Source organism: Hibiscus syriacus, unplaced genomic scaffold (genome assembly GCF_006381635.1).
Source record: "Hibiscus syriacus cultivar Baekdansim isolate YM2019G1 unplaced genomic scaffold, ASM638163v2 tig00112347_pilon, whole genome shotgun sequence".
Taxonomy (NCBI): Eukaryota; Viridiplantae; Streptophyta; class Magnoliopsida; order Malvales; family Malvaceae; genus Hibiscus; species Hibiscus syriacus.
In genome coordinates, this window is record NW_024063308.1 from 105,397 (window position 1) to 176,383 (window position 70,987).

Below are 70,987 nucleotides of genomic sequence, written 5' to 3' on the forward strand. Positions count from 1 at the left end.
TAACCTTTTTCATTTTGGATAATTTTTGAAAATGTGATGAAATGTTCTAATGCTTCATCTTTTGTACTTAAGAATAGAACCCATGTATATCTAGAGTAGTCATCTACCAAGACAAATGCATATTGTTTTCCACCCAAGCTAGTAGTTTTAGTTGGCCCAAAAAGATCTAAATGGATCAATTGTAAAACTCTACTATTTGATACATCATTAATGGATTTAAAAGAAACTCGCTTTTGTTTTCTTTTAGCACAAGCATCACAGATTTTATCATTATCAAATTTAAGCTTAGGCAACCCTCTTACTAAGTCTCATTGAATTAACCGTTGCAAAACGCTCATACTAGCATGTCCTAGTCTCCTATGCCATAACCAACTATCATGCTCATCCTTAGCAACTAGGCATAAATTAGTCATATCAAAAGAATCTAAATGCACCATGTATATGTTTCCTATTCTATGACCAACAAGCATAATCCGATTAGATGCAATGTCAATGACTTTACAACCATTAATTTCAAATAAGACATTAAATCCTTTATCGCATAATTGACTAATACTCAATAGATTATGCTTTAATCCATTCACATATAAAACATTTTTAATTTGTATGGAAGAGGTATTACCTATTGTACCAATACCTTCAATGTGACCTTTTGAATTGTCTCCAAAAGTCACTTCTCCTCCATTTTTTACGTTAAGCTCAATGAACCGGCTTTTGTCTCCGGTCATGTGTCTTGAGCATCCACTATCAAGGTATCATGAATTTGAATTTGTTTCCCGTGACTTGTAGCAATGCTCATTTCCCTACAAACATAGATTAATTTTTGATTTTTGGTACCCAAATTCTTTTGGGTCCATATTCATTAGTTTCCAAAATCCTAGTCCCCTTAGGTATCCATTTGTGTAGGATATCTTTATCTTTAGTAGTAATGAGTTCTTTAGGAACCCACATACTTCTAACGATTTTTCCATTAGAGGTTCTTTGGGGACCTCTATGTTTGTAGTTTCTAAAACTTTTTCTAACAAAGTTGGATTTTGAATTTCCACCTTTTTCAAAATGTTTTGTTCCAACTTTATCAAAAGAAGTTTTAAGATCATCAATTTTCTTTTGATGATCATCATTGATCTTTGAAAGTAAATTTTGCAAATCTAAATTTTTCTTTTCAAACTCTTCTAGTTTGATTTGCAAATCTTTGATTTTACTTTCAAGATCGTTGTTGGTTTTGGATATGAGTTTGTTTTCATTTTTCAATTTTGAAATGTCATTTTTATATTTTAAAAATAATTTCTCATAATCCGAAGCCAACCCATTATATTCCTCTAATAACTCATCATAGGATAAATCATCAAAATCAGATGAGTTAGAGGTTACCTTAGAATCTTCCCCGAATGCCATCAAGCACAAGTTAGCTACTTCTTGTTCCTCTTCATCGGAACTTTCTTCATCGCTCCATGTAGCCACATGAGCCTTGTGCTTATTCTTTAATTGACCCTTTTTCTTCAATTATGGGCAATCATATTTGACATGCCCCGGCTTTTTGCATTCATAGCAAATGATTGGGTCCTTCTCTTTCGGTTTATTTTTTAGGCCTTCATTTCGTTTGAATTTTCTTCCTCGATAAGGTCTCATCATTTTTCTAAACCGTTTGGCAAACAATGCCATTTCCTCGTCATCGTCATCGTCATTCGAATCACTCTCATCTTTTGTGGATTTGAGAGCAACTCCAATGTTTTTCTTCTTCTTCTCCTTCTCCTTTGGTGTCTCGTCAATCTTGTCGAGGTCCACCTCATATTCGAGCATCATTTCATGAGTGAGGAGTGACCCAATTAGCTCTTCAAGAGTTAAGGACGTTAAGTCCTTAGAATCGATGATTGCCGTCTTCTTTGATTGCCACGATTTTGGGAGGGAGTAGACTAACTTCCTCACAAGCTTTTCATTTGAAATGATCTCTCCATATGATTTGAGACCATTGACAATCGTTGAAAATCTATCTGTCATAGCTTTGATATCTTCATTTGGTTTCTTCCTGAAATTTTCATAGCTATGCGTTAGAATACTAATTTTAGATTTCTTTACCTCATCGGTACCTTCATGAGTGACTTGAAGTTTGTCCCATATTTCTTTGGCGGTTGTACACGATGAAACTCTTCCGTATTCATCTGGTCCAAGAGCATAAAAAATGATATGGATGGCTTTGGAGTTGAGCTGGAACATTCTTGTCTCTCATTCACTCCACAACCTTGGATGAGTGAGAGGTTTGAAGCATCCTTCTTCTACGGCATTCCATGCTCCCATGTCACTTGCTTGAATACAGTACATCATCCTATTCTTCCAATAGGCATAGTTAGCTCCATTGAAGAAAGGAGGCTTGTTGACGGGCATCGAATCGAGACCGGAGTCGAAATTTGAAGCGGAGGCCATTGATGACTTGATAATTGATGTAACTCTTCCCGAATCGACTCAAGAGGTGATTAAACCTTCAAATGAGTGAGGCTCTGATACCAATTGTTGAGTTAATCGATCGACGAAATCGGCCAAGAGGGGGGTGAATTGGCAATTAAAAATTTTGGTGGAAGCTTTTGCAGAAAATTGAAAAGATTTGCACAGTGATTTAGAGTGGTTCGACTTTCTCAACCAAAGTCTACGTCCACTACCTTAGCTATCCACACTAAAGATTTTCCACAAATTCACTAATTTGTCTTTCTTTTGAGGACAAAGAATAACCTTACAAATCCTCAAGAATTATACCCCAAATTCTTGAGAAAACTCTCTCCCAAAGAGAACAATACAAATTTGCAAACTTACAAGGAAATCCTCACAAGGTAGATTGTTTGCACAATTCTAGAACAAAAAAAAGAACACTCAAGAATGAATACAATTGAGTACAAAAGTGTTATTGAAAGCAAAATGAATATTAAATGAAAAATAGGCTTGAAATGCTCAAATTTGAAGTTTGATGCTTTCTCTTTGATTCTCTTTTGATTCTAATTGCTTGATGTTTCTTGTTGTTGATCAATGGTTTCTAAACTTGTTTAAATACTCCTTGAATCAATTCTGAACGTTGGTGATAATTAGTGAAGTCAATAGAGCCGTTATTGTGTGAAAACAATTAATTTTCTGGGTGGGAGCGTCTCATGCATCGATGCATGACCATTATGCATCTGTGCATCAGTGTAAAATTTCAAATATTTTGACCGTTGGACTCCTAGTGCATCGGTGCACTAAGAGTGCATCGATTCATGAAGTGCATTTGATGTTTGAAAAATAGCCTGGTGCATCGATGCATGGCTTGTGTATCGATGCATCAAATGCATTCGATGTTTTAATTAAATCAGAGTGCATTGATGCATGAAGAGTGCATCGGTGCATGAAATGCATTCGATGTTTCAATTTATTCATTGATGCATCAGGGCATGCCTTTGAAAAATTGATTTAAGGCTTGATTTTGGTTCAAAATACTTTGTGAAAATTGTTTCAAAAATAGTTTAAGTACAAATCACAAATTTACACATTTAGTAAGGATTAAAATTGATCTTCAAAGACTTGGAGTAATAATTTGATATTCGATTGAATCGAATATAAATTGTAAAATCATTTGTAAAATCTTAAATTTAATTTGTTATATCGAAATATCAAAAATGTTTTCAACAGGAGATAAGGTTAAAGATTTGGATTTTTAGGAATTTGGGGCTTTTTAGTAATTTAAGAGAAATTATGTTTTTTTAATTGATAATATTTTTAATTTTTTTTAAATTTTCAAAATTACTTGAAGGCGACTAGCGTCACTTAACGAAATTTTTTAATGATCGTTACGACCTAGGCACCTAAAGTGGTAACGCGTTAGACACCTGAATCAACCCAAAAAAATTTAGACATCACTTTAAGAAAAGCGATACAATTTGAATATTTATTTTTATATTAATCCTTATTAAAAATATGAATTTGTTATCATGCATATTATTACCTTTTAAAAGAAAACTTAAAGGCTCATATGCCCTATAAAGTATATCTCTTCTATCAAACTATTCTCTGAAGCATTATTTTTTTCAATTCGGTTAGAAAATTTTTTGACCAATCAAAACATGCCACTTAATGATTTTGATCGGTTGACTTTAACGGAAAAGATAAATGATATGTTAATTCTTTTCATATTTTATTTTTTATTCATTTTAGTCTCTAAAAATTTTTTTAAGCCAAAATTGAACCTTTTCTATTTTTAATTTTTATTAGTTAATCCAATGTCATTTTATAATATTATTTAAAAATTTTTACTTATATTTATTTAGTATTAATTCCATTTGTTAGTTCGATCAATCAATTAAAAAAGGGTAAACTACACGAGAGATCACCAAACTATAGGCATTAATCAATCTTACCACCGAACTATTTTTTATCTCAATTCGATCACCAAACTTTTTAATTGATTCAATCAGACCACCACACCGTTACTTTTATCAGACTTGGTGACGTGTCTGTTAATAAAATTGGCATAATTATATATTTGGTCTTTAATATTTATATATTCTATCAATTTAGTCATTATTTTAATTCAATTAAATAAATTTAACTATCCAATTAGAACATTATACGTGTTAATATATGATTGGAAGGTTTTATTTATGAATTTTAAATTATTTAATTAACTGAGTTTTTAACCAATCAGGTGGTGACACGTGTCACCACCCCGATTGAAATGGAAAATTGAAGAACAAATATGCGTCCAGGGAGAATCGAACCTATGTATATGGGGGAAGTAACCAAGCGCCAAAATCATTAAGCCAAAACTCCCCAATGGTTATAATTTACAACAATTTGTATTTGACTTGTAAAAGTTTGTTAATAAAAATAAACAAATTATTTGTTTAAATAAATTATTTTTCTTTAACCATTAATCGAACCGAAATTTATTTGAAAATTATTAACCGAACCAGATTAACGGTTAATAATTTTTAAATAAATTTTGGTTCGATTAATGGTCAAATAATTTCGGTTCGATTAATGTTAAAGAAAAAAATTCGGTTAATTTGGTTCGGTAAATAATTTTCAAATAAATTTTGGTTAGATTAATGGTCAAATAATTTATGTTCGATTAATGGTTAAAGAAAAAAATTCGGTTAATAATTTTTAAATAAATTTCGGTTCGATTAACGGTTAAGAAAAAATAATTTATTTTATTCGGTTAATAATTTTCAAATAAATTTTGATTCGATTAACGGTCCAATAATTTCGGTTCGATTAATCGTTAAAGAAAAAAATTGTTGATTTGGTTCGGTTAATAATTTTTAAATAAATTTCGGTTTGATTAACGGTTAAAGAAAAATAATTTATTTTATTTGGTTAATTCGGTTAATAATTTTCAAATAAATTTGGGTTTGATTAACGGTCAAATAATTTTGGTTCGATTAATGTTAAAGAAAAAATTCGGTTAATTCGGTTTGGTTAATAATTTTCAAATAAATTTCGGTTCGATTAACGGTAAAATAATTTTGGTTCGATTAATGTTAAAGAAAAAATTCGGTTAATTTGGTTCGATTAATAATTTTCAAATAAATTTCGATTCGATTAACTGTAAAATAATTTCGGTTCAATTAATGTTAAAGAAAAAAATTTAGTTAATTTGGTTCGGTTAATAATTTACAAGTAAATTTCGGTTCGATTAACGGTTAAAGAAAAAATAATTTATTTAAACAAATAATTTTTAAATTTTTTTATTAACAAACTTTTACAATTCAAATACAAATTGTTGCAAGTTAGAACCATTGGGTTCTTTTGCCCAACGGTTTGGGCGTTTGATTACTCTCCCCCCATAGACACAGGTTTGATTCTCCCTAGGCGCGTATTTGTTTTTTAATTTTCCATTTCAATCGGGGTGGTGACACGTGTCACCACCTGATTGGTTAAAAAATCAGTTAATTAAATAATTTAAAATTCATAAATAAAACCTTCCAATCATGTATTGACACATGTCATTTTCTAATTGGATAGTTAAATTTATTTAATTGAATTAAAATATTGACTAAATTGATAGAATATGTAAATATTAAGGACCAAATATATAATTATGCCAATTTTATTAAAGGACACGTCACCAAGTCTGTTAAAATTAACGGTGCGGTGGTCTGATTGAATCAATTAAAAAGTTTGGTGGTCGAATTGAGACAAAAAATAGTTCGGTGGTAAGATTGATTAATGACCATAGTTTGGTGGTCTCCCGTATAGTTTACCCTAAAAAATATCAAGAGGGAGCGAATTGTCTCTTTAAAATTTGGTGGAAGCCATCAAAAGATATAAATAAATTACACAATAATATAGAGTGGTTCGACTTCTGAACCAAGTTTACGTCTATTACAATAAGGATTTTTCAAATTCACAAAATTTACTTACCTTTAAGGATAGAGTGTATCTTACAATTCTCTCAAGATTTATACCTCAAATCTTAAATTCAAATTCTCCTGTCTTTGCTTGTTTGATCATTCTTTCCTTTAAGTGAAGATAATCATATTTGATATCTCCCGATTTATTGCATTCTTAACAAATGATATGATCATTTTCTTTCTTTGATTCATGTTTCAATTCAACTCTTTTAGATTTTATGAATCTCTTGCATCTTTTACCAAATTTGGTGATTTATTTATTTTCATTCATCTCTTTATGTTTTTTGAAATGTGAATTTTGATTAAAAGGAATTCGGTACATAGAAAGACATTGACACTAGCCTCGTTAAAAAACTTCCCTGATCTGAATTGGGGAAAAAAGAGTGCCGAGTGCCAAGTCCTAAGAATAAACCAGTACATTGAACCACTTGCAAGAACACTAATCCCACCAAAGGCATAACCCCTACCAAGAGACTAAGCAGGACCGAAATAGGTAACAACATAACAACAAACCAGAAGCAAGGACAAACTCCATAGAATACTCTATACAAGGAAAGACTAGAGTCAAAGCAAATAAGGGCTAGCACAAGGATTTCCTTGCTGTAATAATTCCACAGAACCACACTGTTGAAGACCAAAGGGAGACCCATAGAAACTTTTCCCATACTAGAATTTCACCATCCGCCGTCGGTGACAACTAAAACTGGAAACATCTCCACAGTACCGAACTAACTATGATCGATGCCATCCTCGGCAAAACTTGACAAGGCTGGATGCAAAGGTTCAAACCTGAAACGATAAGTAATTGACAACGAACCTAAGAAACACCATTAGTGTTTAACCATAGAAAAGGAAAAGGTCTCCTTAAATCCTCTTTGGCTAAAGCGTGAGCTTCTTAGTTCCTTTCTCTAAAAGCGAGCACACAAGTCAAAGCACTTCCCGATAGATTCAACATATTGAGGAGGAACACTGCTGGGATTTTCTATCCACCTTACTGCCATCAAGCAATTAGATTCGATCAGCAACACATTATCACAGACCCACCTTGATGATGAGAAAATTTGGCCAGCTTCCAGAATAACATCAATTTCTGCACCAATAGGATCTGACAGGCCAATTGATCTTGAAAATCTACTCAAAACTTCACCCTTGTAGTTACGCAAAACCCCACCGATGCCTGCCTCACCAAGACTGCCCAGTACCGCCGCGTCTACATTGAACGTCCCAGAGGCAGGGGCCACCCAGGAGCAAGAAGAATGTCTATAGGGATCACATAAAGCAGAAGATACTATCGAAGGGCAATAAATAAAATCGTTTATAGATAGGAAGGATTTTGGCCATTTACTTTTCGCCAAAACACCAATTCTTAACAATGCAAGATCGATCACATGATGTACGTCATACTGCTTATTGTTGAAAATAACCTCATTGCGGACTAGCCCGATGGTCCAAACTATACCGAAGGATGCTAGCTGCCACAGTGATTTGATAGCCATTTTGATCGGCAAATGTTCCCAAATGGTAAAAAGATTTTTCAGGGAGCTCGGGACAACTAGCCTTACGTTCCAGAACCTACACCATGATTGCCAAATTTTCCAAGAGACTTCACAATGTCAAAAATGGAGATTGACAGTTTCTAAAGAATTGGAACATAGAACGCAGGTTCATTAGAATCCTCATCCTTTTTCTCAGTGAACTTTAAGGTAAAAATAATTTTCTTTTCTTATTTTTTCTTCTATTTCTTCATCTTCTTGTCTTCTTCCTTTAATATCATCTCATGAGTAATCAAAGATCCAATGGACTCATCAAGAGTGAGACTTTATGTTTTTTTGCTTCAATAATCATCGTCTTCTTTGATTATCAAGACTTTGGAAGACTATATACCATCTTCTTCACAAATTTTTCATTTGAGATGATTTCTTCACATCCTTTGAGACCATTAACAATGATAGAGAATCTATCCGGCATTATTTTGATATCTTTGTCCATTTCTATTTTGAAGTTCCCATAAGTAAGATTGAGAAGAGTAATTTTATTTTTTCTCAACTCATTTATTCCTTCATAAGTGACCTTAAGTTTGTCTCAAATCTACTTGGTATTAGAACACCAGTGACTCTTCTATATTCAACCGATTTAATTTTATAATATATTTCTATATAAATATATATATTTGTATTCAAACTAAATTCAGTTTTCTAATCACCCAATCAAATGCACCTTTCCATTACCTAATAAATTAACGAATCCATTATCATAATCAAATCCATTGCCAAATTACTCATACCCCAAACTTTAATTAATCAAAATATTCGATCGCGATTACTTTAATTATAAAGCCAAAGATTATTGCATTTAGAAATTTCCTTTTGTTGTTGTCCTCCCAGTTCCTTAAGTTCCGTTTGGTTAACACGGACCGATCCGGATCACACACCTAAGTTTAGTAGATAAGTCTTTCAGTGGAGTTTTTCTACATATGCAAAGACTCAAACTCAAGAGCTGCTTAAATAATATCAAATTGTTTACCACTTAAACCAACCCGTTAGTACATTTAGAATTTTATTCATCCACTGTTAGTACGTTTAGAATTTTATTTTGAATGACCGCTTGCATTGTTTTGTTATTATTTTAATTTTTTGCAATCTAATCCCTAAATTTTATGTAGATCAGTACCGAAGAGGACAGGTTCTCTACTTGAACCATTGTCATATTCCATCAAGTGATATAATAGTGACAATATTAATATTTATTTTATTTTAAAAATGTTCTAGTTCTTATCAAAACTTTTTTTGAATAAAAATAGTAAATATATTTTAAATTATATTTATTTTATATTTTTAATTATATTAATCTCCCGTAATTTAGAGAGAAGAAAATTGGTTAATCGCATAATTATATTATCTATTACCGCCATAAATAAATAGGGTAAATTACATCATATATAAATGAACTTTAGACAGAGTATTATTTATATTATTGAACTTTTGATTTTTTAATTATAGAATTAAATTTTAGTTTTGACTTCGATTATACCACTAGATTGTCAAATTTTAATAGCACGATGACATGATGGATATTTCTATAACTATGATGATGTGGACAAAATGATGTTGTTTGACATGACTATTGTTGCCCGAAAGACATTTTAGGCAATGAATTTTAAGGGTGTATTGATTTTACTACTAAATTTTAAAAAAGTTTAATTTTTGGTACTAAATTTTTTCGACCATCATTGGTAATCAATTGCTGACTGTCATCAGTCATATTTCATAGTAAATTTGATATCAAAACATTTATATTTCACTCATCTTTCTTCTACTAGGAGTGGTTTCCCACAAAAAAAAAAATACTAAAATCGACATAAACCATTTAAAGGTTCGACGTGCTAATACTTCGATCTTTTTTAATGGTTGGCCAATGAGGCTAGTTTTAAGGTATATTATTCGTATTCTCAAATAATGCTTATCATCATTCAATTTTTTAAACAAATACCCCAAAACCCTAAAATGATAGATTTTTTAAATTTAATTTCATCGATTTTGAGTGAGTTTAGTAGAAAAACACTCATAGAAAAAAAAGAAGTAAATCAAATGTTTTGATATCGCTATTGTTGCAAAAGAAGATCCGTGACATGCAGAGAATGACTACTGGCAAAAAACAATATAGTGCAAAAAGTGAATTGTTTAAAAGCTTAATGGTAAAATCAATACACCTCTAAAGTTAAGGGTGCGTTTGGTTAATGGAATGTAAGATTATCAGTGAGAATAAAAGATTACCAGGGAATATGATTACTGTCAATTTTGTATTTTGTGTTTGATTGGTTTAGTAGGAATGTAAGATTACCGTGTTTGGTTAAAGGAATAAAAGATTATTGGAATGTATATTTGACCAAATTGTCCTTATTATATATTTATTTTTTTAACAAGTTGGAAAATATTTATATATTTTCTTTAAAAAATTTAAATTCATAAAATTTATATAATTTTTTTACAAAATTGAAAATATAAAAAGGTTTAATGAAAGGGTAAAATTTTATTTTAACCCCTGAACTTCATCTAAAATTTTAATTATAGACTTTTTTTGTAAATCTAAAATAGTTTAAGGATAAATTTGTAATTTAACTTTCGTAGAATTTTTATTATTCAATGTCAGAATAAGAATATTTTTGAAAGAAATTTTTTTAAGGGCATTTTAGTCTAAAACGCCGGTAATCCAACAATACCTAAGGAAAGGGAGGTAATGACATTCCCGGTAATATACCCCAAAAAATTCACTATTGATAATGTAAGATTACCGGGAATGACATTCCCTGCCAACCAAACGGGGGAATATGTATTTCATTCCCATGGGAATCTCACATTCCCCTAACCAAACACGGCCTAAATGTCTAAAATAACGCCGTTTTAGACATCAATAGTTACACAAAAATGATATTATTTGTCTATATCAGTACACCAATTGGATTTTAACCGTCTAAGGACATAATAAAAATCAAAATCACAATTTAGTACTATAATTGTAGAAATTAAAAGTTGAATGATATGAGCGATACACCAGGTAAGGTTAAGTGGTATATGGTACAGTTTACCCAAATAAGTACAACACTACGACAGTTTGTGCAATTTTCAAAATGGTCGGCCCCATGTTTTCCGTTCACGATCTCAGTCTTTGCTTCCTTCTAAGTCCCATTAGTTATCTCCTTTCCGCTTGGTCTTAGGCTCTATTTCCTTCCAAAACCCAAATGCATCTAACTCATGCTTTCCTATTTACTTCATTGTAATCGCCGATCAAAACCCATACCAAAACTTCTTTCACTTTTTGTTTGTTCCTCCTTCTCTGACCAAGAGAGAGAATAAAAATGATCCCTTTTCATTTAAAGAGCCCTCAGCCATGGCTCTCGCCCCCCAAATTTTCCAGGCTGACTCAAATCTCTTCTTCTTCTTCATCCAGGTACTTTTTCATGTTCAAGTATCCATCTTTTTCTTTTCTTGAACTTTAATTAATGAACTCAAGCATTTGATGTGATTGGAGTTTTAGTTGTAATGCATTGGTGATCCTATGGCTTTAAAACATTCATTTTTCCCTGAATCAGTAAAAATTATTGTTGATGTTCTCAAAGATTAAAGTCAACTTCTCCGTATGATTATTTTTGCTGCTAAACTCTTTGGATCCTATCTGGGATGTGCCTTGACTAATTTTTCCAACTCCCTAAGCATTGGCATTCTATATACCATCGTGGCCAAAGTAGTGGATATAACAGTTAACCATCAAGCTTAAGGGATAGGTGGCTGGAGAGCAGGGATTTATATCAACTGATCTTGATTCAAGTGTGAATGTGTTTTTATCTTTTATTTCTTATAATCGAAATCTGGTTGGGTTATGGATCAATCTGAATGTAGATATCATGTGAGATTAATATCTAGAATATTGAAACTTGTTCAGAAAAGTGTTGGTACATTACTAGGCTTAAAAGGCGTCAATATTTTGACTGTTGCACTCTCTTACAACTGTTTGATTTGTGATAAGATTGCCTTTTCTTATCCTTTTGTTCCTTTGTCTTTTTGCCTGATCAATCAAATAATTATATTATATGTATTCCGAAGGATGGTTTGTGGTTTCAGAGAGAAAATATTTCATTTAATGTAGCGCAATGTAGGAGAGCTCTAATGCATGAGTGAAATAAAAAAGGTATTTGGATTATGCATATGAAGTTTTTGAATTTTGTTGTAGAGCACAAGGCATAAGAGGCTCAAACAATACGATTCCTCTCAAGAAATCATTGCTGTGCAGCTATCGTTGGAAAATTTGTTCACCTAACAAAGCTCATAACATTGTGCGTAGTGAAGGTGAGTTCTAGCCTCATGCATTAAGAGTTTGTTAAATCGATACCTGTGTTCAGTTTATCAACAAGTTATTCATCTTTATATAATGATGTTAATGGTGGAACTCTTACTGTTTTAATCACACTGTCAAAATTATATGACATAGGTAAATAGGAAAATTTGGTATTTTGGGTTGTTACATAAATTGAATCTACATAAGACCGCTTGTTGTGGTTGATTTCTAGTTATGGAAACTGATCTGAACTTGTTTTATACGAATATTAAGTGGGTTAATCTGTTCTGACCTCAACAACACAAAGGTAAATGAACCTGTTAACTTTGTGTTTGATTTCAACTTATGATATGAACAATTGTTACCCATGTTGGACAGCTGCAGAGAAGAAGTGAGTTATGAAAAAGAAATTTATTAATTTGTATTTGACAGTTTTATAGTTCCTGTTCAAATTTCTTTTGAGTTCACAGAGGACTGGCCTCATGTTTATTTCCTTACATAGTGTTGATAAAGAGTAAATAACATAGTGGAGAAGAAAAGGAACTCTTTTTATTTATATATTGTGAGTGGTGAAAATACATCTTTTTATATGAAAATTTAGGAGTAAGTTTTCTATTAGAAGTAAACTACTTAGTAGTTATCCTTATCTATCTAACTTTCTAAGAGTTAGTGTTATATTAAAATACTAACTAATTATCCTTATCTATCGCATAAACTACACTCCCCTTCAAGTTGGGGAGTAAATGTTGAAAGACCCAACTTGGATATAATCTCATCAAAGGTAATTCTTGGAAGTGCTTTGGTGAGAATATCTGCTAACTGATTCTTCGTTGAAACATAATTGAGCTTCACCGTTCCACCATTCACCTTTTTAGAGATGAAATGTCTGTCAATCTCCACATGCTTCGTTCGGTCATGATGAACTGGATTCTTTGCAATACTTATTGCAGATTTACTGTCACTTTGAAGTTCAAACTATTTGTTGGCATATAACCCCAGCTCAGTTAACATTCTTTGAAGCCAAATTCCTTCGCAAATTCCAAGTGCCATTGCTCTAAATTCTGCTTCTGCACTACTTCGAGACATCACCGCCTGTTTTTTACTTCTCCATGTAACCAGATTTCCCCAAACAAATGAACAATAACCAGTTGTAGATCTTCTATCCGTTAATTCACCTGCCCAGCTTGAATCCGAAAAAATTCTTACTGTTCTATCATCATTCTTTGTAAAAATTAATCCATGTCCTGATGTCATTTTCAAGTATCTTAGAATTCTATTCGCAACCTCTAAATGTGCTTCTCTTGGATCATTCATATATTGACTCACTATACTGACAGGGAACGCAATATCAGGTCTAGTAAGTTATAAATAAATTAGTTTACCTACTAGCCTTTGATATTGTTCTTTGTTCACAGGACTTCCCAATTCTTCTCTCCATAGCTTAAGATTTGCTTCCATGGGTGTTTCTACCGGCTTACATCCCTTCATTCCAGTTTCTGATAGTAGATCAATGATATATTTCCTTTGGTTGATCACTATTCCTTCTTTTGACCTTGCAACCTCAATGCCTAAAAAATACCGTAAAGTTCCCAAGTCTTTGGTTTCGAACTCCTTCGCCAGTAGCTTTTTCAATCTTTCTATCTCCATACAATCATCACCTTTTAGAATGATATCATCCACATAGACAATCAAAATTGCCTTTTTGTTGTTTGAAGTTGTTTTGACAAATAAAGTGTGATCCGATTGACATTGCTTGTAACAATCTTGAATAATCACCTTTGTAAATCTGTCAAACCAGGCTCTTGGAGATTGCTTAAGTCCATACAAGGACTTTAGTAATCTACACGCTTTTCCTGTATTACTCTTCACACCCGGTGGAATTCGCATATATACTTCCTCCTCCAAGTTTCCGTTTAGAAATGCGTTTTTTATGTCTAACTGATGAAGCACCCAATTCTCATTAACTGCTAATGACAATAACACTCTCACAGTGTTTAGTTTTGCTACCGGAGCAAACGTTTCATGATAATCAACTCCAAAAGATTGAGTGAATCCTTTCGCCACTAATCTCGCCTTAGATCTTTCAATGCTAGCATCAGCTTTGTATTTTACCGTGAATACCCATTTGCAGCCGACTGGTTTTTATCTTTCGGAAGATCAACTATAATCCAAGTATTGTTGTTTTCCAGTGCTTTTAATTCCTCTTCTACTGCCTTTTTCCACTTGGGATCTTTTAATGCTTCTTCCACCGTATCTGGAACAATAATGCTATCTACGCTTGCTGTAAAGTTCTTAAAACAAGGAAAACGGGAAGTTACTTGTCAAAAAGAAGTGGATGTTTCAAATAATTCAAATGTCAAATTCTTTAGGATTGATCAACAGAATAGTTATCAGGTAAGACTTAAATCATTGATTCCAAAATTTATAATATGGATGTTCTTTCTTGATGTTATAAATAGATATGTTCTTTTAATTTTTTTAAAGCACCTCTATTTATGGTGTATTTTCTTTTTCCAATCATTGAGTATTTTCTACATTGATTGTTATTATGAGTGCTGTGTCCATATGCTGGTTATTTCATTTGGTTATTTCATTTGGTCTTTCTTTAGTTTCCGGAGGAGAGCATGTTTGAGCTATTTCTTGTACTCATGCTGCTCATTTATGGTGTATTTTCCTTTTCCAATCTTTTGTGTGCATGTTAATGACTGTGATATGCTAATATAGTTGCAAACATGTTATTTGAATATAGATATGAGAGAATAATAGAACAGTTCTTAGATGTAAGTAGTTGTACTTAGGTATATTGGTATAGTATAGAAATTTCTGTTTAACATGTTCACTCTGTCCTGAACTGAATTGTGGAATTCTATCTGTTGGAATTCCTAGAATTAAGGAACAATATCTTTTTTTCTTAATTCTAGGAGTTTGCCTTATGTAAATAGTCAACTAATCTAATTCCCTGATCTTAGGAATTATTTCCTAACTTAGAGTAGTTCTTCCTTATAAATTGTAATTTACGTTTAGAGCAATAAAATAAGAATTTCATTTCTTCTCACATTTGTTCATTGCATCAGAGCTGTAGGACTCATTCGATCCTATTCTGCTCTTCTTCTATAAATTGTTCTTGCGTTGTTTTCTTTCTATGGCAGAACAACCAGAAAATCTTTTCGAATCTAAAACCTCAGCCCTTGTATCATTCAACAGTTCATCCTGTACAGAAAATACCTTCGATGTCTGCCTAACCAAATCTCAACTCGAAGCCCTACACAAGATACTTGAAACACCTACTGCTCATAGATCCTTGGTTATTCAAGGTACTGCTTTTAATATTACTTCGAATTCAACTAATCAATCCGCTTGGATCTTGGATTCAGGTGCCTCCGACCACATGACAGGAAACTCATCCCTGTTCCACAGCTACATCCCCTGTCACAATCAATCTCGTATCCGAATAGTTGATGGTTCATACTCGCCTGTTGCTGGGACTGGGGCAGTTCAACTCACTGAAAAACTCTCTTGACAAAGTCTTATATGTCCTAAGTTTATCCTGCAATTTACTGTCAGTTAGTAAACTAATTGAGGATAATGATGCTCTTGTTGAATTTTCTGCTCGTGGTTGTGTTGTACAGGAACAGAAATCAAGGAAGATGATTGGCACTGCTAAGGTTGATGATGGACTCTACATATGGAATAAAGACAATAAGAAAGGAAGTTTGGCGTTATCTGCTTCACACGAGGACACAATTATACTATGGCAGAGAGTACTTCAACTCGATTTTAAGTTCTTACCTTGCAGAACAAGGCATCATACACCAAAGCTCCTGTCCAGACGCATCACAACAAAATGGAATTTCGGAAAGGAATTTCGAAAAGGAAAAATCGACACCTATTAAATGTTGCTCGAGCCCTAATGTTTACCACAAATACCCCAAAATACCTATGGGGAGAGGCTGTTCTTACCGCATTCTACCTAATTAACCGAATGCCATCCAAAGTCCTTAAATTTCAAACACCTCTAAATACCCTTAAAAAAGCTTTCCCTCTTTTCCATGTTCCTACCATACCGGTTAAATTATTCGGGTGTAAAGCCTTTGTCCATAACCATCAACCCAGCCTATCTAAACTTGACTCTCGTGCTCATACTTGTGTTTTTGTTGGCTACTCCCCTACACAAAAAGGGTACAAATGTTACTCACCTACTTTGCATCGTACATTTGTTTCCCGAGATGTAACCTTCTTTGAAACAAAACCATATTTTTCAGCAACTCATCTTCAGGGAGAGATTCTCAATGAAGATGAGAACCTCAATACCCTCCTTATTACTCCACCACCTGATCCTAATCTACCACAATTTTCATACAAATGACATACTCATAGTCCCTTCATAGCAGCCCTCTTCCCAACATCACAATGATGATCCTAGTCTGCAAAAACATCAACAGCTTGCTCCTGAAACTCAACAACTTTGTGCTCTTGAACTCTAGGTTTATTCAAGGCTTCATTACTCTCCTGAAAATGACATAGCAGTGCCAAATTCATCTACAACCGTGGACTGCACCAACACCCTATCTCTAGATTTGTGTATTATGGAAATCTATCCAAGTCATACAAAAACTGTGACAAATATTGACCATGTAAAAACTCCAAGGGATGTGAAGGAAGCTCTTGAATCACCCGAATGGAAACATGTAATGGAAGAAATGAATGCTCTAAAAAACAATGGAACATGGGAAATCTCAGATCTGCCTGAAGGGAAAAAAACAGTAGGATGCAAATGGATTTTCACCACCAAATTCAAAACTGATGGAACTATTGACAGGCACAAGGCTCGACTTGTGGCAAAGGGATTTACTCAGACATATGGGCTCGACTATGATGAGACCTTTGCACCTATTGCCAAACTTAATACTATTCAAGTTCTTCTATCACTTGCTGCAAATCTTGATTGGCCTTTGACTCAGTTGGATGTTAAAAACGCCTTCCTAAATAATGAATTGGCCGAGGAAGTGTATATGGACTTTCCACCAGGATTCGAAGAAGAAAAAGGCCGTGTATGCAGGTTAAAGAAATCACTATATGGGTTGAAACAGTCCCCAAGAGCTTGGTTTAGTCGATTTGCCAAGGCTATGACCAGCAGGGCATATACCCAAGGACAAGCTGACCATACCATGTTCTACAAACATTTAAAGGAAGGTAAATGCTCCATCCTTATAGTCTATGTTGACGATATCATTCTAACAGGAGATCATTCGAATGAAATCAGATGCCTAAAAGAGTTCCTTAGCACTGAATTTGAGCTTAAGGACTTAGGAAATCTAAAATACTTCATTGGAATGGAAGTAGCAAGGTCTCGAACAGGTATCTCCATCTCTCAACGAAAATATGTTCTAGATTTACTGAAGGATACTGGCATGTTAGGTTGCAGACCTGCATAGACCCCGATGGAATTCAATTTGAAACTTGGAAATAATGAAGATGGAGAGGAAGTAGACAGGGGGAGATATCAACGACTTGTGGGAAAACTTATCTATCTATCCCACACTCGTCCTGACATTGCTTTCAGTGTGAGTGTTATCAGCCAATATAAGCATAACCCAAGGGAGAAACATCTAGAGGGTGTCCATAGGGTGTTGAGATACTAGAAGGGAACCCCGGGTAAGGGCCTATACTTCAAGAAAACAAATAACCAATATGTAGACATCTACACAGATGCTGATTGGGCAGGTTCGGTGAATGATAGAAGGTCAACAAGCGGTTACTGCAGTTACGTGTGGGGTAACCTTGTGACGTGGAGAAGTAAAAAACAATCTGTTGTAGCCCGCAGTAGTGCTGAAGCTGAATATCGAGCTGTGTCACATGGTATATGCGAGGGAATTTGGATACAACGACTAATGAGGGAATTAAAAATGCCTCACACCAGACCTATGAAATTGTACTGTGACAATCAGGCAGCAGTGAGCATAGCATACAATCCGGTTCACCATGATCGTACCAAACATGTAGAAATAGATCGCCATTTTATCAAAGAAAAGATTGAATCAGGGGAAGTATGCATAACCTACCTACCAACTAAACAACAAATTGCAGACTTGTTTACCAAGAGCCTAAACAAGAACATGTTTGAAGATCTCACTAGCAAGCTGGGTTTGATGAACATCTATACACCAGCTTGAGGGGGAGTGTTGGAATTCCTAGAATCAAGGAACAATATTTTTTTTCTTAATTCTAGGAGTTTGCCTTGTGTAAATAGTCAACTAATCTAATTCCCTGATCTTAGGATTATTTCCTAACTCAGAGTAGTTTTTCCTTATAAATTGCAATTTACGTATAGAGCAATAAATTAAGAATTTCATTTCTTCTCACATTTGTTCACTATCTACAATGACGCATTCTAGGATGTAAGGACCTTTTTGCTGCTTAATTCTAGTGGTACAAGAACAAGAAGCCATTTGAGGATGGATATGGGGAAATTAATAGGTGATTGTAGAGAAGGAAGTCTCTAGTAGACATTGATGAAGCAGTAGAAATGCTGGAAATTGGACCGAGGACAACTATTGTAAGGATGAATATGAAGTGGCATTGAAGCAGGATGAGAGAGAAGTTTGGATTAGAGAAATTCGTTATCTAGATTCTAGATGGGATAAAATTATAGGTGGCTAGGAACCAAGGGTTAATAAGATGAATGTTGCAGCAGAATAAAAAATTTTGTAAGATAAATGAAGGTAATAGGAGCTTCGTCGTTATATGCTACTATAATATGAGTTTGCTTTGATTAAATCATTGTCTTCCTCCTCACTAAATGAAAGGTTAAAAAAAGACTGATCAAGACGAGTTGGGTGTAAAGCTACTTAGTCATGAATCGATTTGGTACAAGCTTCATTGTTATGTTACTTGGACTTGAGTGAGAGAGTCAAATATGAGCATGTGTCCGACATGTATATCTTCAATTTTTGTGAGTTTTCCATGTATCTGGATACCATTTCCCCATGTCCGGTTGAAGTTATTGGCAGTTTCTGATTTGTGTGATGTTCTCTAGATGTTCAAAAAGGCATCCCCTCCTAAAATAGACATGAAAGTATTGATGATTTGTGTGAAGTTGAGATCTAGGTTGAGTGAATCATTGACAAAAGATTTGGATAGCGTGTTGTTTTGAAGAGTTGAAGAAAGTATTGTTTGTGGGTCGACACTTTTGGTTGGAATGTACTCGAACTGAATGTCTTAAAAGCTATTCCAAAGTTGAAATTCCCTTTATTTCTCTCCCTTTGAATTGTGGATTTGGAAAAATAGAGTTGGTGTTCAAAAAATTTGACATTCATGTAATTGTACTTACTCATTGATAAGAAAAAGAAAAAAACGTGAGTGGTGATTGGATTGATGATAAAATAGCTTCTTGGCCTCTTGGGTCGCGAACATTAATTTGATTGATGATAAAAAAAAGAACATTCTTGATCCAATTCTCCACCTTAACGACAAAAAAAAGATTGATCAAATTCCACTTAGTCAGACTCATAGTGATCATTTATCAAAGAATGACTAGTTATCAAACGATTGAACAACCAGGACCAATTTACTTATGATAATTTGTTGACATTCGTAAAATGTATCTAATGAATTATGAGTTTAATACACCATGTTTAGAAGAAAGGCAGATATTCCTTGCTTATTATGAGACAATCACTTATTCAAAAACTTTTTTTTTTGATAAGAAGTGGAGGCATCACTAAAACCTCCTTCATGATTACTAGAACACCATAAGGTGCTCCAAAAATCAGCAGAAGGAGGAAAAGAGCGCCTCAAATTTTATTAATAAAATAGTAGTACAATGCATATGATTACAACCAAACTTACCCCCCATACAATAGATAAAACCAAAAAATGAGAAAAAAACAAAACCCAACCAAAACTATCTAACTTAGCCAATTCCAGACTTTGCTAAATCGTCTGCCTCTAAGTTTGTTGACCTAATTATCCGACGAATAATGCCCTCCAAGTTCCTTATCTTTTCCGCAATTTCTTTAGAAATTGAAACATACAAACTTGGGCATTTATCCAAATTCTTATTCCACTCCACAGACAACTATCACTCTCAATAATCAACCGTCTCTTAGAGCACCAACTAGAAGATTCAAAGAAAATTAAACCCTGTTTAATGGCCTTTAATTCCATTAAAGGAGGACCTGAACCAAAAGCTTCTTGAAGAGCTTTTGCCACCTCACATGGCAGTCTTTCTCTTTCCCCATCTAAACACAAGAAAAGAGACATGGGAGAGAGAAAAATAGAGAGAGAAAAGTTGAAAGGGAAAATAGATTCCGGCGAGGTATGGAAGGCTTTTGTCGATAATCTTAGCAGGAGAGTTTCTCGACATGAGCTAAGGGATATCTTCTCATCTCAGGGAACTGTGGAGAGAGTTTTCATCCCAAAAGAAACTAGAAATCCAAAATATAGATTTTCCACTTTCGCATTTGTTCAGTTTGAGAGGGAATCTGGTCTGAAGAGGGCAATCGATATGTTAAACGGTTCACTGATAGATGGGAGAAGGATTACAGTTGGAGTTGCAAAATACACTGATGTTCGTCCAAGGAAATAGGTCAAGAATAGTCCAGTAAAGATAGCTCCAGATTCGTCTACAGCAGGACCTTCTAAGTCGAAAGAGGTAGACTTTTTCAACAGGAGTGTTATGGATGACAGAACGTACAAAGATGCTTTACTGACCAATTATACGAGGAACAATGCATTGAGGTATAGGGAGTTATACTCTGACGGGAGTCTCAGGGAGAAAGCAAGGAAGAATGTTCTGGAAATGCATATTCCTTCTGAGAGTTCGAGTTGGGTCAAAAGATCTTTAACGGGGATTATTAAGCTTTCTTTATATTTTAAGTCAGTTCAGGAGGCTTTCATTGACAATGGTTATGAAGTTCAGATTGCTGGTTGGGGTTATGTCCGAAATTCCTGTGCTATCATTTTCAAATCTCATGAAGAGATGATGGAGGCATGGACAAAGAAGAAAGATGAAATAGGCTTTTGGTTTGATAGATTGGTCCATTTATTGAATGAAGATGGAGTTCTAATGGCCTTTTGCCAGGTTGAGTTAACTGGAGTTCCTCTATTAAGCTGGAATGAATCCTTCTTGGAACGAGTTGCAGGGAGATGGGGAAATATGGTAGAAATCCATGATTCCACTAAGAACATGGATGATCTCACGTCTGCGAGGATTTTTATGAGAGTTGCAAGTCCTTTCGATGTTCCAGAATTCATTACTCTTGGATCCTATGGTAGATCGTATAGAGTCAATATTAAAATTGGATCGGTCTATGAAGATTCAAAACCTTTTTTCAAATTTTCTCCGGTGATCGGAGCAGCTGGGGAACAGTTTGGTGAGTTGAGGTCTGAGGAAGGTGAAGATAGGGAGAAGTCAGAATATGAGGAAAGTTCAGTCAAATCAGCAGAGATATCTAGACAGAAGGTTGACTTGTGGATTGATGATGGTGTTTCTTTCGGCTCAGCATAGTTTGATGGGGAAATACACTTTCCAAGATTTACTAAACATGGTAAGGGCATTAAAAGAGGATTGTCAGGTGTTCAGAATGGTGGGGATATCAAAGTAGGTGATTTTGCAGGTCTGGGCATCAGAAATTCAAATAATCTGGCTGATGGGCCAGAGGCCCAATCCGATGAAGATGAGTTGTCTGGGTTAGAGGTTTTTAAGATAATTCCTTCTGGGCCAGCTTATACAATCAACAAGTTTGGTAAATTGGTGCAGAGTAGGGGAATTGTAGAGGCTAGCAGTGTTAAAAAACAATATAAGGGGTCCAGCTCTATTTCAGATTCATCTGGCAATGAAGATGTGGAGGCTTCTAAAACTAATTTTATGCTGATAGTTCCTAATTCAGAATTATTGGAGAGCCACTTAAGAGGTAGATCGATGGTTGTGCATAGAAGCTCGTTATCTACAAAAAGTGAGCCTTTAGAGAGGAGGAAAATGGCCAGTTACAGAAGAGTTTATAGAAGATGTAGGGAGAGGAAATATTGGCATGAGGAGAATCAAAAGGGAATTAATGTTACAGAGGATGTTCTAGATCCAAAGAAGGTTAATGAACAGTTCTGCACGACAGTTCAACAGATTTCTACAATTACAAGGCAGTGAGGAGACAAATTTAGTAGAAAAACCGGGGTTTGAAGTTTTGATGGAGAGCCAGAGGGTTGTGTTGCGATTAAACATTTGTCCAATTCAAATTCTGGTATTTGCAAGAGAAGGGCAAAAAGATTATTGGTAAGAGAAGCTTTAGAACATGTTAACATTTCTACAACATCTTCTTCAGGTTTTTCAGAGCTTTTGGATGAAACAGTAGCTACATGGCAAGTTAGTCAGAGTTTGGGGGTTTCTTTTACAGAGGGGAAGGAAGCTTTTTTGGAAAAAATAATTAAATTAGAGAAAGGCTTTAATATGGACAATTGAGTTGCCATAGTGGGGAAGTTAGATTATTCATTTATTATTCATGAAAGATAAATTAGCAATAATTTCATGGAATGTAAGGAGCTTGGGAAAAAGAGAAAAACATAAAGCAGTTCAGAGATTAGTTTCTAGCACATATCCTTCTTTTCTTTGGCTACAAGAAACTAAAGCAGAGAAGATACAAAGGTCTTTTATGAGAAGGAATGGGTTGAATATTTTTCAGGGTGTTATCGAATCTCCAACTATTGGCTCATCAGGGGGATTATTATGTTGTTGGGATGACAATGTGTTTGAGATGGAAAATCACAACATTAACAGAAGATTCATTGTCGTTGTAGGGAAATTCAGATTGAATCAATTCAGAAGTGTCCTCATAAATGTTTATGGGCCTTCAGTGGAGGAAGAAAAAGAAAGTTTTTTGAAGAACTTAGTGTGTTCATTTCTGGACAGAATGTCGGTTTGTGTTGGAGGAGGTTTTAATGTATACTTGTGTGAGGATGAGAAGGTGGGTAGAGCTCAGAACAGATTCTCAATGAGGATTTTCTCTCAGTTTATTCAGGCTTCAGGGTTAATTAATCTGCCTTTGAATGAGGGCAGGTTCACTTGGTGTAATAACCAAGATGATCCAACTTTTTGTTAGATTGGACAGGTTCTTGGTGGATGGTCAATTTTTGGGAACTTTTCCTGAGATAACAGTCACTTATTCCTAAATCCATTTCAGACCACAATGCTATTTTATTACAAGATGGAGGAACTGATTGAGGAAAAAAACCTTTTAGACTGTTTAATTATTTGATGGAGGAAGATAGTTTTGAGGATATGGTTAGACATACTATCACAGACTGTAAGAAGCCTGGGAGAAAAGTTGGAATTCTAAGTATTTTGAAGAACTCTAAAACAGTCATAAAAAAATGGACAGGGAAGAAAAACCAGTTTCCAGGAGCTGCAATCTCAGATTTAGAAAAGAAAATTCAAAAGCTAGAGGAGGATGCCCAGCAGTTGAATGACAGTTCGGTTCAAGGGATTGCTGATGCGCTAAGGGTTTGTAGATCAGAATTATGGAGACTTCATAGAATTGAGGAGTAGATTTGGTTTCAAAAATCTAGAAAGAAGTGGATTAATGATGGGGACCGAAACACAAGATTCTTTCATACTTGTGCTTCAGTTAGAAGAAAACGAAATGCGTTGAATGCTTTAATAGTTGATGGGAATATTACTCATGATCCAGCTGTTATCAAGGCCACTGTAAAAGATTATTTTTTCAAAATTTTCAATGATCGGTTTACTTTAGACGTTGAAGAAATTGGTTTGGTTTTTCCTAGAATTTCCCCCGAACAAAGTATTCTTTTAGAGAAGGAATTTTCAGAGGAGGAGGTTTGGGAGACTCTAAAGTCTTGCGATAGTAACAAAGCTCCGGGGCCTGACGGATTGAACTTGGGATTTTTTAAAAGGTTTTGGTCTATTCTTAAGGGAAACATTCTGCAGCTTTTTCACCGATTCTATGTGGGGAAAGATTGAGAACATGGTATTAACCATACTTTTATCACACTTATCCCTAGGGGTTCTAACATTGGGAGCCTTGATGATTTTAGACCTATAAACCTAGTAAGAGGAGTTTATAAGATTTTATCCAAGTGTCTTTCCAGGAGGCTTAGAAGTTGTATAGGAGATATCATCAGCCCGACTCAATTTGCTTTTATACCCGGACGACAAATTTTGGATTGCTAACGAGGGTATTGATTATTGGAGGAAGAAAGGGCTTAAGGGTTGTGTTTTTAAAGTTGATTTAAAAAGGCTTATGATACGGTTGACTGGCCTATTTTGTTCAAGGTGATGGAAAAGATGGGTTTCGGTTCTACTTGGATAAGTTGGATCAAGAGATGTGTTTCTACAGCTTCGATTTCAGTGTTAGTCAATAGGGTTCCATCCGAGGAGTTTTCAATGGCCAAGTGTCTTAGACAAGGATGCTCACTCTCACCTTTATTATTTAATCTAGTTAGGGAATTATTGAATTTATTAATCCGAAGGGCTGTTTCTGAGGGATTATTTTCTGGTTTGATAGTTGGCAAGGAGGAAGGGTCTTTTAATCTTACACATTTGCAGTTTGTGGATGACCTAATTATTTTTTGTGGAGCTTCGAAGACGCAAATTATGAATGTGAAGAGGGTGCTTAGAGTATTTGAGGTTATGTCAGGGCTGCAACTAAACCTTAAGAAAAGTAGATTGTTCGGGATTAATATTTCCCAAGAGGAGGTTAAGATTTGGGCAAATTCTATTGGTTGTACAGTTGGAAACTTCCCCTCTAACTATCTAGGTCTCCCACTAGGTGCTACTAAGAATTCCTCAGTTATTTGGGAACTAGTGGTGTAGAATTTTCACACTAAATTAGCAGGTTGGAAGGTTGCTACTCTTTCACTAGCAGGGAGATTGGTATTGATCAAATCGATTTTATCCTCTCTGCCTATGTATTTTTTGTCTATGTTCAAGATTCCAGCTTCAATCCTTAAGTCTCTCAATTCAATTATGTCTAATTTTTTATGGGGAGGGGGCAATGGTATAAAGAAGATACACTGGGTTAAATGGGATGATGTCTGCAGATCAAAGAAAGAGGGAGGCTTGGGAGTTTGGAATCTGATTTTATGAACAGGGCACTGCTAGGGAAATGGTCTTGGAGGTTTGCAAACGAGAGAAGTTCTGTTTGGAGGAAATTTATATGTAGCAAATATAACATTGATTCATCCAGGTTACTGTTTGATAGCAAGGTTTCACCTCAATCTTCCTGGTTATGGAGAACAGTGGTTAATAATCATTACAAACAAGACTCCTTTGGTTCTAAGATTCGTAGTTTGTGCAGTTTTCGTGTTGGAGATGGTAAGCATGTTCGATTTTGGCAAGACAGTTGGGCTGCTGATTATCCGTTCCAGATTTTGTTTCCTATACTGTTTTTGCTTTCTACTAATAAATATGGTAAACTTTGTGAGTTCGGGGAATTTCTTTCATCGGGCTGGATTTGGGATGTTCAAGTAAGAAGAAATTTAAATGATTGGGAGCTTGAACAATGGTGTAATTTGATGAGCATCATTTCTTCTTTTTCTCTGTCTAAAGATTCCAATGATGGTTTGATTTGGAAAGGCTGTGGGGATGGTGTTTTTACTGTTAGTTCTTGTGTCAAGAGGTGTGCATCAGGTTCAGAAGCTGTTCATTTCTAGAATAATATTGTTTGGAGAGGATTAGTTCCCCCTAGAGTTGAAACATTAGTGTGACAAATTATGCTTCATAAAATAGTTGTTAAATCCGAATTGGTTAAAAGAGGTGTTCAAGGTATTGAGGATGTTTTATGCCCTCTTTGTAGAATGGTTGAAGAAACTTCCTCGCATTTGTTTTTTACTTGTTCGGTTGCGTGGTCTTTGTGGAACAAATTTCTAAAATTCTGGAGGTTTAGTTCTGTTTTTTCTTCAGATGCAAAATTTTTTCTCCTAGCTTGGGATGAGTTGAAATCTAATTCTGCCATATAGACCTTCATTCCTGGGGCTGTTATTTGGACCATTTGGAAAATCAGAAATTTTATTGTTTTTGAAGGGGGGAAGCTCGATCAGACAGAGTTATTCTTCTTAACAAGAGTTAGGCTTGCTTCTTAGTTCCTAGCAAAGCATAAGGATGTTTCTATTCCTAAGGACTCTTTGATTTCTGATGGGGATTCTTACTCGCCCTACAATTTCTTGAAGTATCCTATTATCCCTTGGTTACCTCCCTTTATGGGTTTCATCAAATTGAATGTAGATGCAACCACTAGCAGTGATTGGAAGAAATCAGGTCTTGGAGGTCTTTTGAGGGATCATTCTGGTGCAATCATAGGTTCTTTTCAGGAGCCTGCTGGTTCGGGACCTTGGACATTGAAGGAACTTAAAGCTATTCAAAGGGGTATTTCTTTCTTTGCCTCTTTTCAAAGGAGGGTTAAAGATAGGTTGATTGTTGAGAGTGATAGCAGGGTTACAGTAGACTGGATCAACAATGTTGATTCATGTCCAGTTGTATATGGTTTCATTGTTAGAGACATAGTTGATAGTCTTAGAATTTTGGGGGGGGTTGTTAGATGGGTTGCAAGGACAACTAACATGGATGCTGATGCTTTAGCAAAGGCTGGTATAGGATGATTTATGTTGTTGGAATTTTCAGTTTGATTTTATGGTTCCTGTTAGGATGGGGTTTGTTCATTGTTGTAAGGGTTATTTGGATAGACATGTCGAGTGTGTTATGCAAGTCGACAAATCATACAATGAAATAACTTGGAGCATTTACTGATGAATAGGTGAGGAAACAACTTTTCAAGGTATGCAAAATTAGGGTTATCAAGAAGAAGAATGCCATAACATTACTTGATTTGAAATAGAAATAAAACTAAAAGAAGACTTAGAAACAAACTCTAAGACACAACTTGAGTGAATTTGTCCATGTAGAGGAGAGTTCCCTTTGAGCAAGTAAAGCCCACCATGCATTTCAGCGTTGTCCTAAAATTCACAAAGGTTTGTTTGAAATTTAGTCACATAGTTCAAATCACGAGTGAGTTTTTACTAATAGAAATCAGATTACAATCTAATTTGGAAACATAAAAGATAAATGAGAAGGTACTTTCTCACTTTGATTGATTTGATTCCTTGCACGTATGAGAGTGACCCATTTTCTATTCAGACTATAGAGGTTTGATTGTGGGTTGAATTTGTGAAAAATATTGATGTCCTTGATCATGTGACCTGAGACTCCAAAATCAACTATCCAAGGCTTTACTTTGCGGGTTTTTACAATATATGCAACATAAAACTTACCTTGATGTGCCAACATGCTGGTGTGTTTGGTGGAGGTGTTGTGCGTCTCCATGCTATAGTAGGGTTTAGAACCTAGCTCTGAAACCATGTAGAATTTTGGTGAAAAGGAAATTTTCAATTATTAATTATGCGGTAGAATACAACCTTTAAATAGGTTTTGTGTTACATAAACTAGAATGCTAAGACTACTAGGTTTCTTACTTTCCAAGACAAGGCTCTTACCTTATCTCCTAAGAAAGGGAGTTCTGATTAAAATAAAACTTATCTTGAAAACAACATAAAAGAAGCAACTTCTAATAAAACGTTAAACTGAAAACTGACAGAAAATTAAGTCCTTATCTGACTTCTTTCTACATCAACTGTATTGGCAACCACACTATATGCAACCTCCATGGACGAGCGAGCAATGGCCCGTTGCTTTTTGGAGGACCAGCTCAGCAGATTGAGCCTAAAATAAGTAGATAATCAGAGGTCAAAATACGATCATTGACTTCACTTATCCAGTTTGCATCACTGAACTAGAAAACCTTCCTCTAATTGGATAGATTTACCCTTGGTATTGTGTCCTTTCTTGGAGGAACCTATAGCAGAAAAACAAAATGCTAATCTCTTTAAAAGGAACCTCAGGAATCAATAGAATATTTGCGATAAAAGTTTGTGCTTATTTCCTTTCCTCTTTTTTTTTTTTTTGATAGGAATAATAGGCCTCATTAAAAACCTCCTTCTTGATTACCTCTTGACAGAAGTATCTAGCGGAAGGAGGAAAAGAGTGCCTTAGTTTTATAAATAAAGAGAGTATTACATAACATTACAACAGAGACCTACCAATTAACCTATCCCATCCTTAGCTAACTTATCTGCTTCCCAATTACAGCCCCTAGGAATCCATCTAATAATAACCGCCCTCCCCCGAACTAAGGCTGCAATATCTAAGACCAGGGAACTGAAAAAATGGGTAAATATAATTTTTGGTACCTAACTTTAGCATTTATGTGCAGTGTAGTATCTAACTTTTTTTTTGTACAATTTGATATCTGACTTTGCCATTTATGTGCAATATGGTATCCAACTTTTTTTTAATGATACAATTAGGTACCTACCTTCTTTTGGTGCAATCAGGTATTCGATTTTTATTTTTTGATATAATTAGGTATCTAACGTTTATTTTTGAAGCAATTAGCTATCTACCATTTTTTTATAAAAAAATACAGATGTTCAATTATGATTGGTTCATACTTATAATTTTAACGCAGTTTAGTTAGAGTGATAATATGTGTTACAAATTAATAATTTAGGCTATAAAATTATAAATATGAACTCGTGTAATTTTAAAAAAAAGTTACATATCTAATTGCACCATTAAAAAACCTGGCTATCACATTGCACATAATTGCCAAAGTTAGATACTTGATTGCACAAAAAAAGTTGGGTACCACATTTCGCCATAAGACTAAATTATGTGCAGTTTCATGGTTGCAGATATTGCGGACATTACATCGTGATTTGTTTACTAAAAGTCACTATGTTTCTAAATTACAGATGATGTTGTGGTGTCGCAGTAACCTTGAAAATCGTTATGATGCAATCGTTACGCCGTTTTGCAACCGTAGTTTAATATTGTGCATTGCACATAAATGTCATAGTTATATACCAAAAGTTGTATTTTCACTTTTAAAATGGAAAACATTAATAAAATTACAAAATTGTAGGAGGTAAATAATATATCATATTTACATAGTCAAATCATTATTAATTCCTTGATTCTTGCTGCGATTGATTTTGACAGATATTTTGCAATTTGTTTTCTGTTGTAAACTTGACCAACAAATGCATTTAACAAGCACACTTATTAAGAGAATGTGAACACTTCGATACATTTGTTCATTGATAAAGCTTTGTTTTTTTTTATTTTTGATAAAAATGGGAGTCCTCATTAAAAGCCCCTTCATAACCATCAAGCTATGAGCATAACTTGACGGACATTAAAAGGAGGAAAAGAGTACCTCAAAATTTTATTCCTGACATATCAATTACATCAATACAACCATACACAATCAAAATACTTCCTCAAAAATAACTCACAGTAATCTGCCAACTCATCTAAAACCTTCTCCCTAATTTAGAAATATTTTTCCACTCTATAGAACAACCTAGACTTCCTATACCAAACAATACAATATGCTAAACTACATACAGTTACTCAATTCCCCATTTTGCAAGCTCTCAGCCTTCCAATTACATCTCTGAATATGCCTTGGAATTACATTTTTATTCACCACCACTGCGCAAATTTCCTTGACCAAAGATTCGAACAAAGCTGGACAAGAACCAGGATTTTTAATCCACTCCAAAGCCTGCAAACAGTCTGATTCTAAAATCAATCTTCCTTTAGAACCCCACTCCCTCTCAAAGAAAAAACTTAATCCTGTTTTAATTGCAAGCAATTCAGCCAAAATAGAAAAGCCAAGCCCCACTTTTTCTGAGAAAGATCCCAACAGCTTACTATTCGAATCATGAATAAGACCACCTAAGCCACTCCTTCTCAAATGCTCCATCAACATTAATCTTCAAAACACCTGAGGGAGGAGGGGACCAAGCAGGAGAATAGGATATCGCCTTCTTAGCTTTCCAATGCAAATCCGCTAAAGATGGGGTCACTCACTAAGCCATCAAACTGCATATTAGCATAAGGGAATTTCGCCACAAACCATGAAACCAATCTAAATCTAACGAGAAATGACAGTTGAATTAAATCAAAATAATCTTTCTTGAAAACTATTTCATTCCTATACTTCCACATCGACCACATGATCGCGCCTGGTATTAACGACCATATGGGAGAGTAGCAAACTAACTCCATCCAAGCCACAATAAGATCAGCCGGATTACACGGCAACACCGCTATAACTTTCCAAAAACGCAAAAAGGAACACCAAATATCCCACACAAACTTACATGACACCATCAGATGCGAAACAATTTCTGGTTCGAGTCGACAAAGAAGGCACAAAACATCTTCCAAGCCTTCAACACCTCTTTTAGCAAGCTCCAATTTAACGACTAGCTTCTTATGAATTACTTGCCATACAAAGCCACTTTCGGGGGTGCCATCCCAATCCAAACCTCCTTCGTCCAAACATAATTTATAGGCTTCCGTTCATACATTAGCCTAACACAAGACTTTACTGAATAAATACCCTCCCCATTCCCCTGCCATATGCATCCATCATTTTCCTCACTGCTATTAATATTATGAAGCAATGACTTTAGCTTTAACCATTACTCTACCTCCCAATCAACGAGATTTCTTCTCAGAGGAATGTTCTAACACCATCCCGATTGATTTCGGCATCTAAAATCAGCAATCATTCCCTCCTTATTAACTGATAACGCAAACAATCTCGAAAATTGCACCTTAAGAGGGTAACCACCCAACCAGTTATCAAACCAGAACCTTAAAGATTCACCATTCACAACCTGAAATTTTAAATGATTTTGAAAGCACTGCCCAAACTCATCCTCCTTCTCACAATTGTTTAGTATTCCTTTCCAAATCCAAGATGCCCTATTCGTTGCTGTAAATTCAATCCGAATAGCTCTTGGATCTACAGTATACTTACTGCACACCAATCTTTTCCACCAAGTGTCCCTTTCTATCGCAAATTTCCAAGACCATTTCCCCATAAGTGCTTTATTTAGAAGATTCAAATCTAAAATACCAAGGCCTCCTAAATATTTAGGTTGACACACGGTTGACCATTTAACCCAATGAATCTTCTTCTTCTCTTCCGACTCTCCCCACAAAAACTTGGCCATAATCAAATTTAGCTTCTTCAAGACATGGGTTGGTATTATGAAAATTGACAGAAAATATATGGGCAAAGCATTGATTTTACTAGCACCACTTTCCCTGCTAAAGACAAGGATGTCGCTTTCTACCCGGTTAGTTTTTTGTAAAATCTTTGAACAACCGGCTCCCAAAGCACTGTTGAATTCTTCTTCGCACCAAGAGGCAGTCCAAGATACTCAATTGGAAACTCCCCCGCAGAACAACCAAGTTCGTCTGCCCATTCCTTCATAACAATCTCCTCCATATTAATTCTAACAATTATGCTATTTCCCGAATTCAACTATAGACCTGACATTAACTCAAAAATGCATAGCACTGTACTTATATTTTTCAGCTGACCCATAGAGGCATTGCAGAAAATTAATAGATCATCCGCAAACTGTTGATGTGATAACATGAAAGAATTCCCTGCCTTCCCGATTTCAAACCCGTAGAAAACCCCCAAATTTACTGCCTTAGACAACATCAAAATTCGTAATTCCCCGACTAGATTGAATAACAAAGGGGACAAAGAACACCCTTGCCGAAGCCCTCAAGCGATCCTAATCTCTTCCGTCGGTGACCTGTTGAGAAGAATAGAAATGGATGCTGACAAAATGCCCTTGAATATCCATGAACACCACCTCTTTACGAATCCCATCTTCTCCATAATCTTCAACAAAATCCCCTACTTGATAGAGTCATACGCCCTCCTAAAATCCACTTTAAACGCCACCCTTTTAGTCTTTTTTCATGCAGTGATCTATTTCTTCATTTGCCAAGAAAGAACAATCCATAATCTGCTTACCAGGGATGAAAGCAAACTGTGATGGCCCTACTATATCATTAATACACCCTCTCAATCTCCTAGCAAGAACCTTTGATAACATTTTATAAAGAACCCCACAAGGCTGATTGGCCTGTAATCATCCAAGCATTACGGGCTTGACTTCTTAGGAATGAACGTAATAAAGGAATGATTTATTCCATTCTCCCAATCCTTCCCCATATAGAAATCGTTAAACAGCTTCATCGAATGTAGATTCTGTGACACACCAATTTTCTCCTCTCGATTCAGATGCATATTAAAATCAACCCCTATGTAGAAAGGGACATTCAACTGCCCAATAAAAGCCATAAGTTCCCTGAGAAAGTCTTTTTTTTCGGACTCAACAGACGGCCCATAACATTTATAAAACAACACTGGACACCGGCTTCCTTAACCTCTCCCCAAATCGCAATAAACCTTATGTGAATTTGATGTTGCTTTAAAACAATAACATTTTCATCCCATAAACTTATCAAACCTCATGTTGTATTGATCGAAGGCGATACGACCATTCCCCGTAAATATTTCCCCCCAATCCTTCTCAACAACAACGAGCTCACTGACTCCATTTTCGATTCTTGAATGAACACAAAAGACGGCTTCTTCTCAACAATCAACCTTCTCACTGCTCTACCCTTCTCCTTTCAACCCAACCCCCTTACATTCCTTACTGAAGAGAGAGACTTAGATCTCGAACGATTTATATATCCCGATGATAAGCTCTCTCTCATCATTCTCTCTTGACTGCTTTAGGACACCTTCCCCTTCTATTGGATTCATCTCCCTTCGATTGGTTCTTTCATTAGACCCAATTAATCTGTTTTCAAATGTGACAGGGCTATTATCCAACCTTCTCGGCCCATTTTCTAATTCTCCAACTGAATAATTAATCAAAGGTCCTTCCTGGAGTTCCTCGTTGGCACCGTTCATTCTCTCTACATTCGGCAGGCCCACCATGCCATTAGGTCCTTCACCCGAGCCAGACATTAAAGAATCCTGACCCATAACAGCTGGAATATTAAAAACCCCTCTATTTCCAAGGAGACCACCGTTCTGACTCTCCTGCAGCCATGTTTCCACCCTTTCATGCTGGAATTGGTTTGACTGATGAACTTCCCTGTTCTCCTGCAACCCACCCTCTTGTTGATTCTGATCATCCTTCGAAGAGCTCCCCAATGAATCATCATCCTGCTCCTCTAATGAGTCAACTTCTGATTCGTTCCAAATACCATCTGTGAAGCTATCCTCCATCAGATCGACCCTAATCTTAATTTTATACGACCTCCCATTCGTGTTTATTGTAATGTATTCTGGAATATCAAATGGACTCGCCACCCTTAACACCAACCTTGCTGCACGGAAGTCTACTTTCCAGAGAGTCTCTTCTTAAATCTCAACCAACGATCCCCATCTCGATGCCAGTTCCGAAAAGAAGTCTTCACACCAGCAATTTAGAGGCACACTTATTAATTTGGCTGAGCAAAAAGCCATAGGCACTCCTCCCTCTTGATACACGGGGACCAACTTTTCAAGCTAGAATTCTAAATCCTTCGCTCTGTTCTCCATCGCTTTTTCCTCTCCTCCTACGATGGAAAGGTGATAATGCACGCCTTCTTTGCATAACCCCATGACGCCACTTTGACATTGAAACCGTCACTCTGTCATACCTTTTGGCTAAATTCCAATTCAACAATGGACTTAAGAATACCTGTATATGACAGCTTAATCCATTCCCTTTCTTCCACAGGTACATCAGATCGACCCTAATCTTAATTTTATACGACCTCCCATTCGTGTTTATTGTAATGTATTCCGGAATATCAAATGGACTCGCCACCCTTAACACCAACCTTGCTGCACGGAAGTCTACTTTCCAGAGAGTCTCTTCTTAAATCTCAACCAACGATCCCCATCTCGATGCCAGTTCCGAAAAGAAGTCTTCACACCAGCAATTTAGAGGCACACCTATTAATTTGGCTGAGCAAAAAGCCATAGGCACTCCTCCCTCTTGATACACGAGGACCAACTTTTCAAGCTAGAATTCTAAATCCTTCGCTCTGTTCTCCATCGCTTTTTCCTCTCCTCCTACGATGGAAAGGTGATAATGCACGCCTTCTTTGCATAACCCCATGACGCCACTTTGACATTGAAACCGTCACTCTATCATACCTTTTGGCTAAATTCCAATTCAACAGTGGACTTAAGAATACCTGTATATGACAGCTTAATCCATTCCCTTTCTTCCACAGGTATGAACATGTTCAGAGGACTCTTTCCTTCCCCATCACCATTCTTCTTCCTTCCTCCATCACCCACTTTGTCCTTCTTAATTCCCAATAATTACTCTTTGTAAGATCTATCATTACAAAACTTATTGAAAGATGTTGATTTATCCATTTCCATCCTTGGACTAACTCATGAACTCCTCTTTATATCCTCATTACCCCTTCTCCTTACCTTTTACGCTTCTCCTCTCTGATACTTTGCCACCGCAACAGTTATCCTCTTCCCATCAATCGTGGTTATTAAAACACACCACTTTGGCCTTGAACATATCCAACTTGGTTTCGAAATGGACGAAAGCAAACGTCGCATCCCTGTACTTTGGCCTTCTATTAACAAAAGGGATAAACACTATTAACCTTCCCATTGTTCTTAAACAGCTCCCATAAGGCACTCCTCGATACTCTTCTGCTCAGATTATCAACGAAAACACACCACTTTGCTCCAGTGGGGAGCAAAGCGTCAGTAGTACTCATGGACAACTTTTTGAAAGCTCACAGGAATAACAACAATTAACAATCTATGTCTCTTCCAGTTATGAATCAACATAAGTTGTTGAACCACTAGAAAAGCTGGTTGACGGAAAAGGAAATGTTCTGAAGGGGAACAAAGTTGCTGGGAAGGCCACTGCTAGATAAAGCTTTGTTTAAATACATAGAGGAAAACAACCAAAACTTGAAAACACTCTTGAAACTCGAGAGTTATTAAAACCTAAAATTAGAAAATTAAACGCTAAAGACTTAATCTAGAACAAGAGAAAGCAAAATATCATCAAAATACAGATAGTGTGTCAATAATATGAATCTGGTGGAATTATAACATATAGCAGAATGAAAGGACAAAACAAAATAGAAAAAACTATAATTCAGTTGAGGATTGAAATAAGAGAACCAAAAGCAAGGAGGTATGCTTGCTGATAGTGATAAGCCTTTTTTCTTCATAAGAAAATGGATATTGAATCTTTTTGACATTGTTACGATATTCTGACTTCTTACAATGATCCAATCTTCCCATTTACTTAACTAGTTGGTGATGCTCAAAATTACGTTGTTCATTTGGCTGCTATCATTGTTGTGGAAGCTTGCACTAGTAACTATTTGTACTTTGGATTTTTCATCTGCATTATTGCACCTATATTTTGCTACACCATTGGAAATATTGAGTTTTCACATTTTGCCTGCTATTTCTTCATGATTATTAGTCCTATAGAACCTTGTTGCATGGTCATTCTTTTTTCCTAAGGTTGACGGAGATAAGCTGAATATTATAATTTCCTAATTTTCTTAATATCATCATTGCAGCTGCTGGATCATCAAGCTAAACTGACCACTGGAACTATGTCATCGTTTTTCTTATTGCGACTAACGCAATTAGATTTCCTCAACATATTAATGAAGATGATCCAAGACTTATTTCCTCATCTACTTCAGACTTTGTCAGCTAGAAGCCTACCACTTGCCTGCATATCTAGTTCATTGAATAAACCCACTCCTCTTAACTTAGACTTGTCCTTACCTTCGGTTCAGGATATCAGATGGAATTTTTCACGGTTACTGTATTTATTCAATATTCAAATGGAGAAAAATATTGCCACGTTAGTGAAACTTACCATCCTTTTTTCCCATTTTTTTAACTCTTCTATGACTTTTGTCTGGACTTGGTAATAATGCATTATTGTTGGCCGTTCTCTAGGGCTATGACAAAAATTTGATAGTGATTAGTGCAAAAGTCAAGGTTCTGCAATCAAGAATGGCTAATTTGTGCAAGAATACTCAAATATAGGTCATGTATAGATGTCCCTCATTATGACCTACTTTATTAAGACTTTGAAGTGTGATCCCTTTTAATAAGCATGAACTTATCTTTAGAGTAAATTAATAGCATGCAACTTTGACAGGGATCAAAGAAGTTTTGGAAATACATGCTAGTTTACGTTGCCTCTGTCTTCTTTAATATATAAATAACTTTTTATTCCCTTCTGGAGTCTATATAGATTTATAGTTCAGAATTTATGTTTTAAGAATTGAATAATTCTCTTATCTCTATCATTTTTAGGTTTCTTGTGGTTCTCCTAGTAGCATGCTTCTCATTTGTTGTTATTGGCGGCTTCCTGTTCTTCAAGTTTAGGTAATGTATTTGAATAGCAGTTTATAAACGATTGTGGCAAGTTTATGGTATATGTAAAGTCAGGCTTTGCAGAGTTTTTTATGTTTAGTTTTGCTGCAATAATTTTTATGCTTTAGATTCTTCTCTGGAAAGATACATTTCCCCTCTATTTAGCCTCACTTTGTTGAAATCTATAATATGTTCACAACTAATGAGAAACGAGAGAAGAAATATGATGTTATACATGTGATATTGTTTATCTTGACATAGTACATGAACCAAGAATTCTTTCTATAATTGTAATGTTTCCTACTCTTTTTAGATTCACTATATCTTGAATCTACCGAAGGTCCTAGACTGTGAAAGATTGTCTAATGCAAGCATTTGTCATAGTGCATGTTGTTAATTTTAATTATTTCTCATTTGTGCATATGATTCCCCCATTAGACTGTTTATGATTTCTCATATGTTAGACTTTTGTGAATGCCTTGAACAACATAGGGGAAATACACAATCTCTCGAGGATTGCTTTTGGGAAGCGTGGGCATGCTTGTGTTCATCATCTACCCATTTAAGAGTGCGTGATTTGTTATGAACCTAATTTCGTTGTTTTAAGATATGATCACATTCATATTGCCTGTTTGATTGCAAAACTGGAAATTGAAAACATTATCATTTGAAAACCATATGAATGTGTTGAACTACAGCAAAGAACGCGTATTGAACGTGTTATTGGCTTCATTCTAGCTATATGGGGCATATTATTTTATTCTCGGTTGTTAAGCACAATGACAGAACAATTCAGAGTAAGCACTGCTATCTAGAGCAAATTTTACCTTTTCCATTTTATGAAGTTTCATATTATTTACCTTGTTTCCCATTAGATGCCCTTGACATTATCATATTGGTTCACAGACCAACATGCAAAAACTCAGGGAAGGTGCACAAATACAAGTTTTGGAGACTGATCATATAATCATTTGTGGTATGAACAGTCGCCTGGCTTTCATACTAAAGCAGCTAAATAAATATCACGAAATTGCTGTGCGCTTGGGTACTGCTACAGCCAGGTAAACCATTATGCATCCTTTTTCTATGAGTAGTTATTGGCTTATACATGCATTTTGCTTTTACAGGAAGCAAAGAATTCTTCTTATGTCGGATCTTCCAAGGAAGCAAGTTGACAAGCTGGCTGACAACATTGCCAAGGATCTTAACCATATTGATATCCTTACAAAGAGGTCTAAAAACAATGTCTGCTTTTCCCTAAATTTCCAAACTCCAACTATGTTTCCCTTTCATAGTCATTTCCATGCCTGAAAGTACGGTGATCATCTTAAGCAATCAGCAGGCAGTGAAAACATTTTTACATAAAATATAAATTATAAAATTTTGTTAATGATAAGACATCCTTTGTTCACGTTAGTTGAGGACCTTGTCTTATCGATCTAACTGAAGATATTATCCCGGAAAGAGCACAATATTTGTTATGTATGTTGTCTCTACTCTCTTGTATACATCTTATTCTAAAATTCTAGACTTTAGAATTTTCTATAAACGGTAGTGCACAAAGGAAAGCTTAGAGCTGTTACGTCTCAAGATCTTTCGAGTTCTTTGCACGTTTACATCTTCTTGTTCAATTTGTAAACTTTCGATCCACTTAGGTGTTCATGGAATAGATGCAAATTCTAATTGGTTGAGTTAGAATTGTCTATAAAAATTAAGCTTAGATTTCCTAAAAGTTGTGCCTGCTTTTGCAGTTGTAGCCTTAGTTTGACAGAATCATTTGAAAGAGCAGCGGCCAATAAGGCACGAGCCATTATTGTACTGCCCACAAAAGGAGACCAGTAAGTCCTCTATCAGCTTTAATGAAATTAGTTTATTATTTTTAACTGCTTTTGCTTTTATTTAATTTTCTGCGGGATGTGTATAGGAATTTGAATATATATTTGTCTTCTTTTGTGAGAGTTACATCACATCATTTTGGAGTATCTTAGTGGGGGACAAGATTTTATGTTAGGGAACCAACTTCTAAAATTTTAGGAGAGGATCAACTTATAAAATTTTAGGGGGTGAAAACAGATTATCAATATAAAATAATATCTAAAATATATGATAATTTAAATTTTTTAGTGGGGCGACTATCCTCGTCCTCTCCCCCCTCGGCCCATTCCTACTGGGACCTTGTTTCCTTAAAACTCTTTTAGGTTCAATGACCTCCATCCTACACGCACTCATGGTTGCTTTGCATAATGAGAGCTCATTCTGGCCTGCACACAACTATGGAGCAAAGTTTAACCGTTTTCTTCATTTTCAGATAATTAATTTAACTGAATTTTACATATAATATTAGTAGCCAGATTAATAGTAGTTTATAAAATCGAACTTAGCATTGCAGTGATTGAGACCCTTAGACTTGAGGGTTTAGAAAACTATGAAGAAGAATGGATTTTTTTTATTTTTTATTTCATTGGAGAATGAAGTAAAGATAATAGATACAGCAACTCTCATTTCTACCCAATTCTTTGCATGTTTCTTTTTAATTAGTCCATAAAATGGACAATTTTCTGCCGGGTAAGTTAAGTAACTACAGTTCGTTAACTGATTAGGTATGAAGTTGACACTGATGCATTTCTCTCTGTACTAGCACTTCAACCTATTCCTGAGATGGAATCCATCCCAACTGTTGTTGAGGTATATGCATTTGCATAGACATAGGATTAATATAATTCTACCAAGAAATTTTGAGTTTAATTTCAGGGTTTCTTTTCTGAGGCAGGTTTCAAACTCCAATACATGTGAGCTCTTGAAGTCGATCTCTGGATTGAAAGTGGAGCCAATTGAAAATGTTGCTTCTAAATTATTTGTTCAATGTTCTAGGCAAAAGGGGCTCATAAAAATCTACAGGCACTTGCTTAATTATCGAAGTACAATATGAGATCTTGTTGACATTTTTTATATTCTGATGTTGGGAAGACACTGAAAGCTTAAAGTAATATTTACATTAACTACGTAATAGCATACATTAAAGGCAATTTATATCAAATTTCGAGTCTTGTTCATATGATTATGTAGAATTATTTGGAGTTTAGTTTGAATGCATATTTGTCTGCATGTTAGAGGGCCGAAATTAAGGAAATCTAGAGTCAAACAGATCAATATTCAGTTCCATATATTAAGGGATTCTGGTAGCTTGTTACCATATCCTTATATATTTATTTCCTGTTTATTTCTTTCTGTTTTAGATAGATTTGATCCTATTCTAGGTAAGTTGTATATATCCCTAGAAATTAGGTGTTTCAGCATATATATTTAGGGAACATGTAACCTGTTTGATTATTGGAAAAAAAAAAGGTATTCCTCTACTTTCAACATGGTATCAGAGTATACTCTGAACCCTAAATCCCTCATATAACCAAATACGGGAGAAGTGACTCAACTGCTTCCGTGTCCCAAATCACCTCCAACCAGGTAGCCATGGCCTCCAGTAACAGTAGTGGAGATAGCAATCCCATGCCCATTACAGGACACAACTGAATGGGAACAACTATCTCCAATGGTCCCACTCTGTTATGATGTTCATATGCAAGAGGAAAGGATGATTATCTCAAAGGAGTGGCTGCCAAGCCAAGCCAGGATGATGAGTTCAAAATCTGGAATTCCGAGAATAATATGGTCATGTCATGCTCATCAATTCCATGACAAATGAAATCGGAGAGAACTTTCTACTCTACAGAACAGCAAGGGAAATCTGGGAGGCTGCAAAGGAAACGTATTCCAACAATGAGAATACATCTGAGTTGTTTGAAGTGGAGAGTGTTCTCCATGACTTCCGTCAAGGAGATTTAACAGTAACCCAGTACTTCAATACACTCAACCGCTATTGGCAACAACTGGACTTGTTCGAGGAGCACAATTGGAGCTGCCTAGATGATGGAATCAGGTATAGACAGATCATTGAACGGAAGAGAATATAAGTTTCTGATTGGATTAAATAAAATCTAGATGAAGTAAGAGGAAGAATCTGGGATCCAAACCTCTACTTAATATCCGGGAGGCTTTTTCTGAAGTCAGGAGAGAGGAGTCGAAAGAAATCATGATGGGCTCTCAAGAACCAATGACAAGTCTTGAGAGCTCAGCCCTTGCTGTTAGAGGGAACTCCTACACAACAATGACACCAAACCAAAGAAGGACGCCCTTGGTGTGATCACTGCCGCCGACCTGGTCACACCAGAGACACTTGCTGGAAAATTCATGGTAAGCCTGCAGATTGGAAGTCTTCTCGGTCTGCCAACGACAAAGAGGGGCGAGGCAATTTGCCTCAATGGATGACAAACCTTCACCTGAACCCACTCCATTCAGCAAGGAACAATTAGAGGTTCTACAGAAGCTGTTCAACCAGTCTTTGCATGCCCAAACCTCCACTGTGGTTGGTACTGGGTCCTTAGCCCAAAAAGGTAATTTTTTAAGCGCTCTCAGTGTTAAAAAATAGACGTCAAATCCATGGATTATAGATTCTGGAGCTTCAGACCATATGACTGGAAATGAGGACCTATTTTCTACCTACAGTCCATGTGATAAACACTTAACGGTCAGAATAGCCGATGGTTCACTCTCAAAGTGGTTGGTACAGGTTCTTTAAAGTATCAGAGAATATACACTTGAATCAGTCCTTGTGCCAAATTTGAATTGCAATTTACTGTCCATTAGTAAACTTACTCGAGACCTGAATTGTGTGACTAAATTTGGTTCAACCATGTGTGAATTTCAGGTCTTGGACTCGGGGAAGACGATTGGCAGTGCTAAAATGTGCTCAAGACTCTATCTTCTCGAGGTTACAAATCCTCCTCAAGGCACAACTTATCAGTCCGATTGTCTAGTGTCTGGTAATCCTACTTCTTTTTCTGTCAGTTGTTCTAATAATGATAGTGCAATCATGTTATGGCACTATAGATTAGGCCATCCGAATTTCTTGTATCTTGAGAAGCTGTTTCCTTCTCTATTTCATAATAAAAATCCAAATGAGTTCAAGTGTGAAATTTGTCAATTCTCTAAACATGTCCGTAATTCTTATCCCAACCAATCTTACAAAGAATCCCATCCTTTTTCAATGATTCATAGTGATGTTTGGGGGCCATCTAAACTAAAAATGTGACTGGTTCCCGTTGGTTCATTACATTTATTGATGATCACACTCGCTTACATGGGTCTTTCTCATGAAAGAAAAATCAGAGGCAGGTCAGATTTCAAAAACTTCAACACCATGATACAAACTCATTCCAAGCCAAAATCCAAATTCTGAAAACTGACAATGCCAAAGAATACTTCAAGTTCATACTCAATGATTATCTCTTGAGTCATGGCATCATTCATCAAGCTCATGTGTCAACACCCCTCAGCAAAATGGAATGCTGAAAGGAAAAATCGGCACCTTCTAGATGTTGCAAGATCTCTTATGTTTTCTACTCATGTACCGAAACATTTCTGGGGTGAAGCTCTCACTGCAGCATACCTCATAAACCGGATGCCATCTAGGATTCTCAACTTTCAAAGTCCTTGTCAAACCTTACTTCAGTTTTTACCAAATACACGTCTCATCAACACTATTCCCTTCAAGGTTTTCGGGTGTTCAGCCTTTGTTCATGTCCATCAACATAAAAGGGATAAATTTGATCCTAGAGCACTTAAGTGTATCTTCCTTGGGTACTCTCCAACTCAAAAGGGGTATAAGTGCTACTCTCCGGTCACTAAACAGTACTACCACTCCATGGATGTTACATTTTTTGAGCACCAGCCCTACTACCCCAAATTTGATATTCAGGGGGAGACCAATTTTACCCAGGAATATCAAATTTGGGATATTGATGAATCAGTTCAGCTCTCTCCAAATTCTAACTCTATTTCTCCTCAACAACATCTCTCCCTAGAATCTTCATACCAAAATCTAGACATTAGTAAATCAACAACTAATAATGAGTTGATTACCTATTCACGGAGGAGAAAGAACCAAAAGGAGATGGAACCTCCAGCACCTCTGCAGCAAAACCAAGAATCTGATCCTAGTCCAAGATCTTGTGAAGATCCAGCACCTCTGCAGCAAAACCAAGAATCTGATCCTGGTCCAAGATCTTGTGAAGATCCTTTAGGTAATCCTAATCCTGAGCCCTCACAGAGTAAACTGGTGATGACAGTGACTATCCTATTGCCGTGAGGAAAGGGGTTAGAACTTGCACAAAACATCCTATATACACCTTTATATCATATGAAGGCCTGTCACCAAAATTCAAGTCGTTTGTTGCCAACCTCGACAGCACTCAGGTCCCAAATAACATACAAGAAGCTCTTGGATCTCCTGAGTGGAAAGCTGCTGTGCTTGAAGAAATAAATGCCTGGAAAAGAATGGCACCTGGGAAATATCAAATTACCATCGGGAAAAAGGCCAGTAGGATGCAAATGGATATTCTCAATCAAGTACAATGAAGATGGAAGTGTTAATCGTTTCAAGGCACGGCTAGTGGCAAAGGGATTCACTCAATCATATGGAATCGACTATGAAGAAACATTTGCCCCAGTAGCCAAGTTAAACACAGTTCGGGTTCTCCTATCACTAGCTGCAAATCTTGATTGGCCCCTTCACCAACTAGATGTCAAGAATGCTTTTCTAAATGGGACTTAACTGAGGAAGTTTACATGGAAATCCCTCCAGGATTTGAGACACCGAAAACTGACAACAAAGTTTGCAAACTTAAAAGATCATATACGGGCTCAAGCAATCACCAAGAGCTTGGTTTGAGAATTTACCAAGGTAATAAAGAATCATGGCTATTCTCAATGTCAACAGATCACACCTTGTTTGTCAAACACTCATTTGCAGGAAAACTGGCTATCCTCATTGTATGTGGATGACATTATCCTAACAGGAGATTATGAGGAAGAAATCACACTACCAAAGGTCTTCTAGCTAAGGAATTTGAAATCAAGGACCTTGGACAGCTCAAATACTTCCTAGGCATGGAAATTGCAAGGTCAAGAAAGGGAATCTGTGTTTCCCAAAGAAAATACGTACTGGATCTTTTAAAAGAAACTGGGATGCTTGGATGTAAGCCAGCGGACACACCTATGGATTCAACAACAAAATTAGGCACTAAAGAAAATTGTGCACCGGTGGATAAAGGCAGATACCAAAGGCTAGTAGGTAAATTAATCTACCTTTCTCACACACGACCAGACATTGGTTTTTCAGTCAGCATGGTAAGTCAGTTTATGAACAATCCAAATGAAGAACATATGGAGGCGGTGTATAGAATCCTAAGGTATCTGAAGCTAACACCAGGGAAAGGATTATTTTTTGAGAAGAATCAAAGAAGAGACATAGAGGTGTTTAGTGATGCAGATTGGGCAGGATCAATACAAGACCGAAGATCAACTTCAGGGTATTGTACTTATGTGTGGGGAAATCTAGTCACATGGAGAAGTAAGAAGCAATCAGTGGTGTCAAGGAGCAGTGCAGAAGTGAATTTCGGGCAATGGCCCATGGTATTTGTGAGGAATATGGCTAAGAAGGGTACTAGAGGAATTAAGAATTTCTAGTGGAGAACCTATGAAGATGTTCTGTGATAACCAATCAACAATCAGCATTGCCAAGAATCCAGTCCATCATGACAGAACTAAGCATGTGGAGATTGATCGGCACTTCATAAAGGAGAAGATAGAGGAAGGGATGATCAAAATGCTATATGTACCCACATGTCTTCAAACAGCCGACATTCTTACTAAGGCTCTACCAAGAAAGACTTTTGATGATCTAAGTTCCAAGCTGGGGTTAATTAACATTTACCATCCAGCTTGAGGGGGAGTGTAGAATTATTTGGAGTTTAGTTTGAATGCATATATGTCTGCATGTTAGAGGGCCGAAATTAAGGAAATCTAGAGTCAAACAGATCAATATTCAGTTCCATATATTAAGGGATTCTGGTAGCTTGTTACCATATCCTTATATATTTATTTCCTGTTTATTTCTTTCTGTTTTAGATAGATTTGATCCTATTCTAGGTAAGTTGTATATATCCCTAGAAATTAGGTGTTTCAGCATATATATTTAGGGAACATGTAACCTGTTTGATTATTGGAAAAAAAAAAAAGGTATTCCTCTACTTTCAACAGATTATGCTGTAGTTTTCTGCTCCAAGGCTAATCAAGATCTTGTTTTTGCAGAAAGAGTATTCAATCTTTGCCAGTTTCCTAGATTAACAGGATTTACATATAGACAAATACGGAAGGGTTTCCAAGAGGTAATGCTTTTTGCTAAAACTTATTTTTACCAGTATGAAGAACTTCCAAGCTGTTTTTTATGTTGATTTCTTTTCAGGCGGTTGTTTGTGGTCTTTATCGGGGTGGTAAGATAAACTTCCATCCAGCAGACAATGAAACTCTTCAGGAAACTGACAAAGTACGTAGACAGTATGAGGTTTTGAACTTCTTTTACATTCATTTACCTCGATGTTTTAAAGTTGAGATTGAAAATTTTGGCATTATGAAATGTTATTGTAGAAAAATAATTATTTCTCCAAATCACTACATAAAAGAGGGAATAACACTAATAATTCAAGAGTATCATGCTTGTTCGTAATCTTCTGCATATTGACTTCATTATGTTTTCTGCACTGCAGTATATTCAAGGAGTGAAATATAAACTTTCGTGTTAACAGAAATATATGTAGCAACCTTGATAGTTTCATAGTGATATGACTACGGATGAAGATTTTTCTTGAAAATTACTTCTTTACTGAAATTTCTAGGCGGTTTATTCCTTATCTGATTATATTGTATGCATCCTGCCATATTTCTCTTTTATCCGTGTAGGTATTACTAATTGCACCTATTCATAGGACAACTAAACAACAACTTGCATTGTTGGATGTAAGAAACGAAACCGAGACATTACAAAGTCCAGAAGTTTTCAAAACAAATGATGATACCTTAGCTCCTGCTTTAGAATTGAGAAAAGAACAGCTTTTAAAGATTGTGAAACGTGCCAAAAAGCTGGGAGCGAAGGTATGCTCACTAAAGAGACAAGTGTTGCAAGTGACAGCATCAATTGAATGTTCTGTAAGTCCTCTTGTATACTCTCATGTTTGCATAGCAGGCATCAGACCAGAGTTTAGGACACAAAGAATGCATACTTCTTATTGGATGGCGCCCAGATGTTGTACAAATGATTGAAGAGTATGATAATTATCTCGGCCCTGGAAGTGTGTTGGTATGCTTTTGGATTCTTTGTCTAAAATTTCAACCATGACCCTTCCCTAGTATCTTGTCTTGGAATTCAGTTATAAAGAGTTATGTACTTCATAGTTTTCAAGATGGACGTGTACCTTTAAGTTCTGCATCGAGTTGCATATTCTTAGAGGGAATGCTTGTTTTACCCCCTTAAGTCATGTTACTTCTTGATGGAAAACAACTTTCATGCATTTGCAAATGTTAATTTTAGACTATTTGTGAGCTATCCGCACTTGGCAGGAAATATTATCGGATGTCCCACTAGAAGAAAGGAAGAGAGCAAGCAGCATGTCTGGTCAAAGAAAACTAAAAATGTCCAGGTTATCCATAGGGTATGGGTCCCTTCCATTGATCATGCCAAACTTCTTGATACTTTTTATCTGTGTTCAGAATGACAGTAACACTGAGCCTTTTATCATTTCCTTCTAAACTGTCTATATTTTCATGCATTGCAGGTTGGAAACTCCATGAACTATGATACCTTAGAGGAAACCATAATGAACATACAAAATTTTATCAAGAAAGTGAATCAAATTCCTTTGTCTATAGTTGTGATTTCCAATAAAGAATGGCTTCTTGGAGGTATTGATAGAGAATGCTTCTGTTGGTAAATTAATCGTTAGGCTAACTATTTTCTTTTCAGATCCGTCTAGGGCTGACAAACGATCGGCATACTCTCTCTTCTTGCTGAAAATATCTGCAACAAACTCGGAGTGACGGTGAGTTATGGTTTAATATTATCTTTGATAAACTCCTCATATATATAAAAGAAAAGTATTAGAACATATTTGAGAATTGAGTTAACATTATCTTTGTTAATATTATCTTTGTATCAATATTTGAGAATTGAGTTAACAGTTCCGATAGTTCTGCAGGTGCAAAATCTAGTTGCGGAGATTAGTGACTCAAAAATGGGCAAACAAGTAATCCTTTTGGTGACATTTGAGAATTACTTGCTTATGATATTTTATTCTCTTAAGGTTTTTCACATATTTTATCCATAAAACTCTGCAGATTACAAGAATCAAGCCATCAGTGACTTACATTGCGGCAGAGGAAGTGATGAGTCTTGTAACAGCTCAAGGTCTTGAAGTTACAGTTGCCATAGTTGTATTTGTTCTGTTTCCATATTCTGATCTTAGAAATAGCTTTATGTTGTGCATGACAGTGGCAGAAAACAGTGAACTCAATGAAGTGTGGAAAGAAATTTTGAATTCTGAAGGTGATGAAATATATGTAAAGGTAATGGATGATATGTCAACACTATAGCTTCATGTTTGAACTTACCGAAAACGAATCGGACAATGAAGTCTTTAAGGAGTAGGTTAGCCTTGGTCGATTTATCATTAAAGGAAAATGTTCTGCAAAACAAAGATTGTTGAAGAAGTCGGGTTTTTAGCCTAGTTGGTTATATAGGTACTAGGAATTCAACAAATTTAGCATCCTTTTTCTTATTCCTAGATTACAACCTTAGTGGTAAAAGGGAGTATTACTCTAAGAATGTCCCGGTATCGAGCAGTTGCTTCTGCAGGGTGTGCGTGCGTTGTCAATGGTTAAGATTACGAACAAATACCCATGTTTCTTTACAGGATATAAGCTTATACATGAAAGAAGGGGAGAACCCATCGTTCTCAGAGCTATCCGAAAGGGCACGTCTGCGACGAGAAGTCGCCATAGGATACCTCAAAGACAACAAAACGGTACATTATACTTCATCTTTGTTATTAACCACGTTTTGTTTAAAGATTTTGCTTATAAGTGCACTAAGATATCTAGCTTTTAAAGTTACCATACATAAGTGCATTAGAAATGAAGTTATCAACCACTGGTCCCACTGCATTGTTTAACAATGCCACACCTAATCCATTGTTGCAGGTTATTAATCCAACTCCCAAATCGAAGCCTCTCTCCCTAGAAATCACTGATTCATTAATCGTTATATCCGAGTTCGAAGGAGAGCAACCTATTGTTGTGTAAAAGCAACTAGACTGCAGGTCATTTTTGTTCATCTTTGCATTTTCTTTTTCTCGGTAATGTTCATGGTTGTAAGCTTCATAAACTCTTTGATGAATTGCATACTTTTGAGTTGAACCATCATCTTTTAGTTTCACATGTGAAACTGATTAGGGTTGGGGAAAGAGAAACTTGAATTTTGGACCTCTTGTGATGTCTAAATTTGTGGACATAAAAAAACATGTATTTTCATTTTTGGCAAAAAAGAAAGAAAATGTTGTATTTAATGTTTGTAAATCTGAATATAAATTCAAGTTGACGAATTATATTTTATTTTCTTAATTAAAAAGAGTGAAATAAAGTTAAATTCGAATAAATTTATTGGAGTTAAATTTAAGAAAAAATAGTTAAAGTAAACGACAATTATTTGGTTTAGTGAAATGTGACACTAGATGTGACACTAGATCCAACAAGTAAGATCAAATGTTCAAATCCTGACATTTGTGAACGGAGCATATTGAGTTGTTAAGGTCATCCTCATATTAGGAAGTTGCAGTACTCGATCTGGATTAATAAATATAAATTGAAAATATGTAATTATAAAAAAATAGTTAAAGTAAAAACATTGTAAACAATATTGAATGAATTTCAAGTTAGAGCATATGAATATAAATTTAAGATTATGTTTTTATTATTATTTTAAACAAAATTAAAATATAAATAAAATATTTTAGATTTAATATTTTAATTTCATAAGATAACAAAACTATTATTTTGGAACAATTTTAAAATATTATTGTTTTTATAGATATTTAAAGAGTTTTAAGGATTATACATATTTGTTTATTTTACAAATTTTATAAAATATTTGATTTTTTTTTATAAAAATCATTTTGTATATTTTTCAAACTATCAAGATAAAATCCTAAAATTTAATTAAACTTGATTTTTTTAAAAATCATATATTTTGAATAACTCAATTGAAAATTTAAAAATAGTGACAAACGATTATGACAGCGGTTAGTTAGTAAAACTACCAAATCCAAACCTTTGCCGCCGGAATGCAACACCACCACCAAAATCCACCACCTTACACCACCACTGCCGCCTCCGCCGTCCCTAAAGACCACTCCAAATGCAATCCTTACTTAATCGTAGCAACCTTCTTCATTTCCCTCTTCTTTATCCTCTCCCTTCTTTCCACCTCTGCCTCCCAATCACTCACAATCCGACGGGACCCGGCTCTATTCCCCAACCGACCCGTCTCTCGAACCAACATCCCCACCCCTCCCTCCATTGCTTACCTCATATCAGGATCTGCCGGTGACTCGGTTCGGATCCTCCGCCTCCTCTTCGCTTCATATCACCCCAGAAACCACTACCTTCTTCACCTTGACCTGTCTGCTACCCAGACTGAACGTGACCAATTGGTCGTCGCTGTCCTATCGGTGCCTATTTTTAGAGCTGCGCAAAATGTCAACGTTATAGGTAAGGCAAATTATGCTTACCGAAAAGGGTCTTCAACGATCTCTTCCACGCTTCACGGTGCCTCCATTTTGCTACGTTTGTCTTCGAATTGGGATTGGTTTATCGCTCTCAATGCTGGCGATTACCCTATTGTTACTCAAGATGGTACACCTAAAATTTTGATTTGGGATTAATTTTGGGTTTGTGTTTTCTTTTCTTTCATTTGATAGATTTTCATTTCTGGTTATTTATGGATGTTGCAGATCTTCTTCACATTCTGTCATACCTTCCTAAAAATCTCAACTTTGTAAATCATAGCAGTTACATTAACTGGAAAGAGTATGTTAACTCCACCTATAATTCATTTATTCTGCTATCTGGACATATGGATACAAAAAACCAAACTAGTGTCTTTTTAGGAATCTGTGTTTATATTTTTCATTCTTAATCCGATTATGATTTTGCTCTTATACTGGAAGTTTATAGCAACGTAGTTTGGGAATATGTGTAACATACTTGTAGTTAAGTTGGTGTGGTTTAAGTTGATGAATGTTGATTAATATTAGTCTTATGTGTTGGGCGTTGTTTATTATAGGTCCAAGAGATTGAAACCAATAATTGTTGATACGGGGCATTATCTTTTGGAAAAGGATGAGGTATTTTATGTTACTCAGAAGCGGGTATTGCCCAATGCATTCAAGTTGTTTTCAGGTATGTGTTCGTGCCTGGCTTCTTTCTGTCGAGTTTTTGGGTACTTTTGTTATTTATTATTATTATTTCTAAGTCTTGGAAAAAACATTGTAGAAAATGTGATACTCATGTCTACCGTGTTCATTCTTAATTACTAGAGTAGCTAGACAATGAACAAAGTGAGCTTAGATTTAGAGTGGTGGACCTGCAAACACAGAATGATTCAGATTTTGATTTGAATCTGTAGTTTTTATAGTTTTTTGAGATCACAAAATTTGCATGGTTAAGCGTAGCTGCAGCTATCAATGTAGTACCTCTGTATGGACTTGGAGGCACTGAGAGGTGCTACAAGAATGTTATTTCTAGTCCATGTGACTGTTAGGACCTATCAGCTTGAATGATAATCTTGTTGGAGGTGAAGTAACGTTTTGTATAAGTAAACTTGTTGAGAGAAGTGCGAGAGATGGAGAAGGCAAAGCAATAGAAAAATTGAAAAATGAAAAATTTTGAATCCTTTAGATTGAACTGGGATTCAGCTCCCCCTCCATTATTTTTTGTCCGTTATTATCGAATACTTGTTTAATCACCATTCACAACATGACTTCACGTTTAATGGATGGGTCCTATTCATTTGAATAGTGATGATCAAAACCCTTTGAACTTGGATATATTCTCCTCCTTGCCAGTTTTTAAATTCCACCATTTTGATTTTTGTTGCTGGCTGGAATTGTTATGGACTATAAAATTAGTATCACTAGCAACAACTTTTTTGTTAATTGAAAAGATTCTATGTATTTAAATTGCACTTAAATCATAGTCCTCTCTATGTTTATGTAGTGGCAACCTGAGCTTGGTGCGTATAGGCAGTTCTATCTGCCTCTCAGCTGAACCTTGAGGATAGATCTATTGGTGGATGGCCTAATGTGTTATTTACCTTCTACTTACATCATACATTTGCTGATTTTTTTAATTTTTCAATATCCGATTGCAATTTGACTAAATAGAAATTAAAAGGAAAAGAGGAAAGGAATTTATAAAAAATAAACTTTCCATGCATTTATTAGGGTCAAGTTTTTAAGTGGAAGCAATCTTTTCTGCCCTAAAAGAAAGCCTTGCTACCATCTTGTCTTGTTAGTAGTGACCAACATGGTAATTCTATCCATTTGCAAAACAATTAAAGATGTTATGAGACTGTTGTAGGAGATTGCATATGTTCCATGTATCGTCGTACAGCAATAATGGTATAGTAAGTTGGTTGCAGGACCCCACCCTTTTCTTTGGAAAATTTCTCTATCACTGAAATGCTCATGTAGAACAAGTCTTCGATGATCATTATTCTAGACAACCGCCGTGACATAAAGTTCCCCTTATGTCGAGAGTTGTTTGGTTTCCATCATCTACATCCGTTCAATTAATTTTTAATGGCTTCATAAATGACTGATTTGCTCTGAGAAGATTACTTCCTTTGTTGTTTATATAACTGGTGTATTCATAGAAGATATCACATGCACTTCCTTTTGTTGAGATCACATCTTTTGCAGGTTCAACATTCACAATGTTAACTCGTACTTTCATCGAGTTCTGCATCCTTGGTACAGACAATCTTCCAAGGACTTTGCTAATGTATTTTGGCAAATATGCCATATCCTTTCACCAATTATTTCCCTACCATCCTTTGTAACACTGACAAGTTCAAGCGTACTGTTATAAACCATAACCTACAGTATGTAACCTCCAATGTATCCTCTTCGAAGAAGCCTTCCTTAACCAATTCTGCAGAATTTGATGCTATGATTCAGAGTGGAGATGCCTTTGCGGCAGAGTTCCAGTTTGACGATCCGGTACTTGACCGTATCGACAGAAAAATTTTGAAACGCAAACCCGGGAGAGTTGTACCAGGTGGATGGTGCTTAGGTGTTCCTAAAAACGATACATGTTCATTGTGGGGGGATGCTGATATCTTGAGGCCTGGTCCAGGAGCAAAAAGGCTTGAAAAACGTATTGTTCGATTACTTTCAGATACTAGGTTTCGGTCCCGGCAATGTCTGGATGAATGATCTGAATCAGTTTGCATGGAGATTTATGAAATTGGAGAAGTAAAAGGTAACTGAAAATGATGATGAATAATAAACAATCATGAAACCTGTCTAGTCTTTGCTTGCTTTTGGGCCCTTGTGGCGGCATGGCCTCTCCGGTGGAAGGTGGGCATGCCAGTTGTCTTGAAAACTTATATCCAACCTTGGTCGAGAGTGAGAATTGGATTGAATCGGGTCAAATTAAGTGAAAAATAAATTTAAATTTATGAGTACGAGTATGATTTTATCATCAAATCTTTATTAGAGTTTTTTTAACTAAATTGAATTTATTAAATTTGATTAAATCGAATATATTTGATTGAGTTTCTATTAAAATTTATGGTAGGGTACACAAATAGTCTTTTGATTATACGGTAATGTTTTGTTGAGTTCATTGACTATTAAAATTTACAAAATTATCCTTCGACTATAGGTTGTTGAATTGTTGAGTCCCTCGACTATTAAAAGTTACAAAATTGTCCTTTGACTATGGGGTGTTGATTTGTCGAGTCCCCGACTATTAAAAGTTACAAAATAGTCACCCGACTATTTAATATGTTCTAACTCGTCCATTTCTGTTAAAAAAAATGACAACTGTCTAAGTTGAATGTTAACATGTTGATTGAGATATGATAATTTTTCTATATTCCAGAAACAATATTGACTGAAAAGTTAAAGCATTTGAATATAATTATATATTATTACTATCTTAAATGAAATTAAAAGAAAAATAAGATAATTTAGATTTAATATTTTAATTTCATAAGGTCTGGGATCAAATTTTATCATACCTCAGTCATCAGGTTAACATCTATCTTAGATTGTCGTCAATTTTTTAACGAAAAATGATGAGTTTGGAACATACTAAAAAGTCGGGTAACCACTTTGTAACTTTTAATAGTTAGGGGACTCAACAAAGCAATACCCTATAATTAAAGGACCATTTTATAACTTTTAATAATTGAGAGACTCAAAAAAACATTACCCTATACTCGGAGGACCAATTATATACTTTACCCTAGAATTTAATTATAATTATTTATATCATAGTATTAATTGATTCTTATTTAGACAATTATCCATAATCATATATATATATATGTGTGTGTGTAAAAAATATTTATAATGTTAATAAATCAAATTTCATATTAAGTTATATAATGTATTTATAATATATTTTTTGGAAAAAAGTAAATTTTAGAATAAAATATTTATGAGAGTGTAAACGAGTTCATAAATTGATAGGATTTTTTTTTTGTTTTAAATAATTACAATTAAAAGATCAAATGGAATAAAAATGCAAAATTAAGGGATTAACTAAAAACTTATATTTCAAAACTTGAATTTTGAATTGCTATTGTTGTTATGTGAATCGTCTAATTGACAAGACATTACATCTCCTTGAGTCCATCTTCCTTATAGTACAACTTTTAGGGGGAGTTTGGTTGGAGTAATCTCAAATTACTAAGGGAATGAAATCTCATTTCCCCGTTTGGTTAGCCAATATTCCTAGCCTCTGGTAGTATTTTATTTTCAACAGTGATATTTTGGGGGTATATTATAAGGAATGTTAATATCTCCATTTTCTTATGTATTGTTGGATTATCAGCGTTTTGGGCTAAAATGCCCTTAATTTTTTTCCTTTCAAAAATTTCTTTATTCTGTTGTTGAATAAAAAAAATCTACGAATGTTAAATTACAAATTTATCCTTAAACTATTTTAGATTTACAAAAAAAGTCTATAATTAGAATTTTATATTAAGTTCAGGGGTTAAAATAAAATTTTACCATTTCATTAAACCTATTTATCTTTTCAATTTTGTAAAAAAATTATATAAATTTTATGAATTTAAATTTTTTAAAGAAAAATATAAATTAAGTATAGTAATATTATAGTAGAATTCAACTTGTTAAAAAAATAAATATATAATAAGGACAATTTGGTAAAATATACATTTTAATAATCTTTTATTCATTTAACCAAACATTGTAATCTTACATTCCTGCTAAATGAATCAAACACAAAATACAACATTCTTAGTAATCTTATTCCCACTGGTAATCTTACATTCCGTGAACCAAACGCACCCTTAACGGTCTCACCGGGATTTGTTAAAGTAGAATTACCCTCTGTTTTTAATGATGATAAAATCTCTCTCTCTCTCTCTCTCTCTCTCTATATATATATATATATATATATATCTTTTGGTTCTTAAAGTTTCACTTTGATTAATCAGGTAGATGAGTCTTCTAATAGGAAATTTTTACGTACATAAAAACTCAAACTTGAGACCTACTTAAAACGATATCAAGTTGTTTAACACTTAAACTAATCCGATTTGATTATTAACTTTTAAGGGAACACAAACAATAGTTCTTAACCTTAAAATACGAGTTTGTCTTACAGAATTACCTTCCTTTCCACTCAATAACCGCTAAGGCTAACCAACAATCAGTTGATCTAATGGGATTAAACATTAGATTCCTTAAGCAATGTCAGGGGTTCAAATCCTGATGTTTACGAATAAAGCAAATTGGGTTGGGAGGATCACCTTTGTCTCTGTAATACTTGATCTGGATTAATTAATCAATAAATTGAATATCGATGGTTATGCCAAAAAAATAACCGCTAAGGTCTAGCTACCCATTTCTATTCACCATGGACGGACCAATGTTATATTCTCCCTAAACCTTTTATTCTTTTATAGAAAGGTATATTGGGGCAAATACAAAGATTATAAGTAATGAAATTTGACTAAATTATAAAAATATATTCTAAATATTTGATTAAATAGTTATTTTTTAAAAAAAATTTAGAATATTTTAATCTTAGAAACAATTAGTCAACAAACAATCAATGCTCCAAAATAAAGGTTTCTAACTTAAAATGAAATATTGTGGAAAAAATGTTCTAAATAAGAGAAAATAATAATTAAAATGATTATTTAATAAAATATTAGAAATCTTTTTACTCTAAAATGAAATATTAAGAATTAAAATAATCCAAAAATATAAAAAATCAAAATAACCATTTAATAAAATGTTGAAGGAATTATACCAAAAGAAAATCATATTTGTTTTTCAGCTTCCATAAGGCATGCGCATGTCCTATAACTAACCAAATTTCTTTCTTTTCCTTCTCGATTCCGATAGATATGCAGAATTTTATGTTAAGAGACGTAGAATTTAAGAATTTAAATTAAAGCTCAGAAGATATGAAATTGATATTAATAGAAAATTTATATAAAAGTAATTTAATTATATAAAAATTTAAAATTTCTAAAAATATGACCATATTCAACACCCTTCGATCCATCCATGCTCGAGACCAAGCCCACCATTAAGATTTCAATGGAAAAAACTGTGGTGCTCTCATAGAAACAACAAAGGTTGTGTTCTACATTGACTGACTGACAGACGAGATGTGGTTTTTGATCTGCAGAACCCAGAAAAAGGCATAGGATTCATTCACATGCAGAACTCAACACCAGGAAAACTCTTTCTTCCAGTTAGACTTTATCATTGCTGAAGTAGAACCCATCCTCTTTAACCACCCAACAACGCTTGTTAAGACCGCCACACCTTTGACTGTCTCTACCAACCTTAAACCCCTCGAAACTCCTCTTCCCGTCCCATTTCAACGTACACATGTAATCAGAACCGCCCCATAAATTGGTCTTAACTCGCCATCCGTAATCGTCACCTTCCTGTAGAGCTCGCCCCCCCATGTCTCCATCCTGCTATGACACGCACCAGATCACCAATGGCAGTGATGAGTTGTTGGAGAAGCCATTGATCACACGAACCTCAAAATCGTTTGATTTTTTTGCCTGTTTGAGTCTCCACCATCTTTTTCCATTTAAGGAAAAATCCTAGCACCTCATCATTTGTCTTCATTGTATACACCCAAACTCTCCGGGAAAAATCACCAACAAAGGTGACATAATAGTGTGTTCCTCCTAATGAAGTTGTCTTGGGAGGCCCCCATACATCTGAATGAACATAATCCAAAATATCTTTAGTATCATGGATTGTTGTTCCAAATTTCACCCTCGTCTTCTTCCCTTTGCTGCAATGCTCACAAAAAACTAATTTGCAAGCCCAAGCACCCTTCAATAATCCTTGATCTATCAGCATTTTCAAGGATTTTTCACCAATATGCCCCAAGCGCATATTCCATAACCTGGTTGCTTCTGACTCCTGTTCATCAGTAGAAGTTGTCACTGCTGTTGTCCCAACAATTGTACTACCCAGAAAGTAATACACATTATTTCTTTTCTGGATTCCCTTCATTATCACCAGTGCACCAGAGATAATCCTCATAAACTCATCTTTTGCCCTCATTTCTAAACCTTTTGACTCTAAAGTTCCCACAGATATGAGATTTCTCATTAAATCTGGTACATAATGGACACCTGTTAAGGTTCTGATTGATCCATCCTGATTCCTCAAGCGAATTGAACCAATCCCAAGTGTGTCAAGAGAGGAATTATTTGTTGTGTAGACAATTCCACCTTTTAGTTCTTTAAAATCAAAGAACCATTCTCTATTGGGGGTCATATGGTGGCTACAAGCTGAATCTAACAGCCATGAACTGGAACAACTGGTTGATGGTGTAGCAGCAAATGCGAAATATGAATCTGCATCATCATACTCGACCACATTTGACTCTGAGACAACCTTTCCCCTTTCAGGTTTGCCTTTATTCTTTAGCCTGAGACATTCTTTCTTCCAATTCCCTTTTTCTCGACAAAAGGCACATTCATCTTTGCTCAATCTAGACTTTGACTTCGATCTCCCTCTCCTTCCTTTATTCTGACTCTTCGAACGGCCTCTAACAACAAGAGCTTCTGCTTCGACACTTGTGTTTTCTTGTTTGTCTTTCTTTCTCAATTAATAACTATACAAGGCAACAGTTACTTCACTGAGAGACATATCAACCTTCCCATGAAGTAGAGTAGTTTCAAGAAACTCAAACTCATCAGGAAGTGATCCCATCAACATCAGAGCCAGATCTTCGTCTTCAAAAGTCACGTCCATATTCATCTGATCAGTCACCAGCTGATTAAAGCTAATAATGTGATCATTCATAGTGGTACTTGGTACATAGTTGAAGCGGAACAATCTCTTTTTCATGTAGAGCTTGTTTTGACCGCTTTTCTTCAAAAATTTCTCCTCCAGTGCCTTCCACAATTTACTTGCAGAAGTTTCCTTAGAAAATCCATACTTCTTCTCTCTAGAAAGACACGATAGAATAGTACCACATGCCAATCTATTGATCATCTTCCATTCTTTCTCCTCAACATCATCTGGTTTCTCTCCGTCAATAGCAATGTCTAGACCCTGCTGAAATAGGGCATCTAGAACCTCACTTTACCATATGCCGAAATGACCAGTGCCATAAAAAATCTCCACTGCAAATCTAACATTTGTCACAGTATTTCTTGCCAAAATTGAAGATGCAGAAGCTGTTGACGACGATGTGGATGTTTTTGTGTCGTCTGCCTTTTCTGCTACAAATTTTATTTAATAGCTGTCAATGCGGAATGTCAATTAGCCCAAGGAAATTTTTTTCTGATGTGGAAGATCAGCCTAAGCCGCAACTACAGAGCATACTAAAATAAACCAAGAGCTCTGATGTCAATTGTTGTGGAATTCGGGTTAATTTCCACCAATAATAACAAATTCACCTTGAAAACTATTATCTAGGTTACTAGTGTGAAAACGATTGTACTAAAAATCACCACAAGGTAGATTCCAAGAAAGAGTGGAGGGGTCACAATGGTCCCTCTTAAAACTCATTCTCCTTAGACAGAACTACCAAGACAAGTAATTTTAATAGGACAATAATTAACAACTATACCCGACAATAGCTATTAAATAAACATAAAAGAGAACACCAAAATTTAACGAGGTTAGGCCAAAATTATGCCTACATCCTCGAACACTGCTAAAATAATATTTCACTAATAGAGGAAATATTACAAAGAGATAGAAAGAGTACAAATAGCCTTTAATATAGAAGAAGAATTATATTTGTGGGATGCTAAACTAAGGAGGAGGAGGGCTCTATTTATAACAAAAGAATTTCCCCTTCTCCTTATACAAAATCAATGTGGGATTCAAAATTTGCCAAAAAACCAACAAGGTTGTGTTCTACATTGACAAACAGACAAACGAGATGTGGTTTTTGATCTGCAGAACCCAGAAAAAGGCATGGGATTCATTCACATGAAGAATTCAACACCAGGAAAACTCTTTCTTCCAGTTAGACTTCATCTCTGCTGAAGTAGAACCCATCCTCTCTAACCACCCAACAACGCTTGTTAAGACTGCCACACCTTTGACTGTCTCTACCAACCTTAAACCCCTCGAAACTCCTCCTCTTTCTGTCCCATTTCAACGTACACAGGTAATCAGAACTGCCCCATAAATTGGTCTTAACTCGCCACCCGTAATCGTCACTTTCCTGTAGAGCTCGGCCCCCCATGTCTTCATCCTGCTGTGACACGCACCATATCACCAATGGCAGCGATGAGTTGTTGGAAAAGCCATTGATCACACGAACCTCAAACTCGATGCCGAAAAAGTGTCCTGGTGGATACACAGACATGAAGATGATGCCGAAAAACATTAGCAGAAAATGAGTGGAAGTCTTCATGTTGGCCAAATAATGATGATGAGCCCTCTTCTTCAATGGCAACCACCTCAATTCTAAATCAATAAGAGGTTTAATCACCATTAATACTGTAAACACTAATTTTTCATTTTACTTAAATTATTATTTTAAAATTACCATTATTATTATTACTAAATATTAGTATTATTATAATAATAATTATTATTATAAATATTATTATATTATTATTAATAAATAATTACAAATACACAAGGCCCAAATATCAAACCCAAACCCATTTACAAACCCAACCCGTTTACAACATAGGCCCGATTCAATCCAGAGTCGACCCAAACTAGATGGAAACCCTAAACTCATTTAGGGTTTCTTCTAGGATTTCTAACCCTAGCGCCACCGCCGCCTTATCAACTATCTAGCTGCTGCCGACGCCTCCAATGCCAAGTGACCCAACCAGCAACTGCCAACGTCGCTGCCGACGCTCCACCAGTTCCACACCCTCGCTAGAAGCCTCTAGAAGCTCCCCAACGATGGGCCAGCCATCCACTTCGCTTCTCTATGGTGAGTCACCAGCATAGCTTTGGTGACTCGCCGAAGTTTCCCCCTTTGGACTGGTCCGAGAGCTATACCGTCGATGGCTATAAAAGCCATCGACCACACCTGCAACAAAAAAAAACAGCGATCAAGAACAGAAAATAGAGGGGAACAACCAACAACGAGGAGACACAACAACAAGGAACACATCTCAACAGCAACCAAGACCAAAAAACTGAGACAAATGAGAGAAGAGACTCACCGAGAGGACTACACATCATCGGAGCCTCCAAACCTCTGTGGAACCAGTGAAAACCGAGGTAAAACCTTCGGTTTTGTTTAGATCTACGGATTTAAAGGGGTTTTTAGTACTAAAAGTACTTATATTCGGGTTCAAGAAAAAAAAGGGAAATTTTGGTGTAAAAATTTCATTTCCTGCCACCGCGGATGGTGGCCGACGGGGGCTGTCGGCGTCGAAGTGAGGCGGCCGGCCGGTGACCGGGCTCTTTTCGGCCAAAGATTTCTAGAGAGAGGCGGGAGAGTTTTTTTTCTCTCAGTTAGAGAGAAAATTGAAAGGAGAGAAATGAGAGTAAATGGCCCTTGGGGCCGGTTTTAAGGGGTATAAATACCCTCACCAAAACGACGCTGTTTTGGTGAGGGATACCCATGTAATTTCACGCATAGGTTAAACCCCGTCCGTAACCCTTCAAGTTTTGTAACATTCCATTTTAGTCACTAGAAATCGAATTCTAAACTTTTAATTTGGTCTCGTAAGTTTATTTTATTATAATTTAGTCATTTCCAGTATAATTATATATTTAGGTTAAATGCCTTATTTAGTCCTTTACAAATTTTATAATTTATATTTTAACCCAAATTAATTAAATAAGGCTAAATTACATTATTAGCACTTAGATTTTTTATTTATTCGAGTTAAGGCCTTTAACTTTGATAAATTTTATTTTAATAATTGTTTAATAATTAAGGGTTAATTACACTATTAGTAATTGTATTTTTTATAATATTACGAACTATGACCTTTAATTTTAATATTTTATATTTTAATCATATTATTTTAATTTTATATGTTTTAGTCACTATTTAATTGCAATTTAATTTGTATTATTATCATTTCAATTTCAATGTTTAATTTAGTACTTTGATTTTTATTATTTTATTATTTTAATATATATTATTTAATTAATTTTTGTAAATTAATAATATTTATTTATTTTTCAATATTAAGAAAGGGCAGTCTTAAAGCAACTGGATATCCATTTTCTGATATTTTTAAATAAATAAATATCTTATTTTTTAAAATTATATATAATAATCTATTATTTTTTAATTAACTATTTTTATATAAATGTTTATTAATATTTATTTACTTTTTATATAAAAAAGAGCTGTCTTAAGGCACCTAGAAGCCATTTTCTGATATTTCCAAGTAAATAAATATATTATTTAGAAATATATATATATACATATATCTTAATATATTTTCTTAAAATTATAAATTTGAAATAAACATGATTATAAATTAAATATATCAATGAATTTTGAAAATTTCCAATAATAGAAACAATTTATAATTAATAAGTACCAATTTTGGGGCGTTGTGGGGGTGCTAATCCTTCCCCAAACGTAATCGACCACGAATCCTTTTTATTATTAAAAAGAACGAATCTTTGGTTAAAAAGCATATCAGTTTATCTTTTAACTGATGTTTTCTTAAAAACTCTTTTAAAAGATAATTTTTAGGTATTCGACCTACCTGACCCAAAAGGCCGATGGTGACTCACAAAACATTTTAAAAACCATTTATTCACATCACTTTTCCCGCCGACTAAAAATTTCGTGCCCGGGCGAAAACCGATTACGACAGCTTGGCGACTCCGCTGGGTACTTGGTCAAGCTTTAAAATCAATTATAAATTGTATTTATTAATTAGAAATTTAAAATTCATATATTTAATTTATAATTCTTTCTTTTCAAATTTTTTTATATATATACTTATTATTTTCATAATATTTTATATATTTTTCTTTATTACTGTTTTTATTTTATTTTCAGGTATTAAATTTCATTGTTTATTTGTTTGTCAGAGGTTTGAATATTTCTCCTCACACACAACACTTGCATTGCATAAACATAATCTCTATAACTGAGATTTGTCCCTTTTAAGTTGGAGTGAAAGCGACGTCTTCATGAGAATTTATTCTCCGTGTTAGACTTAGCAAGTAGCTTTCGGGGTTCATATGCTCTATGTCTTCGTGGGAATTTATTCTATGCGTCAGGCATATGGAAATGTGTCCCCTCGAATTGAACTCGATCCGCTGAAGTCTGTAGTGGACTAGGATCGAGGGTTGGCTTCCCAAGGGGGCACTAACAAGGACAATTCGAATACCTTTACTCCTAGAACTGAAACCTTGCATATAATAAACCTTAGAAATTCTCCTGATCTAAGATAATACTGAACCTCTGTCCATAGGTATACACAAAGGAGAAATAAGCTCTAGCTTTTAATTTATTTTATTTTATTTCCTTTTTCCTGAATAAATGCATGCGAACTAGAAATCATGCGGTTAGGTTAATTTTTCCAAACAAAGCATGGGACTAGAAAGTATGAGGTTAGGATTTATACCTTGATAGATAGAATTTTTTTTCTTTTCATTAGTTGGTACTAACCATTTTATTTTTTCTCATGCATGTTATTTTGCTCTAACTTGTTTATATTGATTTCTTTTATTTACATTGCATGATCATGACATAACCAAAAGGTGTTGACTTGAAAGACTGTTCATCAAATTGGAAAGAAATCATAAATGGACAAAAAGTTTTATGATCAAACAAAATATGATGCAGCCAAGGAAAGGCATCCTGAGGGAACTCCGAGGATAGAGGAGAGCTATGCGCCCAAAGATCGTATGCCCATGGAAGAGCAAGAGGAGATATGAGAAATAAGAGAGCAGATGTCCAATATGATGGATAGAATATCTGTTTTGGCCAAAGGAGAAGAGATTCCTGCACATAAAGAGAGAAAGCTTAATGAAGATAATCCTACAATTTCAGATATGCAAGGTACTTCTGATCCTAACCAATTTGAGAAGTTGCAGACAATCATTATTTGTATTCACAAGTTGCTTGGAGATATTCAGGAAATGGTGACAACTGTAAAAGCTCCCAGAGATGAGAAGAAATCATATAATCTGAAATCGACGAAGTTTAGTCTGCTCCCGACGTCTAAAACTCAGGTTCAATCCAAGACAAAAGGTGGTTCTTATTTTGATGCTATCCCTATATCATATAGAGAGTTGTATGAAAAATTACTTGAAGCAAGAGAAGTGGCCCTGTACTACATAAAATCGTTCCAACCTCCATTTTCGAATTGGTATGACATCAACGTTTATTGTGAATATCATGTCGGAACTCAATGACATACCATAGAGAATTGTCTTGCCTTCAAACGTCAAGTCCAAAGTCTTTTGGATCATGGAACCTTACAATTTATGACAAAGGATCAACCTAGTTTGGTAACTGAAGGTCCTGCTAGATTATTACCAAAAGTGGACAAAGGTAAGACTATTAGTAGGGTCACCCAGAAAGAAGAAAAATTGTTGAGGTATGAGGCTCAAATACGTCATCTAAAGATTGCAAATGATAAATTGAGCACCAAAATGGAAACCATGCATGAAGATTTCCAGAAGGTCAGTCAAGCCTTTCAAAATACTGGCCTAGGAAACACCCCAGAAGAATGGATAACAGGGGTCACCAAACTGAAAAAGAACTGTAACATAAATAAAGGACGTGCCTAGAAGTTTTCTCATGATTTTAGAGTTGCAGAAGAAAGACGCAATACAAATGTCATTGAGTTGGGAAAATGTCAAGCCAAAAATCAAATGTTGAATAGTGCTATGGCCAACATGGAAGCATTATATCAGATTCATCAGCTTGCGATTGATACTGAATTAAAAGCCACTAGCGTTAAGAACAAGACATTGAAGAAATGTTTAGATGATTATGGGAATCTTGTACGAGAGCTTCTTGAACATAAAGATTCCCTCACAAGAAAAAATGAGCAACATTGTTCACAACTCCGAGAATTGACACGAAAGATGAAGGAAAATGAAAATATCATGAATGAAGCTGTTGTTCAAGCAAACGATGTGGTTCATAAGCTGGTGGACATAGCTGGCTTCGCGAGAGAATTAAATCATATTGATAACTCCACACCTGAGCATGAGTGGAAGTTAATTTGGCTTTTAAGGGAAATAGAGAAATTAGGAGTAAAAGCTATTCCCTACATGTAAAGTTTTGTTTGAAGTACCAAAACTTTTGTGTTCAATGAAATCTGTTCTAAGATGATCACTCTTGAGTAACACCTTTTCATACATGCATTTGCATTTTGCACATTTGCATGTTTGTATTTATATTTCCATTTTTGCATTAAAACATATTTAATTAAATAATAATGTTTATTTATTTTCAATATCAAAGAAAATGGCAGTCTTAATATAACTAGATGTCCTATTCTGATATTTTAAATAATTTTACATTTACATTTTTTATTTGCATCTTTGCATTTGTATTTTTATGTTTACTTTTGTATTGCACAGTTTGCATTTTTATTTTCGCATCGTTGTATTTGCATTTGCATCTTTGCATAGTTATATCTATAGTTTCAAACTTACATCATGCATTAAACTATTCATCCATCAAAATAAGGATTTCAACCGAAGTGATCTTGGTTCTTCCTTGTAGCAAGAACGCTTATCACGACACAAGAAAAATGTCTAAAGAAACGGAGGATAGGTTAGCCAAATTTGAGATAGAGAAAAAAAGAAAGGCAAGAAGAATTGAGGAGCAAGTGGGTACAAGTTGAAACTAATATCACAAATTTTCAGATCAATCTACTGAACAAGATAGAAAAAATTATTGGGAAAAATTTGACTACTGAAAAGAGCCCTGTTGAAAACCCCATAATTCGTCTAGGTGTTATACATGTTCACATTCCTGAGAACACTTATGTACATCAAGAAATCCAACCCCACTAATTGTCCTACTACTTCTGGATTGAATCCAAATGAATTTTGTACTGGTAATGAGATCTCTGACCTAAATGAATTAGTTGAGAAGAAAAAACTCATCCAACGATTGAAAAATGTAGAAGAGGTGATAAAATCTAGAGAGACGGTTGAGTTATTTTATGGGTTTGACGTCAAAGAGCTAAGTTTGGTCCCTGACCTAGTTCTCCCACCAAATTTCAAGGTTCCAGATTTCGAGAAGTATAATGGAACCACATGCCCTTCATCTCATATCACCATGTATTGTCGTCGCATGACTGGCTATGTGAAAAATGAAAAGTTACTGATCCACTATTTTCAAGACAGTTTATCTGGACCTGCTTTCAAATGGTATAATCAGCTAAAATGTACTCAAATACGTTCTTGTAAAGACTTAGCTCAAGCCTTTTTGGGCCAATACAAGCACATGACTGATATGGCCCCTGATTGAACAATGTTACAAAACATGAATATGAAGTGCAACGAGAATTTTCGACAATATTCACAACGATGGAGGGACGTTGCTTCTCAAGTGCATCCACCATTAACTGAAAGGGAATTCACTACTTTGTTCATCAATACATTAAAATCTCCCTATATTAATCTCATGATAGGAGCTACCACTAATAATTTCTCTGACATCGTCATGATTGGAGAAATGATCGAAATAGCTATCAAGAATGGAAAGATAAGAGGCTTTGACAGTAAAGCTGAGATCAATACAGTAAGGTCTTATTCAACTAATCATGAGACCAAATCTTATAGAATGACCCGAGAGAAAGCTCATATTGATGAAATTCCGATGACATATGAAAAACTATTCCCATTATTAGTTCAGCATAATCTTGTGACTCCAGTTCAGTCTAAACCAAAAAAACCTCCATTTCCTGAAGGGTATGAAGTTAATACAATATGTATCTACCACAAGGGAAGTACGGGGCATACTACTGAGAATTGTGGGGAATTAAAACGCAAGGTTCAGAATTTAATTGAATCAGGGGCATGGACCTTTTGAGGCATGATAGATAAATAAGTGGAAGTTCTTATCTACCACTGTAGTACCTTTCATTTTCAACATCTTGTTTGAACTTGTTTTTTATTCCTTTCTCCATCTTTTGTGCAATAAATAAATTTGTATTGCTTTTAAGGGTATGAGCATTAAATCATTTTTGTAATCTTGCAGTTCTTTGAATATCATCTGGATTAAAAACTCTGCATGATTAGAGTTATAATCTTTGACAAAATATCAAGATTGAAAACCAGAAAAACAAGGACCATTGACCTTACCTTAAAAGAAATACACCCAAACACTATCCTATTACAAATATGAGATAGCCTACTTCTATTGAAAGAAATTACAAAAAGGCTTGGTATTTATATATAGGAGCGTACAACATGGGGCATCGTTGATGGATTACATTACAAAACCGATTAGAATATTTTTCTATTGATGACATTCGATGATGAACATAATATTTACAAATAGGTAAATCTAGTTTAAGTCAGTTGCTTGGGAATTGAACTCTAACGAAGAGATTTTCTGACTTCCACCAAAACACTTAGACTATAACAGGTTCTTCTTAACGAGCTTAAGAAGTTTGAGCTGTATACTCATATTATTATTATATACAATAAAGCTTGAGTTATTCCCCTAAAACAATTGGTTAATCGCCCTGGTTTTATGGATAATATTCAGCTAGTCTGTTATGCTTGAGTTGTACCTCTAAAGCAATTGGTTAATCGCCCCGGCTTTATGGATAATATTCAGCTAACCCATTATATTATTATATGCAATAAAGTTGTCCCTCTAGAGCAATTGTTTAATAGCCCTGGCTTTATGGATAAGTTTCAATTAGCCTGATAAAGGTGATTAAATTATTATACACAATAAAGTTAAACTCAGCTAGCCAAAATGGAAAATGTGTTAAGAGATGGACTAAGGGAGTTGCGAAACACATGTTATAGTCAACTTCACACAAACACTCAGAAATTTCATTATTAGACCGATATTTTCGCACTACTTTGGTTAGATGAGTCTAAATGAAGGATTTCAGAGAATTGAAATGGAAGTATTCTAGAAAGTCTAGTAATTGGTAATCCTAGTTGCGTCATTTTGTACGCATCCGGTTAAAATACCAAGTCCTTAAAGTGAGGCATGTGACAAAGTTCACAAAGAGAGAGAGGAGTGACATCTTAAATAGATGTAACCATAGAAAATAGGAAAGCCATCCTGAAACCAAACCAAATTTTGATACTTGTCAAAGAGCTATAATTCTCAAACATTAAAGAATTGTTGATTATTTTGATATTCTTTGAATTCATGCTTATGATTTGATTCTATTGTAAACCTGAAAGGGGCAATACTTTGCAAAATTCTTTCATTTTTCAATAAAGAAAAGAGAAAAAAACATTTTCAAACAGGACAGTCTCAAATGAGAAAGGTCCTTGAAGCAAGTTGATGCTTATTCTACCTCTATCAAAAAAAAATAATGAGTCAGACCAGAATGATGAAGCATTCTTGAAAGCAAGTGATCCAAGAAGACAGAAAGCCTGGAGAATTGAACTTGTAGTGCTTTCTTGTGACATTATCAGCAATTCATCAAGAATGATTACCTTGTTCAACTAATTCGGGAAGAGTGGGATATATTGGAGCAGCAGAAGAGACAGTCGTTGTAGCAGTCATTGCAAGAAAATGCACCAACAAAAATCTTCTAGTTCATCCCGATGATGTTTATTTCTTCCAGTAAGGTTACACTGGATGCTACCGACAAAAAGGTCAAATTTGCCAAATCTACTCATCAATTGCTCCAACTGATCACTATTTAGTTCTTGCGCATCTGTTTTCAAAGGTATAACAAGACAGTAGAAGGCAACCTCTGCATCACTGATCTTAGTGAAAAGAGACAGGATATAGAAACCTAGAAGCATTCAAGTGGAACAACTTTATTCCTTCCAACCCATACCAAATTCCATTTTCGGCACTCATCAAGAACATACTTTTGGACACTCAAAGGAAAGTCATCATTTTGTTGTCAATGAAAAAACATCATGTATGGTGCGTGGAGGAAGTGGAATAAGAGGAAATATGTTCTCAATTGGCATATTATGAACATAGCCCCTTTTCAGTACAACAGCATGAAAATACTTCGAATCTACAAATTCTGACTCTACATCATATAAGTACCATGACATTTCAGTCCAAACACCAACTGAAGCAAGTACTACGTTTTCATAGTAGAAATAAGGAGGCCCAATAGCATCTTCTGGAAGTGTTCTTTGAGTTATCTGATCTGTTTGGGGTCATTGTATAATGGCTTCTTATCTTCAACCGGAAGAAGTGCGTCAGCAGCCTTAGCCATTTGAGCAGTACATATAAAATTTGTCAACTCATCAATTGATGAATCCTGACCACATCTCTCCATGGACATTGAAACCTCAGCCTCTGAGTACCTCCTTTTCTTCAAGTATAACAGTTTATTTTCCTCAGAAGAACAATCAATATCTGTGAAATCATCCTGAAAGATTGCTTCATAATCAGATGAGTAGTTATCAGAATCAACATGTTGCATGGATGCAAATTTTTGAAGAGCCTGTACCACTGTATATGTAGTCTTGCTATTGCATCAGATTACTGTTCACACAAATTGGTTTCTCCCACAGAAAAGTATATTTCAGAAATAGTCTTCACTGAAAGATGATAAGCCACTATGTTGGCCTGGAATGGATTACCAAGCGATTTATACAGCTCTGTCCGACTAGACTCCTCCATATCCAAAAAATGATCACATCATTCAGAAAAGACACATATCAGAAGGATTGAACACTTCATAAGTTTGTGACAACATGAAGATAATTCCTCCAGTTACTTGACAACTACTGTTTAGTGATACCAGAATGAGAGTATTCAAGTTAAACAGACGTTGAGAATGAACCATAAATACAATATTGAGGCATTTTGAAGGTTCCTTCAGACAGATCCATGTGGGGCATTTTGAAGGCTCGGATAAACAAAAAGTAGATGTTGGGGCATGCTGAAAGACTTTTTTTATCAGAATCAGGAATGTTGACGCATTTTGAATGCTTGTATTAGCAAATGTTGGGGCATGTTGAAGGCCCATATCAATCCTGTGTCAAGATCATTGTTTTTAGCAAATATTTCCAATGAGACAAAAAGATATGAAGAATGAAAATGGTGAAACAGAGACAGTCGAGCTGACTATACATAATTGCTTCGTTCATCAGGCAGTTACATTATGATCATGTTGTTGAACAAATATCTACTCAGCAAGTATGGTTTCAAATACCCAATCTTCTTAACCATGTGTCACATTACAGAGTGTTCTTTGTTAAGCTATATCATGGTTGCATGGATAAAGATGGTTCCCAGGTAGACCATTCGATCCAAAGTTCAGTTCTACAAGATCTCGGCTTTGAATTTTGCATTCTTTGTGTCAGTGACAATTGAAAATATTTCTTTGAGATTCATGGAAGTTAGTTTCAATCATACTATTGAGGTTACGAAGCTGTTTTTCACATCAGATTTTGTTTACTTGATGACATTGAATAAAAAGACTCGACTTACGTATATTGTTCTTTCTTGATGTTACTGGGGTTATAATTGCCAGCCAGGGTAAACTGAGTTTTCATCTATTTTGGTTTTATCATGTGCATTTCATCCCCAACAGCAAGAATTCCATGAACCCCCTTCCGTATATGGCTCCTATAGTTGATGTGTTTTTACTTCCTACAATGCTCAGTTATAGAAGAAAACATGATCGGTATCACACTTGCCCTTACTCGAGATGATATCAAGATCAGTTGGTATCTCCTATTCAATTCGGCACTAGCATATTTTGTGAATTTGACCAATTTTTTGGTCATGAAACACACCAACATCTCACTTGTATTCCCATTGATTTTTGTTCTCAAGTAATCTTGTGACGTCATACAAAAACTTTGAACACTATGCAAAGAGCTTCATTGACCAGAAATCCGGGCAGAAGCCACAGGAAAGGATGAATGTATTATCAAATGTTTTATGAACCAGTGATTATGGTGTTGAACCAATGTTGCGATCATATGGTTTCCATTTATTGATCCAAGATGAAGTATGTCTTCTTCAACCCCAAGATTAGAAGTGAGATATGATGAAGATTTCTTTCCACAGAAGGAGAGCTGAAATTTTAACAACAAGAAACTAGTGGAGCCAACTAAGGTTGAACGACAGGTTGTTGTTAAGCATCTCGACATGATATGGTCCAAGTTGCCTTATTCGAGATCTGATTATATGTGGAGACATGAAAGGAATTAGAATAAATCTTCCTTGTGATGTGTTTCAAGAGTCAAAACAAAATAGACGCTGATCTCCTAATTAATTTCTGCTGAGTTTAGCATATCTACATCTATATTGTTCAAAGATGATATATTCTCTTTTCAAATATGAAAGCTTTATTGGATTTCTACACAAGTCCGGATGAAGAAAGCCGATGCTATCAAGACAAAATGGGGCATCAAAGTCATAGTTCTGATTACAGCAAGAGTTCCATAAAAGAAACATTTCTTCTGAGACTTTCATGAAGCAAAGAAGACACGAAGATACAAGTTGATTAAATGGTTCTTCAGAAATGAAAGCTTGATAGCATAAGTTGCTACACTCCAGAGGTAACCCTGGAAATAAATGATGAAGTGAAGGAAGACCAAGTTCATCATTTTGAAATCAAATGAAGATTGCATCAACATTCATGCATTCATAAGAACATCATTTGCATAATAGACAATGCATTACATTGATACATTTGATTGCATTCAAACATAAGGTTTTTTCATATTTTCGTATGAAAAAGAAGATTCATGATGAAAAGCACCTTACAAGAAGAAGGTAGAATTCAAAACCTCAAATACAGGAATCATGCAAACATCTGAAGAATAGATGGACGCAATCCACAAGAATGAGCATTATCTTGAGATTGGGGCATGTTACCCAATCAACAAGTTATTTTGAAAAATAATGAGAAAACGATTTCCATAGTTTCTCATTCAATCTTTTCTAAAAATGAAATTGTTGAATAGTAAGAAAATGATTTTCATAGTTTCTTACTTAGTAAGCTATTTCCCACATCCATAAGACCTGCAGTGCCGGATGTTCTCGAAACATAAATTTATCTCACTTAAGATTGTTTTTCTTAAAACAAAATTTGTCTCGTTTGAGACAGTTTCACTCGAAACAGAACTTTATCTCACTTGAGATTGGTTTTCTTAAAACAAAATTTGTCTTGCTTGAGACAGTTTCACTCGAAACATAATTTTATCTCACTTGAGATTGTTTTTCTTAAAACAAAATTTATCTCGCTTGAAACAGATTCACTCGAAACAGAAGTTTATCTCACTTGAGATTGTTTTTCTTAAAACAAGATTCGTCTCACTTGAGACAGTTTCACTAGAAACAAAAATTTCCATAACTCGATGGATCAACATTTCCATCCTACTCAAAAGAAGTCAAATGAAAAAAAAATCGTCTTTGCTCTATTCTTGTTAACACAAAAATGAGCAAAGAGGGGCAGCTGTAAACACTAATTTTTCATTTTACTTAAATTATTATTTTAAAATTACTATTATTATTATTACTAAATATTATTATTATTATAATAATAATTATTATTATAAATATTATTATATTATTATTAATAAATAATTACAAATACAGAAGGCCCAAATATCAAACCCAGAGCCCAATAAACCCTAAACCCATTTACAAACCTGA

The 70,987-nt window shown here is 35.2% G+C and overlaps 4 protein-coding genes, 1 long non-coding RNA gene and 1 pseudogene across 5 annotated transcripts; 5 read left to right on the plus strand and 1 right to left on the minus strand.

Moving 5' to 3' along the window:
* Positions 1-875: 875 nt before the first annotated feature.
* Positions 876-14,594, plus strand: LOC120178322. The gene is made up of 4 exons (XR_005521503.1): positions 876-890; positions 11,089-11,321; positions 12,102-12,217; positions 14,509-14,594. It is a non-coding gene; the product is annotated as an uncharacterized LOC120178322 (long non-coding RNA).
* A 5,872-nt stretch (positions 14,595-20,466) lies between these two features.
* Positions 20,467-20,793, plus strand: LOC120178341 (serine/arginine-rich splicing factor SC35-like). Its single transcript, XM_039184210.1, has one exon. The coding sequence runs from the start codon at positions 20,467-20,469 to the stop codon at positions 20,791-20,793; it is 327 nt and encodes a 108-aa protein (XP_039040141.1).
* Positions 20,794-22,702: 1,909 nt separating this feature from the next.
* Positions 22,703-23,299, plus strand: LOC120178342. Its single transcript, XM_039184211.1, has one exon. The coding sequence runs from the start codon at positions 22,703-22,705 to the stop codon at positions 23,297-23,299; it is 597 nt and encodes a 198-aa protein (XP_039040142.1).
* A 12,465-nt stretch (positions 23,300-35,764) lies between these two features.
* Positions 35,765-47,984, plus strand: LOC120178321 (putative ion channel POLLUX-like 2). Its single transcript, XM_039184192.1, is given in 23 exon segments — positions 35,765-36,017; positions 36,479-36,550; positions 37,031-37,106; positions 37,237-37,335; positions 37,445-37,599; positions 37,666-37,770; positions 38,290-38,376; positions 39,139-39,223; positions 39,309-39,456; positions 44,744-44,820; positions 44,898-44,978; positions 45,392-45,583; positions 45,672-45,788; positions 46,049-46,088; positions 46,091-46,140; positions 46,264-46,390; positions 46,452-46,484; positions 46,487-46,527; positions 46,684-46,731; positions 46,823-46,892; positions 46,977-47,050; positions 47,398-47,508; positions 47,684-47,984. Coding segments are annotated over 23 exon segments (2,193 nt in total). The 5' UTR covers positions 35,765-35,814; the 3' UTR covers positions 47,786-47,984.
* A 796-nt stretch (positions 47,985-48,780) lies between these two features.
* LOC120178315 lies at positions 48,781-52,184 on the plus strand (annotated as a pseudogene).
* A 6,077-nt stretch (positions 52,185-58,261) lies between these two features.
* LOC120178370 (S-protein homolog 5-like) lies at positions 58,262-58,720 on the minus strand. Its single transcript, XM_039184225.1, has one exon. It carries the CDS (start codon positions 58,652-58,654, stop codon positions 58,262-58,264), a length of 393 nt encoding a protein of 130 aa, XP_039040156.1. The 5' UTR covers positions 58,655-58,720.
* Between the last annotated feature and the right edge of the window lie 12,267 nt (positions 58,721-70,987).

Coding starts and splice junctions, on each gene's coding strand:
- LOC120178370 (XM_039184225.1), bottom strand. CDS start 58,654: ATGAAGACTTCCACTCATTTTCTGCTAATGTTTTTCGGCATCATCTTC.
- LOC120178341 (XM_039184210.1), top strand. CDS start 20,467: ATGGGAGAGAGAAAAATAGAGAGAGAAAAGTTGAAAGGGAAAATAGAT.
- LOC120178342 (XM_039184211.1), top strand. CDS start 22,703: ATGAAAGATAAATTAGCAATAATTTCATGGAATGTAAGGAGCTTGGGA.